At 43.4% G+C, this 51297-nt stretch overlaps 1 long non-coding RNA gene across 1 annotated transcript; it reads left to right on the top strand.

Moving 5' to 3' along the window:
• The first annotated feature begins 20782 nt into the window (after window positions 1-20782).
• On the top strand, window positions 20783-36685 carry LOC117801452. Its single transcript, XR_004623978.1, has 4 exons — window positions 20783-22514; window positions 24092-24220; window positions 31371-31532; window positions 32644-36685. It is a non-coding gene; the product is annotated as an uncharacterized LOC117801452 (long non-coding RNA).
• Window positions 36686-51297: the final 14612 nt, after the last annotated feature.

The raw sequence follows: 51297 nt of genomic DNA, 5'->3' as shown, positions 1-51297 counted from the left end.
TTTAATTGGCATTACACACGCATAATGAGACCAGGAAAAAAAAAACAAAACAACAAACCAACAACACCCCATAGCAATCTGTTCAATACAAATAATTCAGACAGATGCAGCCAGATGTATCCATGGTGACCTCCTTTACCCTGTCACTACCTGCCCGGTAAGGAAGATGGCCCGGAACACTTAACTCCCCGGTTACTGAATGTGTCGGAGAGGCACTTCCTCCCCTCCTCCTTCCACAGGAAAGGCAGTTAGCCCAAACCATGTGTTTCTCCGGATTGAGAGTTGTCTGCTCAGCATCTGTGTGAGTGATATAGCCCGGGGTTCGGAGTGGGTGCTGGTCCCTGGTGTTAGTCCAGGCTCACCGCCATGTGGTTCCAGTGGTGTAGAAAAAGACATCATCCAGCTGTTCCCAAGGCTCCATCATACAGTATTCTTACTGGAGGAGAAATACTGAACCACACTGGTGGTGAGGCCATCAGAACAGTTAACAGGTAGAAACACCTCCATTTTGTGCACCAGGTTTCTGTATCAGAACCAGCCTTCTCTTCTGAAAAAAGGTATTGTCTTTTGGAGTCCAATAGGAAGAGATCCTCTTTGATGAGCCGTGGTGGTTTTAATCTTTCTAGTACCTTTCCCTGGATTCAGGATTCCAGGATCAGCCTCTTGATCCAGTGGGGTCCAGCAGAACACCATCACATGGTGGTGATGTGGGGCTTCCTTCAATGCGCCGTAAGCACCTCCTTTCTTCCCACCCAGGTCACGGGACTATTACTGTAAACTCCACATCCTATGGAACAAATTGGGTGATCCTAAAATGTATTTTGGAACTTTCCTTTGTGGACACAGCACCTGAAACATAAAAGTTTCCGTGCCTGTAATAGACACGGACATTAACGTGATAGCGTCTGTGTTCCCACTGCAGGAATGGTGCAAAGGAAGGAAACCTTCCTCCATTTCATTATGCTCTGTCCTCTCTTTGTGATTTTCCTTACCAGACGCTGGTTCTCTTCCACTGTTCCCTTTCCCATGAAATGTACCCGCTTCCTGGTGAGAGGGAAACTAGGAGGCACCTTTCACTCTCCCTCCCTTTTGTCAGTGCATTTGCTTGTGTGGCTTGGGCTCTGGTTCTTGTCTGCCAAGATGCCACCATCTCTTGCATTTGCCTCTTCTGTTAACAGTCAGCTCTTTGCTGTCTTCATTTCATTCTTAGACGAAAGGAGAATGATCAGCGTCCCTCCCTGCTCTGTACTGTCTGTCTTTCGACAGACACTCCATCCTCGCCTTATTCTTTGTTCTGTCTGCTCCAGCCCCTTCCTTTTAGTTCCTTAGTGCCTCTTCCTTCTGGACGAGGACTCCACCTGCTTCAGACCTTACGTGGAATATCCTTTCCTCTCCCCTGACTCACCTTCGTCTTGCCAGCAGCGTCAGTGGCCGCTTCTCCAGAACTGGCTCTCCAGGTCCTTTGTCATTCCGGCTTCTGCAAGGGTGGTCCCTTCCCACTCAGCACGTGCTGTCAACTTCCATCCATAAAGTGACCCCGATCATCTCATTTCTCAATGAGAAGATCTGTTGTTTTTGTTGCTGTTGTTTTCCCGAACAAGAATAAGTTAACCTGAAGAGAGAGAGTTGAAATAGCCAAGAGCCTGGTTATGATATTTAATGTCGGCCTCTACGCCATGCTCACAATCACATTATATAAAACGGTGTGAATGCACAGACATGCTTTTTCCTACTTCCACTGTGTCTGAGGTCTTCGTCTTCTTCTTTGACATCGTGTCTTCATCATCGCGAAAGCCACCTTCTGAATTCTCTAATGTGGTTTTGTGAGGCCTGTCACTTTCACTTCTAAGTTGTTTGAGATAGAGCACTTTTTGAATCATGCATGATGCTGTCACTGGAAATTCATCCCGAGCCACTAGAACCCATTTGTGTAACATCAGGTCCGTTTTTTTTTTTCATTTGTTCCATGAGTATGTATTTCTGATTGCCACACTCTAGCCACTCACTGTATTGCTTTAAAAGTGATCTTTAAAAGGCTTGTTTACAATGACGTCCAACATTTGCAATTGTTAGGTCATCCCTCAGGGACAATTACTAAATCTTCCTTAAATTCCATTCCTTCTTTATTGCCAATTATGTCCGTTCTAGGTTAATTTGCTGAAAGACAATTTAGTGAACGACCAATTTGCTTAATTTACCTGTTTCTTTTCACTATTTAATTTTAGCCCACAGGCTTTTGTTTTTTCTGCCTAACAGTGTTGTCAGGAATGTGCAATTGGTCTCTGCCTCAGTTCCTTCTACTTGGACTGCATGCTGTTTGGCTGCTTAACAATCCACCCTCCCCTCCCCAATTTCTTTTTTCTAATAGAACATTTTCTTTAGATATGTATTCCTCCCTCACAGCCATGGGACCCTGGAAAAACTGACCCCATCTTTGTTTTAAACATTTTAACGTAGGTGAGGCCAGATGCAGATGAAGAGAGAAAAGCCAGAGTTTTACAGTTTTGTTAGACTGTAGACCCCTGGGGGGAACAGAGTATGCTACTCAGGGACACTTAGGGGCAGCATCAAGGGCCTTCATGACGCAGCGTGAGGGAGCAGAGCAGTGGGCAGACACGTGGATTGTGGTTTCAGTGGGAAGGAATGGGAAAGTCAGGGATAGGCGATTTTAGGATTGGATACCCAACTTTGAAAGTGGCGTCCCCATGGAGTTCATGTTCACTGTGGTGTTAGAGTATATGGTTTGGGGTTATCTAAAGTTTCCAGAAGTTTTTGGGTGAGTCCAGGTTTATTTGGGAACGGTCAGTAGGCATTTTGTAGATGTTAAGGCATTGATTTACAGAAATTAGAAGAATGTCTGATATAATCCCCACTTCACAAGTGAGCCTCGATGAGTCTAAGCCATCTATGGATTGTGGGATTTCCCTGGTGATATATGACGTATGTTTGCCTAATCCCGTCTTGGGCTGAGAAGGACTGAGAGAGTCCTGGCCGTCCGAGGCTATGCAGGGTCGCGGACTTCACACCAGATGCCAGAATGGAATATCAAGACCCAGATGAGGCAGATTACATTGTAACAGAGGCCAGCGCGGACAAAGAATATTCATGGACATGTTGCCCCATTCCTCCTGATGCCCGCAGATCATCCACGGACCGTAAATCACCCTCAGGGAGGAAAGAAGAAGAAGGAGAGGTGAGAGAGGGTAAGAATTGTGTGTTTATCCAAAGGAGTCTCAGTGTGTTGGGGGATGGGGGTAAACCTCTGGGATGGGCTCAGTTTACTTGACGTATTCAGCATTCTACCACGAGGGTCTGAGAGCTAAACTGAGATGTTCAGAAAAGAAAGAAGCTAGACTACCGCATTCATCCCTGCTCTGTAGCAAATATTCTATCTTGACATCTTTAAATGGCCTTTTATGCAGAAGTTCATAGCCACATTTCTCCTCTGTAAGTTTGGTGTTTCCTTTGGCTTTACCTGTACTCTGTCCTGCTCACTGTTCCTTTAGCACCCCTCGTTGGTTTTGTCAAAACTATAGGGGTCTAAGCCAACAGTGAATTGTATTACATTGGATCTACTATCTTGGTGGTAGTTAGTGGAAATTGACTAAAGGTGGCCTTGTCAAATTATTTATATTGGCTCGTTTGACATAACAGAAATGCCAATGCAAAATTCTTTAATTTTTCTAGACTAAAGGCCACAGTATTTCAAGCCCTAGGTGGGTGTCAGAGATGGTCTGTCAGTCACCCTGCAGGTATGAATGCTTGCAAGCCTTTCCCCTCTCTCTCTCTCCCTTTCTCCTTCCCTCCCTCTCTGAAATACCTCAGGATTATGTGATAGTACTCCTTAGACTAAGTCCTGCTTTTCACATTTTTACATACTTATAATTTTTCATTATATGTTTAAATGTTCCAAAGGATGTAATTTCCATTGATTGGTAAATTTTGACACCTTAAAAGAAGCTTTTAGATGACTTTTAAAAGTATTCAACATGTAGGAATTCCATAGTAATTTGATTCCTGCTATAATCTTTTTAAAAAATTCATGAAGAATCTTTTCCATAACAGTGGGAAATCTTCTTCATTTCTTTCTGTGTTAGCAATTGTCTTTCTATTGGTCTTCCTTCACAGAAATGTATTCTAACATAATATATTATGTTTGAAAGTCTTTCACCTCACCCTACTTTTCTAGCACAAAAAATAACTATATACATTTAAATTTTAAAAATTTCTTACCGCCTTAAAGCTTTAAAGTGTGAATATTTTTCTTCTAGATTCACTTATCATTATAATTATTCATACTCAGTGGGTCAGAAAGCACACATTTGTTACAAATGATGACAAAATACACACAATTATGACAATATATACAAAAGTAAAATTATTATTGAAAATGCATTTATTGGGAGATGGTTAAGATGACTTTGGCTTCAAAGAGCATTCATCTTGTCTCTTTGTTCATCTACCCAGTTTGACCCCTTGGGAAAATGGACGGAAGTAAGACTGGCCAGGTATTGTGGAAGGGGCAAGGAGCGATATGACTCAGGTGCACTGTCTCGAGAAAACCAGTGTTAGGGACGTGTGCATAGAGAAGTTGAGGATCTATAACCAGCCTCACCCTCCTCAGGGCATCCTTAGGGGTGTCCATAACCTACTTCGAAGACCAGTGTCTTTCAGGATGGGAAACGTGGCAGGATGGATTTCAGCAAAATATCACCCCCACTTCAGGCTCCTGTTTTTGAGAAAGAGGGGTACCAGAGCAAGCCTTGGTCTACTCTGCAGACCGGAATGCCTACTGTGGCATCCAGGCATGAAGTAAAATGATGATTCTGCATGGCTGTAAAGAGTAAACTCCTATATTTTTTACATGGAAAATATCTGAAAAGCAAGTTAACCATGATAGATGACCATTTCTTGGAGTGGAACCAACATTCTCAGGTGCTAGGGAATTAGCATAGCTCAGTGAATGCTAAACCTGTACTTATTTTTAGAAATCTATAGAGATTTATTTGTTCTGATACAAAGCAACAGCATTATTATGAAGGGCGAAATAACCCCAGAAATCAGAATACATTCTGAGGTCCAAATCAACAGAATATCAGAGCAAATATCAAGGGGAACTCTGAAACGATTTATCATAATAGGCTGGAATACCTTTGGGGAAGGTTTCTTCCCCCCCAGGTTAGCCGATATACAAGCCAAGTGGATATGTCAAATGTAAGACAAATAATGGTCTTAATAGAATTGCACAACCAAATTGCTTTGATGGAATTGTTTCAAGGGAAAGCATGAGAAGGAACACATTTGTACAGGGTGAAGAATTGTCTCGGAATACATTGTCTTGTGAAATTTGGCTTTCCAAATGGGCTCAATTTAATTTTAAGAATAGCCCTTTGAATTGAAAATAAGCCCTCAGATCCCAAAGAGGAATAATAATAGCACCGGGTTGAGCTGCAGTCAGACTGGGGCTTTCCTGAGGTTTCCTGGCAAGCTTGGTTCGACCTGACCTTTCCGAGTTCCCTCGACAGGTCTGATGTTCCTACTTGTGACTTTGACAGTACGCGTGCCGGACCACTGTGCCAGACCTCTTTGCCATGTCCCAATCACAGGACACACTCCTTGGTAACTTTGCTATTGGGCAAACCGTCACACAATAGCAAAGATCACCAGTGACCTTTTACTTTCACCTTGGTCTTTTGGCAGGTGTGATATACTATTTTAATATAGAAAGTGCCATAGAGCGTGAGGTTCTGGACACTTCAGCAAAATTTTTTGTGGGCAAGTGCAAGGGTTTTTTCCTCTGCTTTTATTTATGTTCCGGCTTTCTGATGATGCACCTTTATTGAGGAGATGTAAATATCTCTGTTAATTTATTTTCTGGTATCTCTGGTGGCAGTGATTTTATTTTTTATTTTTTTATTTTTTTATTTTTTGGTTCTGCCTCTGAGGAAGATAATTGTTTTGAGACTCTGTTATTTTCTATCCTTGGGGGTCTCTGGTAATTGAAAATGATGTCATTAACTACTTGGAAGGAGAAATAGGTCATTATTTACAGTTAAAGGGATATACTTTAAAAAGTATCATAATTCTATACAATAATTCTGTGCAGTTTTTAAACCAATATTATATGAAAATATTTTAAAATTCACAAGTTAAGTAAGGGAAAATGGGTTATGTGTTCCTCATATTGTATTTTACAGAATCTGGTCTCGTTTTTTGGCAACACCATAAATATTAGATGAAAATCTCATTGATCCAAATAGTATTTACTGTGTGATTCCGTGATTATTCTCGGCACATGCATGACATGTATATAGTATCCTCATATTTATACCCAAAGTCATGATGAAAGTCGTAGATCAATGACCTGAACTACTCCCCTCAAAATTTTGCATCACCTTGAGCAATAGTCACGAGGACACATCCGTTGCTCTTGTGCTAGGCACAGATCCCCATCTCCAGACACGCCAAAAACCTAACGGGAACGGGGAGGGGGTGGTGAGGATGCGACTGCTTCCTATTTAGAAAAATGCTGACTTGGGATTAGATGACCTTTCCTATAAATCAGAAGGAAAGCTGTCCGCTGTGCTCTTTCTCATTTGCAGCCATACAGGCAGCAGGAAAATGAGGCAAAACATTCTTTGAAGCAAAACATTACGTCCGATGCAATTCGTGCTCACCGTGTCTCTCTCCTTCTAGAAGCTATAGTGAACATAAATCAGGGGAGGCCCCGCTACGTCCTGCTCCTCCACAGGCTCTTCCTATTAGTAGCATCTTTCTTTTCCTATCTGAAGCACTCTTGCCCTTCCCAGGGACAGGAGGGGGATAAGAGGAGCTTCTACTGAGCGGTCTTTCTTGAACAACAATGACAAAAAGGAATGTTTTTGCAACGCTAAAAACAGAAAGTGTTTGGGTCACATTGTTCCAGAGGATGGTAATGAGATGTTTTTAAATTTTTCGGAATGGCAGCGTGGCAGCACTCTGCTGTTCCCGGGAACTCTGTGTATTGGTTTGGAGCTCTGGGAACCTTCGCCATACCCTCCGGAAGTCACACCAGTCCTGGCCATCGTTTGACACCCAGAAAAAATATCAACAATTCCAATGGCCACGTGAGAATGCCCCAACTGTTAGATTGCCTTCTTCATTCTCTGGGGGGGGAGTTCTATGATTGAGTGCTTGTTTTCCTGTGGCTCCCCACCCCCCATCTTTCTGCTGACGTCATCCTTGCTGCTGCTTCTCCACCAGTCAGATCATCCTCTTTTCCAGGTGGTTCACTCGTCATGATCTTCTGCACCCTAGGCCCTGCTCACACCCCCCTTTCTGCCCCTCTTATGCCCTCAGCTGTCCAGCTTTCATGCTCTCCACCCGCTGCAGTGAGTGCCGAGGGCTGGTATTTTTCTCTCCAACCCACTAACTGTAATGCTTGCTGTCTTCGTCTGCGTGACTCAGTTCAGGGTGTCAGGGGAGAAGACACTCTTCGAGAGCTGCAGGTGAATCTTACCAAAAGGGGATAGGAATGAGATGTCCTAATAATGGCCCGAATTAGATTATTCACTTATCTACCTTTGAAGCCCATTCCTTCCTGAAAATCCTGTCCCTGAATCCTTGTGCCCCTGTTTCAGCCACCCATAAATAGAAAGAGCGTGGGAATGACACCCTCCTTCTAAGGTCCCTTAATGCTTAAGGCAGTCATCTTGCCTGCATTTAAAGAAAATTGTCATCTTGCCTGTGTTTTTAAAGAAAGTTAGGGGCGCCTGGGTGGCTCAGTAGGTGAAGCGCCTGTCTTTGGCTCGGGTCATGTCCTCAGGGCCCGGGGATCTAGTCCCGCGTCGGGCTCTCTGCTCATTGGGGAGTCTGCTTCTTCCTCCCCCTCTGCCCTTCTCCCCTGCTCATGCTCTCTCTCTCTCTCAAATAAACAAATTAATTAATTAAAATTTAAAGGAATAAAGAAGGTTAAGCTCTGGTCTTCCTTCCTGGGAACTCTCTCATTTCATTCCTGTGAGTTTGCTATTTGTGGTTGGTGCAAAATAAGAGTTTTCAGGGACCCTGACTGTGGTCTGGATGGCACATGGAGGTCTGGGTGCTGCGCTCAGCGCGGGACAGTGGGTGGGCAGCAGGACAGCATGGTTGCTGTGCTGTAGGTAGAAATCCTCGGTCTTCCCCCATTTCAGCGGCTGGTGGCAGGACCTCTGTGATCCCCTTCACTCTGGTTCCTTTTGTCTGTGAATCCGTCATAGGAGTTTCTACACTGTGTGTTTTGACGGAATTTGCTATATTCATTCTATTTATTGTGAATTCCCTTCTTAAAGGATTTGGCACAAACTTTGCATCAGGTGGGGCTAGAGAGAATACCATGGGTCATATGTGTTGAGGGCTTATGCTGGGCAGGTCTTTGTTTGCATTATCTTGTTGCCTCTTGGTGATGACAGGAGAGAAAGATGAGGCACAGGGATTGATCTTCCCCTGGGTCACTCAGCCATCGAGAAGCGGGGCTGGGATCTGTCCCTATCAGCCTGGCCCCACAGCCGGTGGTCTTACCGGCTGGTGTTACCAGGGGTTGGAACTAGTTTAGTCACTCACATGTGTCAGGGCCAACACCTCTGCCAGTCTCCTGAACTTGCCCTTGGAGGTGGCTGCTGTAGTTTCTGCTCTCCCTTTCTATTTTTGGGGTGAGAAGTTTGATGAAGATTGGGACTGTGAGATTTCCAGTTCGGTCTCATTGGCCAGAGCTCTGCCACCTGCTGTCTCTAGCTGGAGAAGTGGCTGCAAGAGGGAGTGTGTAGCTCTCCAACCTTTACAGCTGAACGAGTGAAAGGATGTGGTTTGGGCTTGGTTTGGGGTGACACAACATAGGGTCTTCATGTACCTGATTCTGTGGAGGTCTTTCTTACTTGGCTTTGAGGCACGTGCCGGGTGAAGGACACTCTTTTCCGTGTAGAAGGCTGAATCATGTCCCCCATAGACATCCAGGTCCTAATCTTGACAGAATGTCCTTGCACCCTTGTAGCCCTTCTGTGGGCAAAAGGGACCTCGAAGGTGTCATTATGCTAAGGATCCTGAGGTGGGGAGATTGCCTGGCTTACCCACATGGGACCTAAATGGAATCACAGGTGTTCACCTGAAGGGCACCAGAGGAAGATTGGACTGGAGAGGCAGAGGTTAATGTGATGACTTGAAGCAAAATGATATTCTGGTCCTGAAGCCGGAAGAAGGGGTCCCATGCCAGGAAACGCAGCTAAAACAGGAGCTAGAAAAGGCCCGAAGCAGATTTGACCCCATGAAACTGATACTGGGCTTCTGACCTCAGAACTGTAAGAGAATACATGTGTGTTGTTTGACGCTACCAAGTTCGTGATAATCTGCTCGAGCAGCCTGTGTGCATGTGAGAGAGAGACAGACAGACAGCCAACCAGCCAGAGACAGAGAATAGAAGTGGAAGGCAAGGCAGGGTGACACGGAACTCGCCACAGCCTAATGGAAGCTCTCTGCCCCATTCATAGCTGTGGTCCTTAGTAATTAAAGCTAAGAAAACAGGGAAAAGACCCATAGATTCCATTAGACACTCAGTACTATCCTGTGACATCTGTAATGGTGAGGTCTGAAATAGTAGGGCCTGGAACTTTTTCAAAGGCAAGAATTTTCACGTGTATGTCGAAGGGGTTGGTTATGTAAGTCAGATTTCTATTTTTCACCTCTAGCTGGACTCAAGTGAGGGATGCATTTGCCGTCAGGGCAGTACCGCGACGATGTCATCAGTTGTCAAAATGGGATTCTTTTCTCTGGTTTTTGCCGAGGTCCTAAAGGCTGAGAAGAAAGCAACAGAAAACCCACATTTCAGAGTGAGTGCCGCAGTCTCCCGTGCAGGACTGGCAGGAACATTACCTGGAGGGTACCTGGGAGACGGGCCGAAAGGAGGAATGACTTAGTAAAAGGCTGTGGGACAGCAGTGGCCTTCTCTTCCCTCCTCCCACGCCACCCTCTTCTCCTCCTGAGCGGGGCTTCAAGAAGTCCTCCTGCAGATTTCCAGCTCCCCTGTGGCATTTGTAGCGGCACAAGGGATGGACATCTGACCATATCTGAGGAGTGGCTAGAGCCGTGTGCCTGGCAGCATGGCACACACAGGGCTGTGCTGGCAGCCATCTCGTCCCCTCCAGTAGCCAGAGAAGGCATGAGTTTTCCCCGGGGTGTGCGAGGGTCTACAATGGTGGTGATGGAGGGGAGCTGACCAGGATGTGGGCAGGGAGCCCACGCGATGTGACGACACAGGAGAGTCTTCACGGGGGCGGGGGGGGGTCTGCTGGGGGCCCAGGAGCTGAGAGGGTCAGAAAGGACCTGACCCCGGAGGTAGCATCACCCACATCCGGGGCCTCGGTTAGAGGTCACCAGGAGGGAGTTCTCCACGTTACCCTCCAACGGCCTCATGAGACAAAGAGCTGGATTAACATTGCCAAGTGTTGGATCACAGAGAAAATGGCCATGGTCAGACTGTGTCCTTCCCCTAGTGCCTTCCTCCCTTGGGCCCACTGCTGGACTCTGGGCCAAGCAGGAAGGCCTGGGAGCGTCAAGCTGGGAGCACGAGGGTTAGGCCAGCGGGCCTCCCCGCCTTCTATTTATTTCTAGGCCGAACACAGTAACACGGTGGAGATGGAAGAGGACTCTAAATTAGGTAGGAGTTTGGAGGGTTGATTTTCATGTTTGAGTAGACATTTATTTCCCAAAAGAAACTCTTCTTGTGCCTCAATCAAACTGAAAAAGCTGAGGGATCTTCCAGAGATTTCCTCCAAGAGGTGAGGAAGAATGAGCGTGTAGATGAGGTTTGCGTGGGGAGCAAATGAAGAATCAGTTGTTTTCGGCTTGTCCCCTGTGCCGTAGGGCTTGTTCCATTGCACAAGGGAAGCTGTTGCTGGCTGATTCCTGGCAGGCCAAGGCAGCGTCCCTTGGGTTGCTTTCGATAGAGTTCTGGATGATCTTTCAAAACATTACTTGGCCAGACTGAGTAACGGTGAAACCTCCACACACGGTAGGGGTATTGCTTTAGGTGCACGGCTGGCTGCCTTGGGTAACCCCACGTAATGTAGATCCGAGCACGACGCGGGTCAGACTGACCCAGCTCCCCACCAACCCCCTCCCCCACAGCCGGCCTCGTTCTCCCTCCTTTGCTGGAACGCAGGCTCAAGGTCGTGAGTGCTCTGCCTCTGATCCCGTTAACATGCTCAAGGCTACACTCAGCAAACATTACTTCCATCCTGCCACCCACCTTAACCCCACCTTCCTCCAGTCATGGCCTCAAGTGTCCTTTGTCTACAACAGCAAGGACTGAGGTGAGGGTTGGCAGGGGGTAGGGGTCCTTGTCCAAGCTGCAGCCTGGGTGGAAGGTGGATTTCCCTTTCTTCTGTCATTATGGGGACTTTTGCTGAAATAAAGGGACGATATGGGGTGACATGCAGGAGGTGGTCTGTGTAAAAGCCGGGTAGGGGGAGATGTGTTTTTGGTTCAATTTGTGGGTGCATCTCAGGGAAAGACCGACTCCCCTGTACTTTGTAGGGGGAAAAAGAAAAAGATTTATTTAGTCATTTCTGAAATGCACTGAAACATGCATCTGTAGGCTCCGAGCTGTGCGACAGATTGATCCCGACTTAACGCAGTTCAACAATGCTTGCTGAAGCAATCACCGCTAACAGGATACACTGGCAATGCTGAAGAGCAGAGGGTTGAATGGCTTTCAACTTTCCTCAGCACTGAGCCAGAAACTCCTCATTTGTTTTCCTTTTCTGAGAATCACCTCATGCCATTCAGACAAGGTGACAGCCATGCCCGAAGAAGCTCTGTTAAGCCCATTTACCTCAGTTGTGAGGCTGCAGAGTCTAGAGCGAAAGCCGTGAGGGAGGAGACATGTTCCCCCAACTCCACGGAGCTTTCCAGCGACCAAATAACCAAGCTGTTCTTTCAAAAGAGTCACGGGGTTAACCTGGTGACTCTATTTCCCCTCCCACGCCTCACATGCTGTGCAACCTTGGCAAGCCTTTTAACCTGACTGGTCTTCAGTGGCTTCACGTGTAAATGGCGGAAAGTGGGCGAAAGCTGGAGGCCATGTGAGCGACAATTCTGATTTCATTTCTGTCGCTGGACAGTCAGTGTGGATACCTGGGTGGTTTTCACCTTACTGTGGTCTTGTGATGTCACAGATGAGCTTTGGTGGCCGAGGTGGCCTGACTGGAAGGTTCTCACCTTGGCATTTGAAGACCCACCAAGCTTTCACCACCTTGGTCATCTTGCCTCTCGTTGCCCTGACTGGAACCTCATGCAGATTCCTTATGAAGAGAAAAAGAGCTAAGAATACTTTCTTTTGGACTTAAGAAGTAGATCCTGGAGGGGCACCTGGCTGGCTCAGTTGGTGGAGCCTGAGACTCTGGATCTTGGGGTTGTGACTTCGAGCCCAATGTTGGGTGTAGAGATTACTTAAAATCTTGCAAAAAATAGATCCAGAAACAACAACAAAAAAATGGACCCTGAATTTCTTGTTTTTAAGTATTGAATATTAAAATACAGCATTGTAATATTTCTGTTAATTCTTTAAAAGAATTATATAATCAGACTCAACTCATTATTCCTAGAGAAGATAGGAAGGCTATGTGTATTATTGGCTCTGTTTAATGGACCTTTGGTTGTTCTCAAACATTCCTTTGGGCGGAGGTGGATAAGGGAGGTGGTTTTGCCTCCTTTCTTCTGCTGGGTGTTATCACATGTGCCGAGAGAGAGAAAACGTGGGTCTCGTTCTAAAGCACAGGCAAGAGAGTTGGAGATCACACATACGAGCCAGAGTTTGGTGGTGTAGAAAGGAGGCTCCTTACCAACACACGTGATGCTCCCGGATGTGGGAGGCCCAGGTGAGGACTGGTTGGTATGGAGCAGGTAGAGATGTTCTTGATAACCTGTCTCACTGTATATGGTAACGGATTTGTTCACAAAACCTTGGTTTCCTCTGTTACTCTACCCGCTAACAGTGTCTGGTCTTCTGGGTCAGTTCAGTTAGGTGTCTCTGCATTTTAAGTCTCCATGACCCTCTCTGTGTGCCCCAAATTACTCTATACTTCATGAGGGGAGTTGTTAAATCCCTGATTCCTTGTCCAGTGACCTCTCTTACCATGTGTCTGTAAGCCCCATGAAGGGTCAGATCTATCTTGCTTACTATTGTTTTCCCAGTGACTGGCATTTATTGATTGAAGTACTTATTGACTGAAAAAAATCATTGATAATTTAATAATCTGCGACTCTTGAAAGACTACTGGAAAGTTTCCAGGGTGGGTTTAATTATTTTTTTCAGCTTGGCCCCTCTGTACTTGGATTCCCCTTCTCCCATGGTAGATTGAACATATTAGATGCTACTTATTAATTCAACAGAAAATGACTGTGCATCATCATTTCTATGTATTAGGAGTGGTTCTGGGTTCAGAGTTTAAAGGGGTGAACAAGAGACAAGAAGAACCTTGCTGTCCTAGAGAGCAAGAAGAGACAGAAACTAAGAAATAAACAAGGACATTTTCTTTTTCTTTCTTTCTTTCTTTCTTTCTTTCTTTCTTTCTTTCTTTCTTTCTTTCTGGGCATTTTAGGTAGTTCTGTGTGCTTAAAAAAAAGCCATCATTATGTTCTAGAGATTGGGTGGTATGGAAGGTGTAAGGAGGGAATGTTTGCCGCCTGAAAGGTAGGGGGGGAGCCAGCCATGTAAATGGCTGGGAGTGGGGTAGGGTGGAGGGGACAGCTGAGGCAAAGACAAAGGTCCAGAGATAGGGACAGGCTTAGAACATTTAAGAACCGGGGAGAAATCCCAAGTGGCTTGGGAGGAAGTGAGTGAGAGTGAGTTCAATAGTGTGAAGCTGGAGAAGGAGGCAGAGGTCAGATCATTTAGGGCATATAGAGCAGGAAACCAAAGGCACACTAAAAATTGGGTTCTTTGGAGAGGGTTTTGATGTGGGCACGGTTTAGGAAAAGCAAGGATTAGTGCAGTATGCCAGGGCTGGTGAAGGGAGGTGGGCAAGGGGAGGGAGCAGCTCCTGACTGTGTACCAGCAGGGAGGGAGCTGGAGGAAAACCATCTCTGCATTCACCTCCATGTCCCAGAGTTCCCATGGATGCCTTCCACTGGCCACACCAACCCAAAGCAGGAAGGCAGGGGAGCCCAATGTTGCAGGCCAAAGGATGAGCCCACCACGACATAGATGAGAGTCCAGCTCACCCTGCTGACAAACTTGGATTTTCATCCCGTGCATAATGGAAAACCACTGGGGAATATAGACAAGGGGATTGACACGGTCTGATGTCTTTTGAAGACTTGACTGTAGCTCTTGTTATGGAGGCTGGACTGGGAGTGCAGAGCTGCAGGCGGGCTGCCCTGTTCAGGGGCCCACACCGTGGCCCATGGCTGCCACCCACCTTGCACAGCAGGATTCAGTCACCATAAATGGTGACCTCGCCCTCTCTGATGTGCCAAAGCTGGTTGAGTGGTTGTTCAGGTCTACCCGTGATGTTACGTGCTAGGGTGTTGCATGAGGTTCCTGAGTGACATGGGGGAGGCGGGACAGTAGTTGCACAGCTTTGTGAGACACCAACCACAGCATTCCTTTTGGTTGGCAGTTTGGTCTGAAACTGGACACTGGGTTGACTAGCTAAGAGTGGTCCTCCCTCATGTTTGACTGCCCTGCGTGCTATGTGTCACTCACTGAGGAGGGTCCATGGGCATGCTCGGCGGAGTGTCTCGGAGGAGGAGCTCAGCTGGGAGGGGTCCTCTCCTGCAGTAGGGACTGTTTGCTGGGGTCTTTGCTCTTGTTTCTGTTTATGGCGTCAGAATAATCTTGGCTATTCCTGGGGTCTGGGCTCTCTAAATTGGGCTTTAGTGAAGGAAGATTGGATCTGAAAGACATTTTTTTGAGAAAACATCCTAACAGGTTGGCCATCCGAGGGAGAAAATGTGTATTGTGTATATGCATTCATGTGTGTGTTTATGGGGGGTAGGAAGGTTAGAGGTGGGAGAGACAGAGGAAGAAGGGAAAACGTGTGAGGTGTTTAAAACAGTTTGATGAGTTCGGCTTTTTTCCCAAAAATGTTTATAGAAAATGTTCTAAGATGTGCTCTGCCCAAATTGAGGATAATGGTAAAGACTCTTGAAATTTAAAATACAATGCACACATAGAACTTTCCTCTTTTTTTGTGTTACAAGTGTTGGACCTATCAGTCTGAAACACTGAGATTCTGTGTATAGCTTGTATTGCTATCTGCAGTTCTGATTTTAAGTGAGGGTCACACTAAAAATCTCTAGGAAGAGTGTTATTGAGTCAAAAGCCAACTTAACTCTTGACTCCGTCATAAGTCTCGGGCTAACCTAATATGACTGGAGGCTTGAAGTTTGAATAGTCTATTTTTTTGGCCAAATAGAATTTTGATAACATGGTAACCAGGTATAGAAAAGAGTGGCTTTAGTTTTTCAGTTATTTTTAAAAGACATTTTTAAAGATAGGTTACAGCTTTCCAGATTGGAATTACGAATAAACCAAATGTTAATGATGGATAATATTTTAATACCCTGTTACAGGTATATTGATCTATAATTGCTCAAGAATCTTTGAATTGTTAGTTAGTATTCAAGGGATGGCTATCTTGTAATGAGATGGCTTTTAACAAACTCATTAAAACACATTCAATTGACAAAAAATAAATTGAATGTGGACTATTTGTAAGGCAAGTGAAGGAAACTAAAATGCATAAGGCGTAGTCTCTAAAATGCATAAGCCCCAAGGAACTTATGTATTGTGATAATTTTGCCCCTCACTATAATCACCTTGGGAAACAATCACTTTTTTCAATGAGATCACTCCTGCTAAAGGTCTAGGAACCCTTTGGAATTGTCTTCAGAGCCAGTTTAACACATTTGCATGTGTGCGTGCACACACACATACATACACACACGCAGGTACGTGCATTGACACTTTCCTTTCTTTAGAACACGGTCAGCAAAATATGGCCTGCGTCAAATCCAGCCTAACTGCCTGCTTGGTATGGCTCCAGAGCGAAGAATGGTTTTTACATTTTTAAATGGTTACAAAAAAAAATCAAAAGAAAGATAATATATTGTGACACATGAAAATTACATGAAATTCACATCCTGCTATTCGTAAATAATGTTTGGTTGGAACACAGTGATGTTTATTCATTTACATACTGTCTGTGGCCACTTTCATGCTACAATGGCAGAGGTGAGCGGTTTTGACAGAGACCATATGGCCCTAAGCCTAAAATATTTACTATGTGGTCCTTCGCAGAATCATGTTTTTAGGATCATACCTGATTTTTTTTTTTAAAGATTCTCCAGTTAGATCCTCTACCGTCTTTAAAAGATTTGACTCTGAATTACTCTTTCACTCTTTTCCAGTTTTCAAAAACCTTTTTTCGCAGAGATGAACGATTTCCTAATTTTATGGACATTCAGGAGAATCTTGTTCAGGTTTTGAAGTCATCCCCAAACAGTTCCCGAATATGTAAGCAACGGTTACGTTGTTACTACACTGAAGGGGGTACGTCCCTGAGGCCGTTAGGATCTAAGGAATATGTAGAAGGGACAACCACCTCAGTAGTCCCACAAGAAGACCTCAAAGAGAAACAGGACAGTGTCCGGGTACAACAAAAACACGAGTCCACTCTCTTTGCCGGAGTGTGTCTCTGCTCCTCTGTTGTGTTCACTGTGACTCTCCTTCTGAGGCTGTTGACCACCGTCTCTCTCTCCTAATACCTCCTACCCCATGGCCTCTCTTTACTGGTAGCTTCCGTTGTCTCATTGCTTTGGCTTCTTGTCTGTGGGTCTCTTATACCCTTCCTTCTTGGTGTCTCACATTCAGACATTCTAGGAGCGAGGATCTTACTGGGTCTGTTAGTCACTACCCTGTGAAGTATGCCTTTGATGCGTAGGGTGCTTGACCCAGGTCCCTCCCAGTTAGTGGGGCAGTTCTCCCTGTTGCGTAGGGAGAAAAAGCAGGACTGATTAGTGATTTATTGCCCCCATTTGGAAAATATTTGTTCTTAGTCATCTGTTGATCTGTTGGTCCCTAATATGCACTGGTATATGGATGTCCAGGCATTAGGAATACTGCTCTAATGACAGGTATCCTCCGCATTCTTGAACTCAACAGCCAATGGTTATCAACTTGGTGAATCAATATGGTGGAGAAATGCTAGCTATTGCCCAATCACTGGGAGCTGACTATAAAATATTCCAAGAGGAAAACAAACACAGATGTCATTGGATGTTACCCAAGTAAGCTGAAAGAGGAAGAGTGAGTCAGGCTGAGATGAGTTTGAAATACTCCATAACGGTCAGCCTGTGATCCTTAAACTGGGATCCCAGTATGCCCTAACACAAGCCTATTTATATATCTGCCATTTTATGTCTCTAAAACAAAAATTTGATTTTTAGTAAGTTCATTGGAATATGCACAGGTCCTCATTTGAGAACAAGTAATTTGAACCTTTACAATAAGCCATTTGTACTTTCAAACTCCAGACCTATTTACTGTTCTCCTGGACCCATCCCTTTCTCCATCTGTTGTCACTGCTGCTTGTACTTTTTCTCTGACAGTTTTATTTAACCATTTTATATAGAGTCAAAATAAACGAGAGGATAATAGAGCACTCATTCTAGAGACAGTTTGCTTTGTTCTAGACAGAGGCCTAGAACACACAGAAAAGAGAGGGACCTCAACCCCTTAGAGATGCACCCAGTGACTTTGCACAGGTAAAAATCCCTCGTTATTTATTTCCCTGTGACAGTCACATCTGCCTGTCTGGAACATCTGGACCATTCCACTGGTGTAGGTGGGACTCTTTCTGGAGAATTTAGCTCTTTTTAATGCGAGGCTGACTTTGTCGACCTAGAACTTGGATCACTTGCTCTGGGAAGTAAAGGAGGTGAAAGTGGTGGCCATAATCACTGTGACCTTTGTACTATCTCAGGGCCAAGTAGCTCTGACTGGATAACTTGGACAATATTAAAGGTGGATATCCACCAGGATGACTTGCATATTAGGAATTAAGGATTCAAAGATTTCTTAGGGTTGTCACAGAGGCAGATATGTACATTTTGGGAACTGTGAGGAAAGAGGTTCTTTATACCTTCTCCTACGAATTTTCTTTTTTCTTTTTCTTTCTTTCTTTCTTTCTTTCTTTCTTTCTTTCTTTCTTTCTTTTTTTTTTTTTGAGAGAGAGAGAAAGAGAGAGAGAACATAAGCAGGGAGGGGCAGAGGAAAAAGGAGAGAGAGAATCTTAAGCAGGCTGCACACTCAGCGTAGAGCCCGATCATGACCTGAGCCGAAATCAAGAGTCAGACGCATAACCAACTGAACCACCCAGGCTTCTAGGAAATATTTTTAATAGAACTGTTGTCATTTCCCTTTTTAGTGTCCCCCCTGTAAATGATCATCCCTTTGCCGTCAAATGGCCTGAGTGAACTCTGAGTAGCTGCCACTTTCTACTGTACCAGTTACCAGCCAGTCGTTCCTGTTCATGAGAGGAAAAACAAACAAACAACAAAAACAAACAAACCCCTAAACACCACAACGTTATCCCCCTGGCCATACCTGTTTGTGTCTGTAGGAACATGGTGGAAGGCAGCTGCTGTGGTAGAGCTGGATGCCTGGCCTGAAACGCAGCCTGCCAGCACGATGGTGAAGTTAATTAACCCATCCAGATAAGAGACAGAAGCAAGAAGCACATTTCAGAGCTCCAGACAGTTTTGAGCATCAGGATAATTTTAGAGGGAGTAAGATATTTTGAAATTATACAGTGATCTCTATTAAAGTGATAACAGCTGGTACCAACTTGACAAATCAAGGGATTTTATAAGAAAGACAAACGGCACACTTCCCGCGAAACCCAGCCAGACTAATATTATCAGGGATTATAGCAAAAGCACTTGCTGCTGTCAAGTCAACACACAGCCTCGTTGGCCTTTTATAAATGGATGAAAATAAGTTTAGCAAAACCCTGCGAAGTATATTGCAAGGTAGGCTGGAGGTGAATGGTGGGAGATCTGAGCAGCTTGACTAAACCAGCCGATCGGCAGTAATTGGTAAACGGCCTTCTCCCTTGAGTACCCGGGGACCGATGTGGCCGCCCATTGGTAACCTTGTGCATTGCTTGGAGGACACTTTATTAACTCTATTTGCCTTTTTCTGATGGGTATTTCTCCCGTGGGCTTTCACAATAATACCCGTGAATCTGGCCCTCGTGACTGATAAATGTTCTTTGGCCTTGGCAATAAGCGTTTGGCTTTGCTTCGATATTTATTTTTTGCCAGTGCCATGGCCTTGAGGTGCTGAGCTGTCTGTCTTATAGCTCAAGGCCATTATCTGGGCAGCACACTTCCATTTCCTTGAACATTCTCTCTTAAATACTTTGCACGGAAGTGAACCTTTTTGAGGAGACTGTGCTATAGTTAAGATCTTTCTTGGGGTGGGAAGCTCCTGGGTGGCTCAGTCAGTTAAGCATCTGCCTTCGGCTCAGGTCATGATCCCAGGGTCCTGGGATCGAGCCCTACATCAGGCTCCCTGCTCAGTGGGGGAATCCGCTTCTCCCTCTCCCCTTGCTCCTCCCCCCTGCTCATGCTCTCTCTCTCTCTCTTTCTCTCAAATAAATAACATCTTAAAAAAAACCCCAAAAAACCTTAAGCTTTAATTAAAAAAAAATCTTTCTTGGACAGCCATAAGCAATTTTGTCAGTAGATTCTAGTTCAGTCCTTGCTGTTTGCCTTTCCTATGTCAGGAACATACACCAGGACAGTCTTCCGCTGGTACGTGAATACAATTCTTTAATCAGTGATCACTTGGCTTTTCCTCTCCCCACCCTCAGCCAAAAAAGAACAATTTAATTAGGTCCACTGGTATGAAATCCATTTCTCAACTGTGAGCCTGAGCCCACCTCTTCACCTGAGCACAGAGCTCCCAGAATTCCCTGAGTGACCCCTCCAGGAGACTCCACTCCAAGGGCAATGGGGCTGAGCCTTGCAGAGGAAGTGGGATGCAGACGGCCTCCTCTTTCTCTGTGGCTCAGTAACAAGGCCCGTTATTTACAGTGCCCTCTCTGCTCACTGACTCTGTTAGCATTTTTCTTTTCAATTTGGATACTGGCCTGCATTGTGCCCCTCTCACAAAGCACGTGCCATTACGATTTTAAAATAATGGGAAGAACGCTATGGCACTGCTCGCTGGTGATATGACTCTCAAACTATCTACAGATTGCTGAGGAAGTGAAATGTTTTGACAGAGAGAAATATGTGTTGTCAACATTGCTTTACCCATGGTTGAGAAGGGAAATTGAAACTGTACTTCAGCGGGGTTCAGATGTTGATGACTAGAATGATCTCCACAAAACAAATGACTACAGACCATTTTGTTTTCCTTTATGCCTCATTCTTCTCTAATGAAATGCCCAATTAAAAGCAGAGTTCATGTGCTTTAAAAAGAGGCTTAGGAAGGATTCTGGGAAGGCGCTGTGACAGGAGCCATCCTTCATCACAGGAGAAAATCATAGCACCATTGTGAAGAAACAGTCTGCGTTGTGACCTCCCGTGTCCTGTGTAGGGATTTGAAAGGAGACTCAGAATATGTGTAACCTTCTAAAGATAGGAGGTTGTTTGTGTATTTGTGTGTGTATGTGTGTGTGTGAGAGAGAAGAGGGAGAGAGAGACAGAGAGGTGGGGGGTGGGGGGAGAGATGTGAATTATTTGTGATATATCAAACAGCAGACACTGGCTAGAAATAGGAAAAAAAATCCCCAGTAGAGTGATACGTTTAGGACAACTTGTGAATTTATCTCTGGGATTACGTGGAATGTGGAACTGTGCAGCTGTGTGTTGTCTCCTCGCAAAATGAGTTTCTCTCTGTTTCCCTGGCAGTCGTGTTCTTGTTAAGAGCTTGTTTGGAGTGGGAACACGGGTAGCTCCTGGAGCCCTGCTGACCATTATCTTCCCATTCAGGTCTGCATTGTGGAAGCGGCTCTCTATTTCCTCGCTTAGAGAACATTCTTGATAAGAGAAAATGTTGACAACTTTGCCTTTTTTGAGACTCACTAAGGAAACCTTTCTTCTTGTCAGTCTCCTTTCATGGGCTGGGCAGGAGAAAGGAAAGAGGGTATTGCTTTGGGGAATACCCTTGACTTTCAACGGGTGTTTAACAACCAGGATTTTCTTGAGCACCTACCATGTGCAGAAGTATATGCTAGTCATTGCAGATTGTACAAAGATGAATGAAGCTAAATTCCTGTTTTTAAGTAGCTTGGCACATTCTTATTTTAAAAATGGATGGCCTAATTGGAAAGTCTATAAAATGGGTACAGATCAAGTAATAAGGGGATTTGTATGGGTTGAACTTCCCGTCACTCACTCTGAGGGTTCTGGCATTAGGTAGACCTGAACTTGAACATTGAGTCTACCACCTATTCCCCATGACATTGGTCGGTACGGTATACTTTAAGCTAAGTGTCCAGTTTTTTCCGTTGTTAAATGAGGATAATGATATGGACCTTGCAGGGTTGTTGGGATGCATAAATGAGATCCCAAGAATACAGTGTCTAGTGCCATGCCTGGCACAGATGAGTTCGCCTGGCATGTCGGCTTTCTTCCCTCTGATTTCATGCCATGCTCCATTCCCTGGCAGTCATACTGACACCTGTCACAAATCTGCCCTAAACTCCACAAGTGAGTTACTGGTGTTTTGATGACATCTTCCACTGTGTCACAGCTCGGCAAAATAAAGAAATCCAACACAGGGAGAGTAAGCAGATAATAGTGAGGACGGTTTTCTGAACACTATCTTTCCAAGGTTTATAAGGCCAAATGAGTCTTGTCCTCGTTGAAGAACGGTCACACAGGGGAGGTATGGTGGACATACGTCCTTCCACCAATATCCTGACCTTCCTCTCTCCAGGAACACAGCAGCGTTATACACCTCTTTCCCCTGGGAAATTAGGTGTTCCCTGTGATTTGCTGTGGACAGTGACATGGGAGCAGAAGCAAAGGAGGAAGCTTTGGAAGATTCCATCCTTGCTGCCACCAATGGTAGCGGAAACACAGGTTGAGATGGGCTTGTGTCAGCCTAGGCCCATGAGATACTGCAGGGATCCCTCTGACAAGCCATGTGAAACATAGAGCGTGAGTGAGAACCTAACTTTTGTTGCCTTGCACCCCTGAGACTTTGGGCTTGGTGGTTGACCAGCTGCTCAGACTAAGGAAATTGTACGCAGATTCCGGTAATGCTGCATTTGCCCAAAACATTTCAGTGCGTCCTCGGGTGAAACTGCTTTCTGGGGCAGTGTAGGACAACCACAGCATCCCTGTGAAACCATATTCACTCTCCACCCTACAGTAGTATCACAAAGTGATACCCACCCTCTTCATTAGAGCTGACGGAGGGTAGCCACGGTGAAGGAGAGATTGGACAGCACTGAGCGATTGGAGTGAATGGGCCTTCAGAAGCAGTGGTGAGCAGAGACCGGGGTGGGAGCACAGCTTATGGAGGGAATTCACCCAGGTGTGGGCGGTGAGAAGGGATTTGTTTATAGAAAATTTAAAAATAGTAGAACCGACGAAGAGGCAGTCTGTTTTTTATTATCACTGCAAACGTGCGATTCTAGACAGCGTTAGGGACAAGTGCTCCTCCCCTCTGTGCTCCCACTTTTCCACTTTGTTATGCACCTGCTCAAAAACAACAACAGAGAGCTTTCTTTCAAAACCTGTGAGCAACACAAATGTGATAGGAACATGTGGCCCCCGCTACAGAGTGTTTTGAAAGAGATAATGTTCTTTCGGGATATTTATCTAAAATGAAAAAGAGAAGTCGTTTTGTTGTGTCCTTGCCATTTGTTTATGAATTTGGCTGTTTATGAATTTGTATCCAGTTGTATGTGCATTTGTCTAAATCCTCCTCTTCGCGTTGTCAGCTCTGTGAGGGCAGGGCTGGGCCTTGTTCATTCTTAGGTGTCCACAGGGTCTGACCAGTGCTGAACACCGAGTTGGGCCCCCATATAGGACGGATGACTCAAACTATGTTAGCGGCAAAACAGTATTTTCCTTTTTTTTTTCTTTTCGTTTTATCACTTATGCCTACAAGAATCAGAGAATCAGGGGCAGGCTCTGGCCCGCTCCTTTGAGGGTCTTCCTGTTGTTGAAGCTGAGAAATTCAGGAGCCTGCTCTTTGGAGAAAGATATATTCCAGCTGCTGGAGCTAACAGAGATCCAAGCCTGCTGCTTACACCCACTTGAGACAGTGCACACACCCACCTGTGAAGGGAAGCCAGGACCAGATGACTCCTCTGTGTCCATACACGTGCCTAGGATTGCTCTTCATGAATATCACTGGGTTTTGTTTTTTTTTTTATGTTCTTTCCACACCCTATTATTTGCATGCAATGAAGATTAAGAAGCATGGGAGAAAAATAAAACATTTTAATTTGTCTCAGGAACCACAGTACTCCTAAATGAGAGTCTTTAGTGCAGGTAGGATTCTGTAGGAGCTAAGAAGGGAAGCAGGCTGGAGAGAAGTTTGAATGTTGGCTGGTAACTCCAGGCTTCAGTTTTGGAAGTGTGAGTGAATATAACACTGGTGAAGATAGTGATTAAGATCAACCTACAATAATCAATAATCGTGGACTGGTCCTGGATACCAGGTCAGAGTGAGCTTGGCCTTGGGGAGAAAGATTACTCTCCTGAACTCTCATTGTTTTATGGACAAGTTATGATCATGGAAGTGGGGGTGCAGGGAAGCTTGGGCGTGAGACAGAGTCGTTTTACCATTTTGCGTGTCCACCTTAATGTTTTCTGAGTCAGAGTCTGATATTAAAAGGAACATGTATAGCCACTGTCATGTTTGGAATCTATCCCATCTTCCAAGGGACCTTCCAGATAGAGAGTGCCCTTGGGTAGACCATCCTGTGAACTGGAACAAGTTTCCAGGCCTGGGGGGATGTCATCTGGAACTTTAAGACGTGGCCCAGGTTCTGGGATCATGAACTGGGGAAAAGGCAAACAAATCGGGGATTTTCACTTCTGATTTTTCCAGAAAAGCATATGGTCATGTTGAGCTCCTGGGCTGAGATATGAGAACACGAAGAAGCTGGGAAATATGCCGTTTCTCTGCTGCACGCTCTATTCATTGGGGTTGGCCATTAAGGATACAGTTGACCAACATGTAAGTGCTTCTGAACTTGTAGGCTTGACATGAGATCGAAATGAAAGAGGTCAAAGGCCAAAGGTTTGGCTTTGTTTCTGCTCCCCGAGAAAAATTCCTGGACTTTTTTCACTATCCTCTCTGGAAGGAACACCTGAGTGGGCAACCCAGAACTGACACCGGGTGAAGCAAGACTACCTGGCAGAATGTCTGAGTTAAACAACAGTAATTCTTGCTTTAGGAGATGTGATGTGTGTATTTAGGAATCATCATTTTCTTTATGGGAAGTCTTTGGGTAAATTGCTACATGATATCATTTGTTCTCGTCCATTGGCCATTTGTTATTCAGACAGTAAAAAGGATACAACTCCAGGCATGACCTTGGGCAAGTCACTGAACAATTTGAAGCCTGTCATCTATGAAACATCAGGGTTGGACTGGGCGACGACTTCTGAGGTCCCTGCTAGCCTCAGAAACCTGTGCTGTGGATGCAGGCAGGGGACAGCCGTCCCAAGTGCAGCTGTGTGTGAACCCCTGCACATCATTCTCTTTCCATAGCTTCCATTTTCCTCGGTGTCACTGTACTACTCTTTCACAGAGGCGGGCCTTCAAAGAGCGTTTTTCCCTTTTAGCTCTAAAGCCACATTTTAGACTTTGCAAGAATTATTCTGGATAAAACGAAACAATTAAAACCTTCATGGAAACATTATTTTTAGCTCCGCGCATTATTTCACAAACCCACTCCCTTTGTCTCTTCTTCGTCACAGGATTGAGGCGGCTTGTTTCTCTGGCTTTCATCAAATACCTTTTTTCCCTCCTGTTCCAAATAAGCTGTTTCCTTTTTCCTGGCCAGATGAAAGCCTGTGTACCCTGCTCGTCCCAATACCAACCCAACTATGGTGGTATCGGGGTTCGCGTCCCTCCAGACTCTCGATTTCAAAGGGAGGTTCGGAGACGGGGGGGATGAAAAGCAAGCTTCAATTCTCCTCTTCCGATCTCTCCCCCACACATTGCCTGTGTATTATTTCAGAAAACCCATTGAAAAGTAGACTGTTTCCTTCCCTGACTCGGCACCAAATCAAGACATGGCCCATAATGTATTGATGTGTTGATTATGCATCATTTTGCTGCTGACACCGGGGCCATCAAATATTGGGAAATTTACAGCCAGGGAGGTCCAGCCATCACGCCGGCAGTGAAGGACAAAGTATTCTGTTATTCATCTCCAGCTCTGGCCTTTGTGGTCAGACAGTGTGCAATATATGCATCAAAGTCAAAACAACCTTCACTTTAGAAAACACACTTGTCTTTAATTGCTGAAGTAAGAATGCATAAACAGCTTCCGTCTTGATCATAGGAGGCAGGCTGAGTTGATGTAAGTGTTGAGTATTGTGTGATTTGCCAATAGTGGTGTGCCCCATGAAGTTTTAATTCACAAATTACGTGTATATTCTACTAGAGAGGTGAAAAAACTTTGGGGTTAAAAATATTTATGCAGTCTGAATACATAGCATACTTACGCTGTATGTACGTAATTGTGCTATGCAGATACGTACTTATGATATACGTATTTATGTTATGATTGTTTTCTTTGGAGTCAAAGCTAACGCCAGGAGTTCTCCTCCTCTGCCCTGGCCCATAGCAGGTAAGAGCCTGGGTGCTAGAAGCAGAAGGATATGAGTTTGAATCTCTGACTCCCTCTATGACATGGGCATAGGCCCCCGTTTACTCTTCTGTGATATGGTGGTAATAATAATAGTAACTACTGTATGGAGATGTTTTAAAGATTAAATGAGGGCACCTGGGTGGTTCAGTTGGTTGAGTGGCTGCCTTCGGCTCAGGTCATGATCCTGGGGTCCTGGGTTGGAGTGCCACATTGGGCTCCTTGCTGGGCAGGGAGCCGGCTTCTCCCCCTGCCTCCTGCTCCCTCTGCTTGTGCTCTCTCTGTCTCTGACAAATTAATAAATAAAATCTTTAAAAAAAGATTAAATGAGATTGCACATATGGAAGAATTCTTTGTAAAGTGCCTGCTTCGTTATAAGAACTTGAAGAATATTTGCCATGATTAGTACTGCCCCCCTCCTGTTATTGTTAAGAAAAGGCTTCCACAGAAAATACATATTGCCAGGTCCATTATATAGAAGAGACAGGAAGGAAATGTTATTCTGACTTTACAAATATGTAAACGTATATGTATATGTATGTCTATTATAGCACTCGATGGTCCTTGAGAGGCATATGATTCTGAGAACCTCACTGAGATGACTCAGAAAACACAGCCAAGCAGTGAAAACAATTCTTGGTTGATAAGGCATTTGTGGTTACCTCAAGTCCCACCTGCCCTCCTGAGAAGGGGTTACTGCTTAGAGTTAATGTCGTTTACAGAGTGGCCATCTGAGTATGTAGTGGTAGGAATGTTGGAAATAGGCAGATTCTGGAATGTGATAGTAACCCTTGTGCCTACGAGTCCCCACATGGCCAAATGTAAATGACAAAACCATTAAGAGACAAACTCTCACGCTCTTCTGGGAAGGACCAGGAGAATCTGTGGAATGTGATCACTCTTCCTCCCTGAGACCCAGAGGTAACACTAATTGACAAACATTCTCTGAACAGTCAAGTCAGAGTGACAGCCTTTGCATACTTGGGGTCTCAGAATTCCTTTGTGATGTTGGTAGGTGAGTTGTTGGAGCGTGACTTGGAGAAATAGGCTTGAGAAATAGTGGGAAAGAAAATGGCTGGCCCTTTTAATTATAGACTGTTGGCCCGAGTTTTGGTTTTTTTTTTTTTTTTTTTTTTTTTTTTAATAGCTGTAAGATGAAATCCAGGCAAGTTAATGGGCTATAATTTCAGACCACTAGTCTATTCAGAAATCACAAAGCAAGCAATAGATGACGCTATTTGAAATGAAAATTACAGTTTGAGTTATTTATGTTTTTCTTTCCTGTCTTTCTTCAGACTAAGTGGAGTGGATGGGTAGAACTGTTAAATCTGCTCGTGAATCATCTCTCTCTCTCTCTTTCCCCGTCTCTCTCTCTCTCTCACACACACACACGCATTCTAAAAACACAGGACCAGAGTCTTACCCAAATCTGCTGGAAAGTTCCCATTCAAGCTGCATGTGTATTACGTAAACATTGCTTGGCTTTCACAAGAACCACCGTTCAGAGAAGAGGAACCATAATGTGTATTAATAGGCAAAGAAAGCTTTTGGGGAACACCATAAAACCTTGGAGGCCATAAACCCTGAAAATGGATTCCAGAATGAAAGTACTCTGAAAGTACTCTGAAAGCCCAGTACGCAGGCTAAGTGTGTGTGGGGCCGAGTCAATAAAGTCTTTTGTCCTGCATTGCAAAGTACAGTTGGTGCATTGTCTGCTGAGCTTCTCCACTTCACCTTTTCTTCTGCCTTTTAGCCTACTTGTTGCTTTGTGAAGGTGACCGTGCAATTCTAATAGAGAAGATACAATTTAATAAAATGGTAACGTTTTGGCTGGATGCATGTTTTATAACAGGATCACTGTAGATTTTAAAGAGGGGTCTTAGCTAGCTAGCATTTTGGACTGAACAAGAAAGCAGTCATCAGATTAGTGTGCTCCTCTTCAGAGCCACAGATCTCTCCGGAAGGTTCTGTCTCCCGGGCACAGCTGCCTCTTGGGGCTGAAGGGGAAGCCCACCTCTGGCTTATGTAGGGTACAGTTCGGCACCTAGAAAGGATTCTGCAGGGGGTCAGCTTTCCCACTGGCGTCCTTCTGCCCTGACCTCGCGGTCTTCAAAGTGCCTGTGTTTGCACCGTCTTTGTAAGACCACGAACAGCTCCAGAGTGCTGCTCCCCAGCTTTGCGGCACCACACCGGGTCCCCTGTAGAGTTTCTGCCATGCTCTGGGGGTCACAGCACACGTGTTTCCTGAGCGAACTCAGGGCTGCTGTCTGCGTGCACGTTTTCAGTCTATAAATCGTCCACGTTCCTCCGCCTGTTCACGAGGCCTCCAGCCAGTGCTGTGTTGTGTGTGGGAATGCTGCATTTCTCCAGAGAGAGCTGAGCACTCCTGCCTGGACTGACCGTGTGGATAAACCACCTCCCGTTGTTGACCGGGAACAAGCCGTAGCTCAGCTCGGAGAAGGCAGGGCCCAGGCCCTTTGTGTGCAGATGAGTTTGGCTGCCCCGTTGGTGGGGTGTGTGAACACTCCGCTTCAACTGGGGAAGGCGGTGATGTATTTACTTTGTTTCAGGCTTAATGGAGTCACATACACTTTTTTCTTTTTTCTTTTTTTTTTTTTCTCACTCCAATATGATGATTGGGCTTCCCAAGTTTGGCAACAGCAGAGGCAAAACCATTTCCTGTAGGAAGTCAAGCCATGGCTTTAATAAAGAGTTGACCATTGTGGATGAGGAGTCCTTGGAGTCAGGAGAACAAAATGTCACATATATTGGTTTTAATGACATGATTCATTTTTCCCCCCTGGGGTTTTAACACTTGTAACGTCTTTCACATTTAAAATTCTGAAAGAAGAACAAACCCATGGGGAGGCTAGGGTTGGAGAGGAAGAAATAGAGCAGGTCAAAGGCTGAGTGGTCTTCAGGCCATGTTAACATGTCACATCGTAAATATTAGGAAAGGAAGTTCTTGAAAGTGGGATTATGGGTACTAGTAAGGGGAAACTGAGGCATCCCTGCTTTGGATTTCTCACGTAGGAATGGAGATGGTATTTGGGCAACCTTAGGGGGAAAGGGGGAGGGTGGAAGGGAAACAGGTATCTATTGATTGCTCTTGAGCAAGCCAATAGAGTTCCTCCTCTTCATTCAACACATCTTTATGGACTGCTTGCTCTATGCCAGGGATCGTCCCCTGGGGCTTGTCATCATTAGTCACATCTACATCTTTATTAAATGTCTCCATCCATCCATGCTTGCTAGGTATTCCAGGGGAGTTAACTGGAGTCATCGGTGGCCTCCCGGAATTCTGTGGAAAAGACAAGATGCATATGCTTCTTGTATGACAGTGTTCTGTGTTGGGAAATGAGCAGTTTTGCATTGTTATGCAAACACCCAGGTAATAGAATGTGTATAAATTACAGTAAGTGCAGTCACTCACAGGAAAATTTGTTGGCACTTAGTCATGTTATTGTGTTCACTGCAGATTATAGCTTGTTACTTTCTGTTCGTCTAATATAATTTACCCACTTAAGTTTTGAAATAGAAATGAAATGCTGGTGTATCATCATTTTGCAAGAAAGATATATATGTGTCTTCTATTGCATTAGACAGGTTAATATGTTTTTGCATTTTATAACGGGGAACTTTATTAGCCTGATGAAATTAATGCATGCAGGGCAATATCTTCCGAACCAGTTGTTACCAGTAGATACAGTCTGTTGTGGTAATTGCTAACTGAATGTTGGATCAGGGTTATTACTGAAGTAAAATCATTCACTGTGGGATGATCAGAGCTACAATGTTGTGAATGATAAAAGAGCTGCCTCTACTACCTAGTTTTAATTAGCTGTTAAAGAGGTGTCCTGGGTGATTTTAAAAGGCTCATCTTATCAATATTGTTATTTAGAAATGATTTATAGTATTGTTGCAGAGTCTGCTAATGTTTCTATCACTAAAAGTCTATCATTGTTCCCATTATGGACTCTGTTGTTTGAAGGCTTTGAAGACAGAGCTGGATTATTTCCTTCCAAGCTTTGGGTGCATCTTTCTTTAAAACATTATAAGGCCTTAAGACCTTAGGAGTCACTCTTTCTGGGCAGACCACGAAGGATCTGTATTCATATGACAGTGCCCAGCTTCAGCCCCGTAAAGAGATGGAAGCCTAATTTTCGAGGAGGAAATGCCTTCTCTCCTTTATCCATTGATTATTTTTGAAAGTGGGTCTTGGTCACCCTGGAAATCTGCATGAGTAGATTTGATGTAATATATCTTCTGCCATTTAATTAGTCAATAGACTTTTCTAGTATTCATGCTTTGAAACATTAATAAAGTTTCCAGAAGGACCTAATTTATGGTCTGAAGTGGTCCTGAATGAAATTTCCATGTTGGTCAGTTCCTGAATAAGTATAAACAGAGGGATTTTTGAAGAAAAACGTTCTCCAGAGGGCTGGAGCTCACATTATAATGTCTGTGTTCTGGAATAATCTGCAAAATCACAATTCTGTGGCTTAGGTCCTGCTCATGGTCCCTGCATTTACATCATTGCATCATTCCCAAGGAACAACTGCAGTTGTGGTCATTGGATTCATGGCTGTGCATCCTTGGATTTCTAAATCTACCAGTTAACCATACTTCAGAAAAGATCATTTTTAGGAAAGTGATGAACTGTCACAGAAGTTTTTTGTTTTTTGTTTTTTTTTTGAAATTTGGAGGCACCATAGAAATTACCTACTCTTATTTATGGCTTACTGAGAAAAATGAGACCAAAACAGACTGAGGACTTGTTTAGAGTCAAGTATCTATTTAATCGAAAGATCCTGTACAAGAATCTAGCCTGGCATAGCAGGATTTCTTTCTGTTCACTGCTTGCTTTGCATTGTTATTGGCCATATATATTGATATTTAGCCAATAACAATGCAAGGCAGGCATATATATACACATAGTAATAAGGTAATTTAGATAACATGTCAGTCACTCTAAGATCAAAATTCCATCCCTTCATTATTCATTTATGAAATTTGTGTAGGTTGCTGTGACTGCCAGTTTGCTTGACTCTCAGTGGAAGGAGTTAGTAAGCTTCAGAGATGGTGGCTTTCAGGGGATGAGGTACAATTTATATCACAGAAATCCTCAGAGATAATGGATCCAAATGAGCCAGGAAGGGATTTTCTTGACACTTTAAGGATGCTATCAATTTGAATGCAAGTGCATCTGTTTCCATTTTAGCAGTTACTGTAAAAAGGATGTTGGAAATCCAAAATAACAGGTACCATATTTCCAGTATATCCCAGTGATGTGTTGGTGCCAGGATTGCCCATCATTTATTCCAGTGTGGCATTTCATTACTCTTTCCCATATTATTCAACAGGTTTGCAACTTGACCAGATTTATTTATGGCCTCTGGAGAGACGTGCTACGTCTAGTGCTGACAGAGCTAATCAATGCCTTAGTGAATTTGTCAACATAGCACAGGGCTAGCTGGAGGTCTTTCTGAGGTAATTGTCCTTTTGAAGTCATAGGGTGCCTGAAGTCGTGTTATAATGGTTGTCCACGTCTTCTGAAGCAGTGCTTCTCAACTGTGGTGGTACATCAGAATCAGTGGAAGACCTTGTATGAAGTCCCAATGCCTGGGTCCCATTTTTGGTGACTCTATTCTGGGATGAGACCTCGGCATGGTAAGTTTTGAAAGCTCCCCAGGTAACTCTAGCAAGATCCCCCTTTTTAAAGCTTCCCAAGCACGCAGCCAGGTTTGCAAACCCACCAATGAAAAGTGATGGCCCCCTTCGTAGCATTGTTTAATGAGAGGGGATTCTTTTGTTAGAAATCACCCATGATTTAACAGTCCATGTACCATCCTGGAGAAGGAGTTGGAGCTGACAGTTTTATTGTCAATGGCCTTAATGTGCTGGCTAAGTGTGCTTATTTTCAGATGTTCTGTCTTCTCCTTAAGGGACTAACTGTACATTATTAGTCCATGTTTAACCCGACAACAGTAAAAATATGAAAACCAAATAAATCCCAGCAATGTGCATGTTACCAAAAGAGATGAATTTTTTTGTTGCTTCTCTTCTATTACGATGAGATTTCACCCATATTAAGAGTGACTTCTCATATTAATAAGTAGATATGTTGACAACCATTCATTTATTGATTCAAAATATTGGCTTATCCTTTTGTGTATCAGGCACCAGAATAATCAGTCTGCAGTCTGCAGCACATCATTATCTTCATAACCAAAATTTACTGTGGAAAAAGACAAATTATTTTGTCTTTTTGATACCATGACACCTTTGAGACAAATGGTTTAACGCATCATGGGATAGGCGATCTTATGGCTTTTTCAACAAAGGAAGTCTGATGCTTTTTACTTTTGTTGGATGAGAGGCATTAGAAAACCAATGGTAATGACTCTAGAGTTTCTAATATAATTTGCAAACTCTGGAGCTGTGGTTCTAAGCCTGAAGGCACAGACTTCCAAATTAGAGAATTTTTGATAATGTTCACGAAGGGAATAAAAGATAAAGCATGAATAAAAAATAAACAGAGTTATTTATAAGAGAGAAGCTTAAAGAGGTAAAAACACCCAACAAAATGGTTGGCTAACAATTATGGCATATCCATACAATGGGATGTTATGATACAAATTTCAAAAATTGTCAAGAAAATGGGAACATGCTCATATTATGTAAGGAAGTTGAATATAAAGTAATAGTAACAGTATGATGCTCTGTTAAATCACGAATATTCATGTTGATTTTGTTTTTCTCCATTCCCCGCGCACTTCAGGGTGACGGCAAAGTCAAGGAGATTCCCAGATGGTCTCAGTTGTCCTGGAAACTTCCCCAGGCACAGGATATTTGCAAAGCTGCTTTTCCAGGTGTGAGTTTCCAATTTCTGGTGATTTCTTCCAAGCATGATGCTGGATTATCCTGGGAAGACAATGTGGGTATGTAAGTAGAAGATATACTGCCTAGCAATGACTGGCCAAGTGATCAAAGTCAACTGGCCAAGTGATAGGGCAGCATTCCGTCAAACCTCTGTACCTAATGGAAGCCATCATTTCCACTCACCACATGGTGTCTTGTAGCACAACACCCTTCTCGAATCCCTCCAAAACCACCCCCAAGGGAAGCTCCCTAGACCAGATACACTTCCATCCTTCATTAGTGTTCTCTCACTTTGGGTAATTTTTTTCTCATTAACTTAAAGCAGTGGTTCTCAAAGTGTGCTTCCCTGGGTCAGCAGCCTCAGCTGGGAATTTAAACTTGAAAAAAAAATTACACTAGTTAATGATGATGTGTTTCTTTCCTTTATAGTAATATTTCTCTCGCAACAGCTTATGGAATTATGATAGTTAAGCTGTACCTAGCTCTTACTCTGTATTGAACATTCTTCAAAGTGTTTTCCAAACATTAACTCATTTAATTCTCACAAGCACATTTTGAAGTAGGTGCTGTTATTTCCCTATTTCGCAGATAAGGAAGCTGGATACAGAGAGGATAAGTAACTCACCCAGGGTCATGCAACTCTAAAGAATGCTCCTAGGAGAAATAGCGGAAGCAAATATACAATGTCAGCGGTGGTTATTTCTGGGTGTGGGACTAGAGAGAGCTTTACATTTTTTCCCCATGCTTTTCTGTATTTTCTAAAACAAACATGTATTATACGTGTCGTCGGGAAAAAAACCAATCCACAATATTATTGAAAAGAAAGAAGGCAGCAGTTTCAGAGAAGACCTCGAGTAAGGGCGAATGAGGACAGGAGCAAGAGGTGTTGTGATTGATTAAAAAGCCTTCTCCCTCAGGTCAGGTCTTCCAAGATCCTGGCAGCTGCATAGCAAGTAAGGAGCTAGAGAGCCCCAAGTGTGGGCACAGTGAGCATCAGAACTGGAAATCCAGGGAGGGCGTGACATTGAGCCGTCTGCTCTTTCCAGTGTTTTCTCAGGTTTTGGAACTTACTGTCTTTGTGGGTAGGCCATGGTAAAGTACATTTCATCACAGTATGTCCAGGAGACCTTTGATGGAGCAGAACTCAGCTCTCTGTATCCAAGGTAGAAGGGAAGTTTGGCCGTAAAATAATGCCCTGACTCATCTTTAATTAAATGTGCAATGTGGGAAAGGAATTAGTGCCTTCCGCTGTATGGGATGGAGAAACAGCTCTAAGTTTTCAGAATAGCCCATTATTAGCAATCTGCCGTGAATCGATTGGTACCCACAGCTCAGCCAGCCTTTGAACAAGCTGGACAATAACTGAAATAATTATTTGGGGTAAATTATTGCCGTCGTAAAATGTAATCAATGTTTTATTACAGCAGAAAGAGATGTTTTTTCTTAATTTCTCTCTCCACTCCACCTCTTCTCAGCCGGATCTCCTTGCCAGAGCTCTGAAAGAATGGTATTTGTTTCCTCCCCTACATTGGCAGGAGAGTCTCAGGCATCCACATACAGCAAGACAGGACACATCTTGTAAAGGTTTTCCATTTTAATATCCCTTAATGACCAATAATGAATTCTTTATAGTTAATCTGCTGTTCTCATGAAAACAATCTAGACGGTTAAAAAAATCAATCATTAATGAGCAGTAAATGACAGCTCCCCAACAACACAGCTGTATTTTTGTAAAAGTGATTAAACATTGTCTGCATTCATAATTGCATGGTTAATAAGAATGTTGAGCACCAAGTCAAGCATTGTTGCTAATGATGACAGATTACGAGGCTACAAACGCTTTGGAGTTATGGGGCTAAATTTTCAAAGGCAGTCCCTGGAACGGAATGCACACAGACCCACTAAGTATTCAATTTGCATGGACCATTACCAGGTTTGTGCACGGCATTTGGGAGCTATGCAGTTGAGACTCTTTTGAAAATCTGGCCCATCATGACAGAGAGCATCTGTAATAGAGCTATGCAGTTGAGACTCTTTTGAAAATCTGGCCCATCATGACAGAAAGCATCTGTAATTAACAGTAACTGATCTCCCTCTGCCCAGTGTTGGGGAAAGGTGTAAAATGCTCTGTGTGTGGTTTGATGAAGCCTAAAGCCCCTTTGGTAAGGAGTCCTGGATGCTGAAAGGAAGGCAGAATCTCTGGGGTTGTTTTTCAGCCTTAGAGGTAGGTGTGACTATCAGAGAGCTGCAGGCAGGTGACAGAGTGGGCGAGTCATTGAGAAGGGGACCCGCTAATACTATCATTGATGATTTGCCTCTCTTGTTTTGGCCTTAAACATACTCCCTACACCTTGGGAGTTCCTGGATTATCCGTCACAGGTCTAACTATTGAAAATCTGGGGTTGTCCCAGGGTCCACTGGGGCTTGATAGCTCTGCTCAGGGATGAACTGTAATCTTTATGAAGCTGTGGGCAGAGTGAGTCACCTGGTGATTGAGCAGGCCCCATCTGCTGCTCTGTCTGTACTCTGATCAGGTACGAAGCAACTCTGTGTATGATGCCCTACGTAATCATAATTTATGAGGAAAATTGCATGCTGAAAACAGAATTTATAAATTCGAGGATTTTGGTAAACCTCTGGTCTTTTTCTGGGATGTTGAGGTTCTAATGGACAGTTCAGTGGTTTCATGTCTTGTGCTGTTATTTACTTATCCCAGTTTGTACGGATATCTTATCTTGACAGTACCTTGGCCTGGAAAGCACAGACCAAGTGTATTGGTCCTCTGATTGCACCTGATTCAGTGATGTTTTTTCTGGATCAGTCATCCTTTGTCTGAGCAGAGGGTTACAGAATCTCAGCCTGCAAGACAGCCTGACCTGTGGTGAAGAACATGGTTTTGAGATGCCTGGGTTTGAAATGCGACTGTCATTCACTGGTGGACATACCACGTGGTTTGAGGACTCATCTTTCCTCCTCAGTGATGTAGGAGTGGTATTAGCAGGTACTTGCTAGGGTTATTGTGAACAGTCAAGGAGGTATTTGAAACTCTTAGCTGAGTGACCTGGACATAATATATGCTTGATAAAAGTTAGTTGTGCCTGTATTTATCATTGTGAAAGCCATGGGTTTGGGTAATGCTACAGCTACGGAGCCGTTTCTTCTAGATCTGACAGCCAAGGATGGACCACCCTTCATCTGTGTGTGAAGTGGCTGTGGTTGATAGCAGTTACTTACATAGTCTAGGCTGAAATGGGTTCGTCCTCCACCTAATAAGGAAGAAAGAGGGTCACCAGCTCAAGCAGATGGGTCAGCCTGGAGGCAGGGCAGCTGTCATAGTTAGAGGCTCCCACAACCCCTGTCCCGGCATCTGAGCTGTCCCAGAGCTGTTATGGGGCCATATTCAGGAGTGGGGTTGAAATGTGAGTTGGTCAGAGTTTTCCAGAGCCTATGAATTCCAGCTCAAGCTTCTGGTTCTGATCTCATTGGACAGGGGAACTTCTTTCCTCCCCACACCCTATAACCAATTTTATTATTTTTTTTCCATTCTTTATTGTTTAAATTACAAGGAAATATGTATTACATAGATTTGTTTCCCACCCCTTCTTGTCACATAAATGAGGTATACTATGCACAGGTTTTCACTTTGCTTTTGTCTACTAACAGTATATCCTGGAGATGTCTTGAAGACGTATATATTAATCTTTTCTATTCCTTTTTGCCACAGATTCCACTGAGTGGATGTACGTTAATATAGTCAACTAGTCCTCCACTTGATGAATATTTGGGAGGAAAACTTTCTTTATGAAATGGCAGAGCCTGGATGGCAGTTTAAACATCCTACAGGCTGGGGCGTCTGGGTGGCTCAGTCGTTTAGGCGTCTGCCTTTGGCTTGGGTCACAATCCCAGGGTCCTGGGATCGAGTCCTTCATAGGGCTCCCTGCTCAGCGGGGAGCCTGCTGCTCCCTCTGCCTCTGCCTCTCTCTCTCTCTGTGTCTTTCATGAAAAAAATCAATAAAATCTTTAAAATGAAATAAAAAAATCCTGCAGCTCTTGTTCTTTTCTGTTCCCTCTTCCCCCTCCTTGGGTTGTTTGCCCTCTAGTGACTTAGCAAGCTCTCCTCACTGAGGATAGTCAAAAACTCTGCACCGAATGAATCCGAGTCACAAGGGAAGAATAGGTTTTTTCATTTGTCTTAATTCTTCTCTCTTCTATCCCAAACCCTTTGGATTCTTCATATGTAACGGCAGAAATCCTAAAAATATGATGGAGAATTAAAACCAGAGGCAGACAGTGATATATGTCAATTGTTTCTTATAAAACTAGAAAAAAAAAGAAACACCCCAGAGGCAGAAATAAATGCACGGTGTTATAAAATTTTAAAGAATCGCATGAGTGCTCAACATTTTAAAATAATTTAAAGAATGAAGTGATGGGGGAGTGTGTGTGGCTCCAGGGATTTAATGAAAAACTTGAAATTATAATTTTAATACCCATCTGTATTTTAACGCTCCCTGTCTTCATCTGGCAAATGAAAAACACACTGGGTGTTACGCACTTCTCCTGTGGATGGAGAGTAGTAGGCGCTCAGTTAACGGCACATATTTTGTAAGTATGAAATGCACAACTACAGTAGTGGTTTGCATGGGGGTGGTCTTCATACCTCTTTGGCATGCGCGATTAGCAAGAAGATTAGGCAGGACCGTGCAGACTTGGGAGCCTTCATAAGACTGGTAAATGCCAAGGTGTGCACATCTTCTTTTTTGGTGCTGAAGCAAAGTAATGTGAGACTGTGTGTACGTTGGTACATGTGGACATTGCTGCCCTGGGAAGAACTTATGATTTGATGCAATCCAATAGCAACTGTCTTCTTTGAGTAGCCCAGGCAATGTCCCTTCTGATCCCCCCTCCCACCCCGAGGTTCATCACTAGCCTTCTTATTTACCTGGCTCCTGCTTCTTGTGTTTATTAATATTGTCCCCAAGCTAAGAATTGGCTCTTTGTTGTGCTCCTTCGTGACAGATCCTACACTGAGAACACATCTTCAAACCCAGTTCGGTCTAGTGCTGCATCCTCTTGGGTGGCATGGAAGCTGGTGTAGCTGGCAGGGGGACCTTGGGTCAGTTTCTTTTTTAAACTTCTGTGAGTGTCAGCTTCATGGTCTGTAAAGGACAGAGTATGCTATTTATGTCTCAGGATTATCATGAGGATTAAGTGAAATAATGTGAGGAATTAGTGGTCAGTGAATTGAGTTCTACTCTATGAAACTCTCTTTGATGAGCCCGCCCTTCAATGACACCTCTCTTGTTGGAATGCCTGTTACATTTATGAGACTTCAGTCTGTGATACACATTGTGCTGCTTGAACGAAGATGGATTTGCATTGTGCTCTTGCTGTGTTGTATGTCTAAAAAGCCTATATTTCATATTTTTCTCAGATGGCCTTCTGGAGAGCAGAGGTTAAATTTTCACTGAGCATCTACTGAGACTCAAGATAAAGCTTGGAAGCAGGTTTTTAGAACTAGAAGGTTAGATAGGGATGTGTCATGTTGTGTTTTCCAGACATGATAACTTTCATCTCTCACGTTCTTTTACAGTGTGGTCTTGCTGCTTCCCCATCAGGAGGTCAAGTCTAACTCTTCTCCCTTGAATCTGAGCAGGCTTCAACCCGTAGAATACAGGGGAAGGGACATTATGTGACTCTCAAGATTGGGTCATAAAATGTCATGTAGCTTCTCCCTTGTTGAATAGGGTCATCACATTTTGGAGTTCCCAGTGTTCCCCAAGAAGCTCAAACCCCCTGGGCACCTGGGTGGCTCAGTCTGTTAAGCGTCTGCCTTCAGCTCAGGTCATGATCCCAGGGTCAAGTCCCACATCGGGCTCCCTGCTCAGCAGGAAAGTCTGCTTCTCCCTCTCCCTCTGCCCTTCCCCCCTGCTCATGCACACACACTCTCTCAAATAAATAAAATCTTAAAAAAAAAAAAAAGAAACTCAAGCTCCCTGAGACTGCCATGCTATGGAAGGTCCAGGCCACATGGAGAGGCCACCAGACATGTCAATAAAGAAGTTGTCTTGAAAGTGGGTCTTCTAACCCCTGCTCTTCTAGCCCTACCCATTGGGTTTCGTCATGGAAGCCCCAGATATCATGGAGTAAAGTTGCCCCACTGTGGCCTTCCCAAACAATTGACCCACAACACCCATATGCATTGTAAAGTGGTGGTTGTGTCATGCCACTGAATTTACCATAGTTTGTTATATCGCAAAGATAATTGGAACAAGTGATCACGATTTGAGTACCATGTTTTGGAGATTACACAGGCTCCGAGAGATTAAATAAATCATTTTATTCAAACAAGGACTTAGTGGTGAAATCATTCCTAAGCACTGGGTTTCAGTCTTGAAACTATATGCCCTCACGATTCATTATGTCATGTACCTTTCCAGCTCTTGACATCAGCCCTGTGTATTTGTGGAGTTAAAACTTGACTTCAGACCTCTGTTCTCAAGTGATCCACAATTTAAGGAGTACTCTGATCATGTAGTCAGCAATGAGGAAATGAATTACATGAGAAGCCTAGCACAGAGGAATCTGTTGCAGACTTTAGGTGGTGAGACATACCGAGGGCTCCTAGAGACGGGACAAGGATAAAGAAATGAAAAGGAAAGGTGACACAGTCCACTGAGGTTGGAGCCTTGCAGGAGAGGAAGTGGGAAGCAGCACAGAGGGATTAAGATCACAAGGCACTGGTGGAAAAAGAAGGGTTGAAATTGCTTCCACTTTATTGAGGCAAACAACTGTGTGCTGACAGGTTGAAAGCTGATGAGCAGCTTAGCCAATCTCTTACTGTCTACAGCTAAAGGAGAAGTGAGCAGGGGGCGGCATATGGAGCAAGAAGGAGCAGAGGGAGGCAGCAGGGGAGGGGAGAGAAAGCTGCAGGAGGGATGGGAAGACACTCAGGAAGTCTGTGGAAGCAGCCCAGTGTGGTCTACCAAGGAGAGAGATGGGGAGCCCAAGCAAAGCACTGGGGAACAGTTGGCCCTAAGCATCAAAAAAATAGGAAGAATTAGAGACAGTGGGAGACTACGAAGGGAATAAAAGCACAAACAAAAGATGTTCAAAGAGAACATTGGAGATGGAATTTAAAGCAGTTAAAGAGTGTCTGGAAGAGATGGGGAAAATGGGGACTGAAACCTAAATTAGGTGAAAATCGTCAATTGATTCAATTTTTGATAAAAGAAAATAGTTTGGATGAGAGTTTGAATGACATGGCGTATTTTGAGTCACCTGCTTACAAAGAAGACCTTATTGTATTTCTAAGCTCTCCCCAAAAGTGAAGTTCTAAATGTTGTTTTATTGTAAGAGAAATTATACATATATACAGTTTTTCACTGGATGGGCTGGGGATTGCATTTTCTTGGTTACTTGGAGAAAGAAACAGCATTAAGAGTAAAAGCCTATCATTGTAGTGACACAATAAAAAATCAATGAGAGAGTGTGTTCATTATCTAACCAATGCCTGTATTTGAGACCAAAGGGAAACAAAACCACAAGAAGGTAATTTGTCAAGCTCGTATCTGGAGTTCTTTCTGATATCCAGAGACCTTCTGATCCTTATATTTTGACTTGTTTGTCCTTTAAGTTTGAAATTTTCATGATGATGATGATGATGATTATGACAACGGTGACGAGGATGGTGTAACAGTGATTAAGACAGTGCTTCCTATATGCCAAGCACTGTTCTAACTGCTTTACATATACTAACTAATTTAGTCCCCCCAATAGTTACTTGGGGTGAGTTAAATGACTTCGGTTATGTCCGTTTTGTGGATGAGGACACTGAGGCATATTTCTCTTTTTCTGTCTTCATCCTATCTATGTCTATTTCTATCTAAGTAATTGGGAGAAGATTAGAAAGGAAACCTCAAGCCTTATAAGTAATAAAAAGCAGCTGTCTGCAAGGTCCTGGTCATCTCAGAACCTTGTCAGCTCCCCTCTCTGAGGCTCTGCTCAGGAGTGAGTCATGTCTCCCCATGTCCCTCGCTGCTAAGGTGTTTCTTATCAATGGAATGATTGATATTGTCAATGGAGTGGTTGCTTTTTATGATGGTGGGAGAGCAGAACTTTATAAGGACACTCCAGGATGGGGTTTTATTCCTTAGCAGCTGTCTGATACAAAGGCAAAAGTGGGAACTGTGGAGTGGGACAGGGCTTCACATTTGAATCTTGGCTCCTCTTCTTAGTAACTGTTTGAATTTGGAAAATTTAGGTATCATTGCTTTATTTACTTGTGAAATAGAGATAACACCATCCACTTTGTGGGGTCATTCTGAAGATTAAGTGAAACGAGCGATATGAAGTGCCTAGGAAAGTGCTTGAGAGTTAGAATTGTGTTACTTCTGCTTTTTTATAGAACTGATAATTGGTGATTACAGATATTTGATATTAATCAAATTAAATGTTGATAAGTCCTTTGTATGTGAGGCTGAAAGCTTTGAATTTTCAAAGGCACAAGGATTATGCATCTCCTTTATGAAATGATCACTGAATGAAAAATTGGAGAATAATGATGTAAACCTCATCATGAGAAAACTGTAAGTGTCTTTTAATGTCAAGAACCTTTCTGTGGTAGACAGAATAGTGACTTCCCAAATGTGGCCACATCATAATCCAATGACTCTGTGAATATATTACCCTACATGGCAGAAGGAACTTTGCAGAAGGGATTAAGTTAAAATTCTAGAAATGGGGAGATTATCCTGGAATATCTGAGTGGGCCGACTAATCACATGGTCCCCAGAATCAGAGAATTTTTCAGACTGTGATCAGAGCAAGAGATGTGGTAGTAGAAAAGAGTCCAATGTTGCTATTGCAGAGAAAGGAGCTATGGACCATGGAATGTGGGTGCTAAAGATGGAGAAAGGAACTATGGACCATGGAATGTGGGTGCTAAAGATGGAGGAAGGAGCTATGGACCATGGAATGTGGGTAGCCTCTGAAAGATGAAAAGACAAGGAAATGTATTCTCCCCTAGAGTCTCCAGAAAGGAACACAACTCTGCTGACATCTCAATTTTAGTGCAGTGACAGCCATGTTGGATTTCTGATCTACAGAAACGTAAGGTAATACATTTATGTAAAGAAGTGGTATAGTGGCCTTTGTTCTCAAGATGCCTGTTGGAAATAATCTAATTATGGTAATTTCTTAGCCTTTATAATAAGAGCCTTCCTCCTAATAGAGTCCTTTTTGAAGATATGCTGTATTAGGCTATTTGGCTCCCTTTGGGCTGACTTAACGGTGATCTCCATTTTCCGCAGCCTGCCCCCTTCACTTCGTCACTCAGATGAACCCCTCACAGTCACATTTGTGTTATGGAATTGCCCACTTGGACACAGTTAATTTGAAAAGAAGAGTTACATGGCTTAATGTGGGCCAATGAACATCTCTTTCCCAGGAATGTTGATTGGGTTGAGAGAGGTTTTAGTCACAGCCTCTGCCTGTGGCTTGAACTGAGATGATTGTGTGACTTTGGGGCGAGGTGGTGGCCATAGGCATGGAACAGGTTAAAATCATGTCTTTAGGGAGAGGAGCCTGACCCTGCTGGACAGAGCAGAGCAGAGATGAGGGTCTGAAAAAAAGACCGAGGAAGTGGTGGCCTTGTTTCTGCTGACTCTTAGTCAACATTTTTATCCCTGCTGGGGCCCAGGTGTGTCTCTGCCCCACATTCCACATGACAACATTGTACCAATAAAGAAAAAAGTCCTTCCCCCCCACCAACCTTGCTAAGAGGTTTTCTGTTCCTTACAAACAAAACAACCTTGACTAAAATACCTACTATGATAGAGATGAATCAAGAAGATGGGAAGGAGATTCCATTAATGTCATTTTGGGTTCTCCTTCATGCTTTATTCCCAGGAAGCTTATAGAAAGATTTAAAGCAATATGATTATGCTGAAGGCCAGGGAGCATCTCATACTTCTGCAGCTCTGGCTAGGGCTCATGGCAGGGCCTGCCTGGTAGGCGTTGAGACCCCTAGCTGTAGAATGCTCCTTTGGCTCTGGCCAAATGCATCTGAAGCTCACATACAAAATCAATGTTGGCAGAGGGGTACTTTGAAATCAGGATTTTGTAATTCCACATGACTTCTCTGCAGCAAACTTAAATGGGCAAACATGACCTTGAAACCCAACCTTAGTGCTTTTCTGTTGTTAACTTAATTTTAAGAATACACATGGCAGAGATTTTGGTTTCTTGGAGGAGAACATACAGCCAGAAATGATAGTTTTCCTAATCATCATTAACTCATAGAATTTATTTATTTTTATTTTAAAGATTTTATTTATTTATTCTAGAGATAGAGTGAGAGAGAAAGAGAATCAGATGGGGGAGGGGCAGAGGGAGAGGGAGAAGTAGACTCCCCACTGAGCAGAGCGACCAACACAGGACTGCATTCCAGGATCCCAGGATCATGATTGAGCCAAAGACAGATGCTTAACTGACTGAACCACCCAGGCACCCCTAACTCATAGAATTTAAAAAACAATCACAAAGTCAAGTTATTCAACTTTTTAGTTATGCAGACAAGGAAATATCCTCAGAAGGGTTACATGACTTATTTTATGATCTGAATGGGGTCCGTCTGTGTATCTATATACAGAATTATGAAACTCATGATTATTTAGAGAATGAATTAAGTATCAGAGAACACAGAAATCTTTGAACTGAAATATTTCTATGAATACCAAGTAATTTTTTATAATGCATAGAAAATATTATCCTTCTTTTTATTAGTTGGAATTATTTCTATAAACTCAAGTGTGCCCAAAGAAATAGAATTTCTTTGATGGATTCTATGTTATTAAGAAGTTAGATAGCCCTAAATATAAAGTATACATGCATTCATTCATCTTCCCTCTTCTTCCTTCCTCCCTCTCTTCTGTCCTTCCTTCCTTCCTTCCTTCCTTCCTTCCTTCCTTCCTTCCTTCCTTCCTTTTTTCTTTCTAAGTATTAATTATTGAGTGGCTGCCATTTAACTGACAATTTCTAAAACCTAGAGATACAAGAGTAAAATAATATACCCTCATGGGGCTCTCATCTCATAGTGTTACTACCTTCATGGAGCTTACATTTGAGTTGGGGAGAATAAGAAAAAAAAACATAAATATACAAGATCATTTTGGATAACGATAAAGTGTTGTGAATAGAATTAAAAGTAGTAATATAATAGAGAATAATAGGCTGGGGTAACATAGGGTATGATTTCTTAGGGTGAGGAGCTAACATTTAATTGATCTATTTATTCTGTCTATCTATCCGTCCATCCATCAACCATCCATCCATCCATCCTATCTGTCCTCTGATTATATAAGACAAAATGTTGATCTATTTACTGTCAGCAAACAGAGATTAAGTCACTTTCCCAAATCACAGAGTTCATGATTTTAAATCTGGTTTTCTTTCCTTTGCTTCCACTGCCTCCTCAAAAGGGCACTGGATTGAGAATCTGTTATCAAAAAATTCAAATTCAAGTTGGAGAGAAAATGCAAATCTGGGATAATATTTCAAAGTACCAGTTGGTTTCCTCCCCCTCTCCACAATCCTCACAAAATCCCATTGCTTGTATCCCAAGGTGTTCTTCTATAGTTCCCACTCTCTCCCCCAGAGCCCCCAAACGTAGACATGAGGCACATCAGAAACAAATCTTACAAAGACTCGACTATTCTTTTGGAAAGTTCCTGGTAGATGTGAAAGGAAAATTTCAGACACACACTTGTAGCGTTCATTTTTCTGATCACAGAGTCTAGTCTGTAAAATCTCTACTGTTACTGAAGCAAACACCCTCTACCATCAGTTCTAGCCAGCTGTGAGGAAACTGAGTCACCACAACTTACTGCTTTCATTGATAGACCTTGAATGTCACCAGGAGTCTGCTTCAGTCATCTGGTGAAGAATCATGGTTGTCTGTATGAGAGGGTCTGTCCAGATCTGACCTGTTCTATTGGCTATCCCAGGACCACACAAACTCCACAGATGGGAGCTGGGAGAGACAGTGGTGACATGAATGGGAAGCTTGATTTCTGACCAAGATGGGGCTAGATATCCTCTGAAATTGTGTATTATGTTTTGTCATATTTGTTGTCTGTTGTCATAACAAACTACCCCACGTATCAGTGGCTAAAAACAATAAGCATTCATTTCCTTAGTCTGAGGATTGATGATGTGGGCTGGACTTGGCTGAGTTGTTCTGGTCTCAGCGAGGCTTATTCCTGTTTCTGGTGTTGGGCTATTGTGTGATCTAAGATTGCCCTGCTAGGATGACTGGGGACACTAAGTTCTTCCCATGTCTCTCATCCAGTAGTCCAGTCTATGCATGTTCTCATGGCAGTATAGAAGAGTGAGAGCAGTCAAGACCAATTGTGCCAGTGCTTTTTAAGCAAGCATCTTACTGCCCAAACAAGTCTCATGAGCAAGCCCAGGGTCAGAATGGGACGGAACTGCAGTTTTGCATGGCAAAGAACATGCAGTTTCAAGGGCAGGTGAAGAATTGGGACCTTTAATGCAATCATAACAACATGAGTTCTTCAGGATTAGAATGTTAAGGGTTACTTATTTGCCAAATGGTCTGGGCATAGTTTGAAGGGTAGATTAGAACAGGTAGAAAGTGGAGGCAGGAAACACAGACAGAAATCTGTCCAGAGAAATAATGGTAATGCCTGAATCTGGGGTGACCAAGACAATGGGAGTGGAGTGGTGGGAGATATTGTCCGATGTGGCTATCCTGTGGATAAGGAAGTGCAAAAGAAACGGAGGAAGCAAGAGGAACTCTGGAGTCACTGATCTGGAGCATAGTAGTGACTCTAATTGGCAGGTAACCCACTATGCCTAGTAAGTGAAGGCCTGGAGATATCTTGTGAAAGAAGAGAGAAATTTGGTGACACAAATAGGTCAGGTCATGTGGGAGACAGAGCAACAGAAAAGCAACGTGGTGGGACAGTTATCTGCTTAGAGCTGCAGGGCATGCTGGGAGGGTAATGGTTGTGAGTACTGGAGGTGTGGGGAGGCCAAGAACTCAGGGAGCTTGAAACTCATAGATGATCATTTGGATTCACCATGTTGGAGAATTGAGTTTGCCATGGCTCTGAGGACAATGTGTAAGACTTACTGGGTTACCGTCCAGTGTTCCCAAGACACCTTGTCTAAAGGGTCGTGTTTGAGGAGACCCCTGAGTAGGTGGGGCCATGATGGTATTCCCGGATCATGACTCCATGCCTCCCCATAGTTGCCGGGCTCTGCTGCAGGTCTAATCAATTACATTGCTTTCACTCTGTCCCCAGCCACCTGTCCCAGCTCACATTCAGGTGCTTTCTGAGTGTGTCTCTTTCTTCTATCCTATCTAGTTCAATAAATAATTGTAAAACCTGGCAATCAGGATGAAGCCAAGCATTCTAAATCTTAACTTATTTTTCTGTTTTTCCAATAAAAGGTCTTTTTTAGACAACCAAAGTGGAAAGTATTTTGAATTACTTTCTTTGACTGACTGTTCTTGAATTCCTCAGGATCACCGTTGATAACATTCAGAATGATTTCTGGGACACAGCGCTAGGCTTAAAATAGTTTGAAGGCTTCTGGGGCAACCACTTGATATGAGAGGTGATTTGTTAGCCATGTTAAGGAAGGATCCGATGTGACGTTATACAAGGTTAATGAGCGGCAACTGTTCCAGAGCTCGAGCGTGCCCCATACCACATACCCTGGTTTCTCCCTGCTCCACAGAGAGTCCCAGGGCTGTAGGTAAAATAGAAGTTATTAAATACAGACATTATTTTTTCTAGGTCTTAGATCTGCTCAATCCATCTTTGTCTCCTTTGTCCTTGTGTCCTCCTCCTGCCATTTGAAGTAAGCTGAGTCTCCACGAAGGGCCAAGTTGTTTTTGCATTGTCAAGGAGAACAGAAAATAGAACCTGGGTAGCAAAACAAACCCTTTGAGGGCATGGGTGTTGCTCAAATGTGGAAAATCTGAAACCGCGGCCCTTTTCTGCTCCCTCCTGGAGCTGACTTCTGCTGGAGTTTTGTGAGGGCGCTGTCAGAAGACATGCTCTTCTCTTCTCTCCAACCTGGTGTTTAGCAGCCATAGCATCATCAGCAATCGTGAAGGAACTGTGGTTCTAAGCTAATGTTTCACAGAGCGTGGTCTGTGGGCCTGAGGTAACAGATCAGATTTACTTGTGAAAATACCTCTCCATCTGGCTCCTGGGAATCTACATTGTTTGTTTGTTTGTTTATTTACTTTTGGCATGCATCCCAGGTAATCTCATACTCCTCGGTGGATAAGAATCCACTAACCCAGAAGGCAGGTGTCCATTTATTTGTTATTATTTGTATGCTTTAAAATAACTCATGGTAGCAGGAGGAAATAATTAAAAATAGGATTCTTGCTTGTGGCTCTGCAAACAATGTAAGCCAACTTCAGACTCTTTTTTTTAAATGTTTTTTTATTATATTATGTTAGTCACCATACAGTACATCCCTGGTTTCTGATATAAAGTTTGATAATTCATTAGTTGCGTATAACACCCAGTGCACCTTGCAATACGCGCCCTCCTTATTACCCATGACCAGTTTATCCCATTCCCCCAACCCCCTCCACTCTGAAGCCCTCAGTTTGTTTCTCAGAGTCCAGAGTCTCTCATGCTTCATTCCCCCTTCTGATTACCCCCCCCTTCTTTATCCCTTTCTTCCCCTACCGATCTTCCTAGTTCCTTATGTTCCGTAGATGAGAGAAACCATATGATAATTGTCTTTCTCTGCTTGACTTATTTCACTTAACGTTATCTCCTCCAGTGCCGTCCATGTTGCAGCAAATGTTGAGAACTCGTTCTTTCTGACACCTGAGTAATATTCCATTGTATATATGGACCACAACTTCTTAATCCAGTCATCTGTTGAAGGGCATCTCGGCTCCTTCCACGATTTAGCTATTGTGAACAATGCTGCTATGAACATTGGGGTGCGTATGGCCCTTCTTTTCATTATGTCTGTATCTTTGGGGTAAATACCCAGTAGTGCAATGGCTGGGTCATAGGGTAGCTCGATTTTTAACTTTTTAAGAGACCTCCACACTGTTTTCCAGAGTGGCTGTACCAACTTGCATTCCCACCAACAATGTAGGAGGGATCCCCTTTCTCCACATCCTCTCCAGCAATTGTTGTTTCTTGCCTTGTCAATTTTTGCCATTCTAACTGGTGTAAGGTGGTATCTTAGTGTGGTTTTGATTTGAATTTCCCTGATGGCTAATGATTTTGAACATTTTTTCATGTGTCTGTTAGCCATTTGTATGTCTTCATTGGAAAAGTGTCTGTTCATATCTTCTGCCCATTTTATGATTTGTTTATTTGTTTCTCGTGTATTGAGTTTGAGAAGTTCTTTGTAGATCTTGGATACCAGTTTTTTATCTGTAGCATCATTTGCAAATATATTTTCCCATTCCGTGGGCTGCCTCTTAGTTTTTTTGACTGTTTCCTTGGCTGTGCAGAAGCTCTTTATCCTGATAAAGTCCCATAAGTTCATTTTATCTTTTATTTCTCTTGCCTTTGGAGATGTGTCGTGAAAAAGGTTGCTCTGGCCGATGTCATAGAAGTTGTTGCCTATGTTCTCCTCTAGAATTTTGATGGATTCCTGTCTCACATTGAGGTCTTTCATCCATTTCGAGTTTATCTTTGTGTATGATATGAGAGAGTGGTCAAGTTTCATTCTTTTGCATGTAGCTGTCCAATTTTCCCAGCACCATTTATTGAAGAGACTGTCTTTTTTCCACCGGATGTTTTTTCCTGCTTTATCAAAGATTAGTTGCCCAAAGAGCCGAGGGTCCATTTCTGGGTTCTCTATTCTGTTCCATTGGTCGATGTGTCTGTTTTTGTGCCAGTACCATGCTGTCTTTGTGATCACAGCTTTGTAGTACAGCTCGAAATCCGGCATTGTGATGCCCCCAGCTTTGTTTTTCCTTTTCAACAGTTCCTTGGAGATTCTGGGCCTTTTCTGGTTCCATACAAATTTAAGGACTATTTGTTCCAGTTCTTTGAAAACCATCATCGGTGTTTTGATCGGGATAGCATTGGAAGTGTAGATTGCTCTGGGTAGCATGGACATTTTAACTATGTTAATTCTTCCAATCCATGAGCATGGAATATTTTTCCATCTTTTTATGTCTTCCTCAATATCTTTCAAAAGTGATCTATAGTTTCTAGGATATAGGTCCTTTACGTCTCTGGTTAAGTTAATTCCGGGGTAACGTATGGTTTTTGGTGCTTTTGTAGATAGGATGGATTCCCTAATTTCTCTTTCTTCAGTCTCATTATTCATGTATAGAAATGCAACTGATTTCTGAGCATTGATTTTGTATCCTGCCACCTTACTGAATTGTTCTATAACTTCTAATAGTTTGGGAGTGGATTCCTTTGGGTTTTCCATATAGAGTATCATCGTCATCTGCGAAGAGAGACATTTTGACTTCTTCTTTGCCGATTGGATAACTTTTGTCCCTTTTTGTTGTCTGATTGCTGTTGCAAGGACTTCTAGTACTATGTTGAATAATAATGGTGAGAGTGGGCATCCTTGTCGTGTTCCTGATCTTAAGGGAAAGGCTTCCAGCTTTTCCCCATTGAGAATAATGCTTGCAGTAGGCTTTTCATAGATGGCTTTTATGAGATTGAGAAATGTACCCTCTATTCCTACACTCTGAAGGGTTTTAATCAGGAAAGGATGCTGTATTTTGTCAAATGCTTTTTCTGCATCAATTGAGAGGATCATATGGTTCTTGAGTCTTTTCTTGTTGATATGATGTATCACATTGATTGATTTGCGAGTGTTGAACCATGCTTGCATCCCAGGTATGAATCCCACTTGGTCATGATGGATAATCCTTTTAATGTACTGTTGGATTCTATTAGCAAGGATCTTGTTGAGGATTTTGGCATCCATATTCATTAGAGAAATCGGTCTGTAATTCTCCTTTTTGAGGGGGTCTTTGCCTGGTTTGGGGATCAAGGTAATATTAGCCTCATAGAATGAGTTTGGTAGCTTTCCTTCTGTTTCTATTTTTTGAAATAGCTTTAGGAGAATAGGTATTATTTCTTCTTTGAATGTTTGGTAGAATTCCCCAGGAAAACCGTCTGGGCCTGGAGTTTTATTATTTGGAAGGTTGTTTATCACTGACTCAATTTCTTCATAGTTAATTGGCCTATTTAAGAAATCTATTTCTTCCTGTTTCAGTCTTGGTAGTTTATAGGTTTCCAGGAAGGCCTCCATCTCTTCCAGNTTTTTTTAATTATTTTATTTATTTGACAGAGATAGAGACAGCCAGCGAGAGAGGGAACACAAGCAGGGGGAGTGGGAGAGGAAGAAGCAGGCTCATAGCGGAGGAGCCTGATGTGGGGCTCGATCCCATAACTGCTGGGATCACGTCCCGAGCTGAAGGCAGATGCTTAACCGCTGTGCCACCCAGGCGCCCCNTGATTTCTGCTCTAATCTTGGTCAACTCCTTCCTTGTCAGTGGGTTAGGCCTGTCCCTCTGTTGCTGTTCCAGTTTCTTGAGGTGAGAATATAGAAACTGCATTTTAGACTTTTCTATTCTTTTGAGTGAGGCTTGGATGGCTATGTATTTCCCCCTTAGGACTGCCTTTGCAGTATCCCATAGGTTTTGGACCTTTGTGTTTTCATTCTCGTTGGTCTCCATAAATTGTTTAAATTGATTTTTGATTTCCTGGTTTATCGAATCATTCGAGCAGGATGGTTCTTAGTCTCCAAGTGTTTGAGTTTCTTCCAAATTTTTCCTTGTGGTTGAGTTCCAATTTCAGAGAGTTCTGACTCTTAAGGCATCATCTTATATCACTTACCTCTTCGGTGGTATTAGCAGGGTGTGATGGAGATGACTAGTTATTCACTGACCAGTCATGCTCTCCCTTCCATATAACACAGAATTGTTTCTGGACTGCTTAACCCACTTGAACCCAGGAATGGCCTGTGAGTAGTTCCCTGTGGAATGGAGCCAAAAGGTGTGTGCCTATTTCTTCCCCTTCTGCTGGGGTGGAGAGGATTCTAAGGCCTAAGTAAGGGATGAATGCATCCTGGGTGTTTAAATTTTTTGGGTGCTAGGAGTACCTGCTTTGGACTTTAACCTGAGCAAGAAGTAAGATTTATAGTGCTGAGTCCCTGAGATTTTAAGGTATCAATGGCAATTCACGGAGGTTGGCCTATTAGGCAGTTTGAGATAAGAACTATGTTCTTTGCCAGCTCAGATTCAAAATACACAGGGTTTACTCAAACAAACCTAGTAATCTTCTGAAAAGTAGGGAATCATCTCTTAGTAGAAAGCATACCGGTCTTAGAATTAGGAAAGTGGATCCAAATCCCAGTTCTGCCACTTAGTGGCTCTGCAGTTTTAGACAAATCGCTCAATTACTCTGAGCCTCAGCTCCTTCCATTATTTAGTGAGAATAATAATACGGTATTATTTGCCTCTCAAGGTGTGTGTGAAGGTCACGATTCTCTTGTGAAAATGCTT

This window comes from Ailuropoda melanoleuca, chromosome 3 (genome assembly GCF_002007445.2).
Source record: "Ailuropoda melanoleuca isolate Jingjing chromosome 3, ASM200744v2, whole genome shotgun sequence".
Taxonomy (NCBI): domain Eukaryota; kingdom Metazoa; phylum Chordata; class Mammalia; order Carnivora; family Ursidae; genus Ailuropoda; species Ailuropoda melanoleuca.
Note: the sequence above shows the minus strand (reverse complement) of the source record. Positions and strands in the feature narration are given on the sequence as shown.